General features: G+C 45.3%; 2 protein-coding genes across 2 annotated transcripts; one reads left to right on the forward strand and one right to left on the reverse strand.

Annotated features, from left to right (window-relative positions):
• Positions 1 to 31785: 31785 nt before the first annotated feature.
• On the reverse strand, positions 31786 to 34208 carry LOC112633604 (cystatin-9). The gene is made up of 2 exons (XM_025400360.1): positions 33922 to 34208; positions 31786 to 32095 (listed from the first exon to the last, which is right to left on the reverse strand). The coding sequence occupies exons 1-2, from the start codon at positions 34165 to 34167 to the stop codon at positions 31955 to 31957; spliced, it is 387 nt and encodes a 128-aa protein (XP_025256145.1). The 5' UTR covers positions 34168 to 34208; the 3' UTR covers positions 31786 to 31954.
• Positions 34209 to 52566: 18358 nt separating this feature from the next.
• LOC112633577 (cystatin-S) lies at positions 52567 to 56340 on the forward strand. Its single transcript, XM_025400328.1, has 4 exons — positions 52567 to 52677; positions 52931 to 53190; positions 54760 to 54873; positions 56000 to 56340. The coding sequence occupies exons 1-4, from the start codon at positions 52659 to 52661 to the stop codon at positions 56081 to 56083; spliced, it is 477 nt and encodes a 158-aa protein (XP_025256113.1). The 5' UTR covers positions 52567 to 52658; the 3' UTR covers positions 56084 to 56340.
• Positions 56341 to 71773: the final 15433 nt, after the last annotated feature.

The following is a 71773-nucleotide window of genomic DNA, read 5'->3' on the forward strand; positions in this document are numbered from 1 at the left end:
GTCCAGATGTCCCCCAGCAGATGGGAAAGTGGCCACAATGTAGAATAAAGTAGTGTATATGTAGCACATTTTGGAACTAATTTATACTTAGTGTTTTATTCTACTGCCGCTTGTGATTTCAGCTGTAACCATTTGAGGACAGCCAAGCAGAGGTTGCCATCTTTATATAATGACTCAGGGACAGCAGATGAGAGATTAGGAGCTGAGGGGTGCAGGGTTAAATGAGAACTCACATTTCTGGGGAAGGACGAAGCTAGTGATACTACACTACAATCTGTGCCCCTTTTCCTTCCTGGGGTTGGGGTCCAGGGATGCTACTGACCAGATGTTCCCAGCATGTCTCTGGTCTTAGCCTCTGGCACAAAATTTGCTCAGGGGCCCACCTCATGGCTACACTCAACATCTACGAACCCAATTTCCTGATTCTTCACTGCACAGATTCCTGAAGGAAGAGAAGTATAGCTATCTCCAGGAGCAAGTGCAGACAGGCAAGGCAAACTAGGAGAGTTCTTTCCAAAGGAACAGGGCCCGCAATGTGAGACCTGTCCTCTAATTAGGCCTGTGCACCTGGGTCATGTCGTGCATGATGTAGAGTCTGGAAAACGAATAAAAATCAACACATGTCCCAGAAATTGTGGATGTCCATTTCTTGGGGATGCAGAAAACTGTTAAAGACACACACATGTAGTCTGAGTCAGGCAGGAATTAGTGCATCCTCCCAGGGGCCAGTGCCTTGGAGTGGGCTCCTCTCCCCTCGCTCCATGAGGGACGGCTGTGCTCCCAGAGGGTCCTGAGCCAGGACCCCCCCTCACCTCAGGGAGCTCACTCCCCATGAGACCCTGTCCTGGGAGCTGCCTCACATTTGGTTCTCGAATGGAATGAGTGGGGTGGATTGTTGGGAGGACACTTGTTGGAATCACGGTGGATAAAGCACCTCCTCTGAGCTTCCTTCTGCTGATGGAGTCAGGGTCAAGAGAAGGACCAAGGGTGGGAGCAGACAGGAGAGGTGGTGGGAGGGTCTCAAAGGAAAATCTGCTCAAGTCTGGAGCAAGGCAGGGCAGGGCTGTGTGGGTTCTAGAGAACCACCCACCAGATGGGACAAAGTGCAGCAGCTGTGCCCACCTCAGTGCTGGCAGGCTGCAGGGAGGTCTCCGGGCCTGGGTCACCCCTCTGCTTTGCCTGAACACCCACAGTCTAGGGGCCACCCTGCCAGCATCTCTATGGAGGCCACATGCCAAGATGATGGTCCAAACGCACCATAGGTCTTGTGTTGGGTCCCCCCAGGCGGACCCTGAAACGCAGACTGGTGGGTGCAGGTGGTTTATCTGGAGGTGATCCCAGGAGGCACAAGTGAGAAAGGGAGATGGAGAAGGGAAACACAAGGTGTCTGTTCTCGATGGGTTACCCTGGGGCCGGGGGCGTTCATTCTGCTGGGGAGCTCTGAGAACCATGTGGCACACACCTCTGAATCGGGGGCCTGGAGGCTGGGAGACTGGGACATTCACTTGCCTCCCTCCTGAAGATGGAGTGTGACTCTCAGACTTGACCTTAGGGGTTGGCAGCCATGGCCCGAGGACCAAAAGCAGCCCAGTCTGCTTGTCTCCATGTGTAAACAAAGTCTTGTTGGAACACAACTGCTCTTATTTGTTTTTGCATTGCCTATGGCTGCTTTCAACATACAAAGGCAGTGCTGGGTGACTGAGAAAGTGACTATAAGCCTACAAAGATCAAATTAGTTACTCTAAATCTTTGCAGAAAATACATGCTGAAGCCTGGTCTGGGAGATGTGGACAGGGTGTCCATAGCTGCTGGCTATTCTCAGCTAACACACTAGGTATACATGCACCCTGAGCATTAGTGCCAATGTCACATGTGCTGTGTGGGATCCCGAGTCCCTGTCCTGCTCCATGTGCACATCCGGTGCCCTGGGAGGCCACCCTCACTGCCCCTCTGCAGCCTGCAAGGGGCCCTGAGATGGCAGCTCAGACGCACCTTAGCTGTGCCTCTGGAAGCGGCTCAGGAGGCCCAACAGGGGAGAAAAACTTACCCCTGAGAGCCCAGGAGGCTGCCCTGCTGAGAATAACTCCATCAACTGCCCAGGCCCCTCCCTCCAGAATCACGGCACACAAAGCTTCTTAAAATGCCAATTGTTAAGTTGTATACCACATGATGAACTTAGACAATGAAGAATTTCTAAAATACCTCAGCATGAACTCCTAACACGTGGAAAGTAAGAACGCACAAGCACAGAGCTGCTCAGGCACTGAAGGGCCATGCTGAGGAACTGCTGACGTGCTGGAAAAGAGAGGACAGCATGTGGCCAGGCCCATGGCTTGGACCCACTCAGGAATGCCCGCCTGAGCATGTCTTGTTCCAGAGGTCAAACCGTGTCCTCCAGGGCTCTATTCCGATGGTGAAGAAGCAGGTGCGGGTCTGAGGGAGGAAGCACAGGAAGGGACAGTGGGTGGGGGCTTGGGACGCAGAAGCTTGTGGCTTCTGCTATCAACACAGGTTCCATCTCAATCTTGCCCATTCCCAGGGCTGGGCTCTGGCCCCCAAGTATGGCCCTCCAGCCTGAGTTCTGGGCTGTTCCAGACTTTCAGGGTGATCTGTGGCTCCCTCCTGATAAGGAACACCTATATTAGCACCCTCCTCCCCAGCCAGCAGCCTCCAGGGAAACCCAGGATGTCCAGTGTCTTTCACCCTCCAAGAACAGCATGGCACCCTCCATTCCAGAGGGAGCTGCTCCCAGATTTAAACAATTACTTAACCTATTACCTAATCCTCTGATAAGTAATGCTAGATGTGTCGTGCACAGTGTCAGGGTTCATTATGTCCTTGTCCTCAGGGCAGGCACTGCAGCTCAGCAGGAACCAGGACAGGACCAGGGAAAGAGGGCAGTGGGGCCCCTCCTCAGCCTCCACCTGCCTCAGACTCTGGGTCAGGGGAGGGGGGCCCTGAGAACTGCACACTCAGAGAGAGGTGACGTTGGATCCCCACCAGGCTCTTTCTTCAAAAAGCAGAGGAAGGCTGGGGAGGAAGACCAGAGAGGGGACAGCCTCTACTCAGGGCTAGGAGACTAGGACCCAGGGTGCAAGAGCAGTCTGAAGGCCATGTGCCCTGGGTGCAGGCAGCTGCAGTGGCGTGACATGGCAGAGTCAGGAAACTCCAATTGGCCAGGAGCCTGCAAGTGGACCCCTGGCTGCCTACCCCTCTTGCTCCCCACTAAGGCACGAGCAGAGCAACCTGGTAGAGGCTGCTGCGGGCTCACTTCTCTAAGTCTCTTTGTCAGTTGCGCCCGTGCCCACACCACACCCCATGCGGCATCCACAGCTGTGTCCAGGAGGGAAGCTGGTGTCTTGTCTTACATCATTCAGCTCTGGGCTCTCTTGAAAAGGGCAGTTGTCAATGTCGTCTTCAAATTTCCCGCACGTGGTTCGGCCCAGTTGCAGATTCATGGAGAATGTCATCTTATCGTAACCCTGTTGAATAAAAAAAAGATTAAAGTGGACAGACTCTTTGAGTTGCTCATAGGTAACTCCTTGTGAAGATGTGACCTTGTAGGAAGAGGCTGCGACACTCCCCTCTATTAGGGAGCTCGCGCATGGGCCTGGCATCAGCTCACTGGAGGTAAAACCCCGGAGACCTTCTCTAGACTGAGGAGTTAAGAGCAAACAGCAAATATGTGTGGTGGGTCCTGGGACGGACACAGCCTGTCAAACCCTATTAATGCATCCTCTATGTCCAGCTTCACCTCCTTGTCTCCCATGATGAGACCCGGCTTCACTCCCAGCAGGCATGTGAGCCTGCAGCTGCATTTTCAGAGGACACGTGCTGCACGCTCGGGAAGGTGTTAGCTCTCCATGAGTTTTCAGAGTAACCTCAGCCCTGCGGCAGAGGGAGCCTCATCTAGAGTGTGTTGTCCAACCTTCCACCTGACCTCCAGCAAGAGGAATGCAAGAATGCCGCCCAGCGCTCCCACTACACACAGGCACACACCCTGGGGACAATGGCTTTCAGAAACACCATCTGCCCTATTGCAAAGTGCACTCTGAAGTTCTCCTTGCTCTCCTTCCCACTCCATTTCATTCCATGCCATAGACTCCCTCCCCATGCATGCATTCCTCTCAGCCCCTCAACTGACTCTGGGGTTGCCACATCCGGGCAGCCACGTGGAAGGCTCCACACCAGAGGGCAGGGGGCAGGGAACCAGCCAGGGCCTTGCACAGGGTCTTCCCAGAGCTTAAGCTCTGTGCGGCACTGGAGTCCCTCTGCCCTTCTTTCAGGCTCTTGGTGCTGACAAAGGAAGAGCAATGCTCGTTCTCCCTCTAAACCAGAAGTTCTCCACTAGGAGGGCATTTTATTTGTTCATTCCTGCAGCCNGTTTCCCACTGCTAGGATTCTGGTCTCCCATGGTGGGAGTGGGCCACTCCTCACCTGTTCAACTCACCCCTTCCCTATGAGTCACTGGGGGCCAGGAAGGAGTCTGGGTGATTGGCAGTCTTTTTCAGCATTCACAGTTTCCTTAACATTCAGCCCAGCATCTGCATCCTCCCTCCATCTACTGTCAATGCCTTCCTTCTGAAGATCTGCTCAAAGATTGCCAGTCTTCCCAATGTCCCAGTCTCTTGGTAGAAGATGTTCCTTCTGGCTGCATCTAGTCAGCCATCTTGGCTTCTCTCTTCATTGTGGTTTTGATTACCCTGATGACTAGTAATGTTGAACTTTTTTTTACATTTATTGGCTGTTTATTTTTTTATTTTTTATTTTTTTTGAGACGGAGTCTCGCGCTGTGTCACCCAGGCTGGAGTGCAGTGGCGCGATCTCGGCTCACTGCAAGCTCCCCCTCCCAGGTTCACGCCATTCTCCTGCCTCAGCCTCCGAGTAGCTGGGACTACAGGCGCCCGCCACCACGCCCGGCTAGTTTTTTGTATTTTTAGTAGAGACGGGGTTTCACCATGTTAGCCAGGATGGTCTTGATCTCCTGACCTCGTGATCCACCCACCTCGGCCTCCCAAAGTGCTGGGATTACAGGCTTGAGCCACCGCGCCCGGCTATTGGCTGTTTATATGTCTTCTTTTGGGAAGTGTCCATCCATGACCTTTGTGCCACACTGGGTTTTTGAGTTTCCATTTTGTAGGAATTTGCCAGTAGAAGAGGGGAGTGGAGTTACGGAGAAATAGCAAATGAGATGGAGAGATATAGACAGAATGAGATCCCAAGGATAGCCAAGCTGTATCCATTAGGTGGTCATCAGTGCCTTTTAGTGGCCACAGTGTTCACAGTTCAGTGGCCACAGTTTCTGTGTAGAGATGCTGGGTTCTAGAAGGAGGCTTTCACAGCCTCCAAATCTAGTAATAAATGGGGCTCTGAAAAGACGGAATAATGTACTCTTTCGAGACAAAACTTAAGCTTTGTCCCTGTGAAACATGCCTCCAGCATTTATCTGCAGCTACACGTACACTTCAGAGAGGATAAGAATTCTCTGAAGACTTGTTAAAAACCAAATATCTACCCCTCCACTTCCAATCCCCCCAGGAATCTGACCCACTAAGTCTGGGCAAGGCCAAGGAATATTCATTTCCTAACAGTACCCAGGGAATGGACATGGTTCTGGTCCTTAGACTATATTTTGGGTAATCCAGTTTCAAAATCCTTCTTTGAGATGTGGATACAGACAAAATCAGAAGTGACAAGTAATTCACCTTGAAGGACATGGACGTGGAGGATGGGGGTGCCAGTGGCTTTGGGGAGACAAACAGAATCAGGGAAGGGTTCAGAACACCATGCCTGGTGATAAAGATAAAGGATTTCTAGACCCAGATGTCAGTCACCAGGATGATACCTCTGGAAAGGAAAGAGTCTGCTTTAAAGCTGTGAGCTGACCCTCTCCACAGTGGCCCCTCAGAGCTGAGGCTTCCCAGTAGCTACAATTGTGAGACTCACATTTACATTTTAGTCAATGCCCAGAATTGACAGTTTAAAGTTTTCTGATTTTAGCTATTATGAAGACTGTTGTGCTGAACATGTCATTTATATGTATTCGCATGTATGACAAATTGTTTCTTCCTTGGAGACAGAGTTCTCAGAAGTTGAATTACTCAATTTTCTTAACTTCTTGATTTTTATTTTTAAATTTAATTAGTTATTTTAATTACCAAATAAAAATTGGATATATATACATGCATATACACATGAACATATACATACAGAAACACATAAATATAGTATAGAATGTAATGTTTTAAAATATGTGTGCCTTGTGGAATGGCTATACCAAGATAACTAACATATGCATTACCTCACATACTCATCATTTTTTGTGTGTGGTGAGAATAAATCTAATCTATTAACAATTTTTTAGTATAAAATAAATTGTTATTAATCATAGTTATCATTTTCTAGAATAGTTTTCTCAAATTTATATCTTCTAACTGAAATTTTGTTTTCTTTGATGAGCATCTCTCTAATCTCAGTTTCTCCCTTCCCTATCCCTACAGCCTCTGATAACCACCATTCTACTCTCTGCTTCTATGATTCTTACTTTTTAAGAGTCCATATATATGTAAGATAATGTGGCTTTTGTCTCCCTGTGCCTAGTTATTTTACTTAACATAATGGCCTCCAGGTTCATCTATGATTTCACGAATGAGAGAATTTCCTTTTTCTTAAAGGATCAATAATATTCTATCTTGTATATGCACCACATTTTCTTTATCCATACATCCATTGATGGACACTTAGGTTGATTCTATGTGTAGGTTATTGTGAATAATGCTGCAATGAACATGGAAGTGCAGATATCTCTTTGACAGACTGATTTTATTTCCTTTGGATATATACCCAGTATTGGGATTGCTGGATTATATAGTAGTTCTATATTTAATTTTTTGAGTAACAGCTATACTTTTATCCATAATGGCTGTATTAACTTGCATTTCCAGCAACAGTGTGCAACAATTCCTTTTTTTTCCAAACCTTTGCCAACATTTACCTCTCATCTTTTTGATAATATTCATTCTAACATATTTGAAGTGGCATCTCATGGTTTGATTTATTAATACATTTCCCTGATGGTGAGTGATGCTGAGCATTTCTTCATATATTTGTTGGTCATTTTCGTGTCCACTTTTGATAAACGTGTATTTATATTCTTTGTCCATTCTTCAGTTGGGTTATTTGTTTTCTCGCTATTGAGTTGCTTGAGTTTCTTATGTATTTTGAATATTCATTTCTTATCAGACGAATCATTTGTAAACATTCTCCCTCCATTCCGTAGGTTGTCTCTTCACCCTGTTAATTGTTTCCTTGCCTGTGCAGAAGCTTTTTCATTTGATGTAATTCCACTTTTGCTATTGTTGCATGTACTTCTATGGTCCAATCCTAAAAATTGTTGCCCAGAAAAAATGTTATAAAGCCTTTCCTCTGTGTTTTCTTGTAATAATTTTACAGTTTTGAGTCTTACACTTAACTACAAGATCATTTTGAACTGATTTTTGTAGGTAGCGTGAGATAAGTGTCTATTTTTTTTTTTTTTTTTTTTTTTTGCATAAGGATAGATGGTTTTCCCAACATCGTTTCCTGAAGGGACTGTCCTTTTCTCCCTGTGTGTTCTTGGCATTTTTGTCATAAACCACTTGACCATAGGTGCTTAAATTCATGCCTGGGCTGTCTAATATTTCCTTCAGCCTATGAGTCTGTTTTTATGCCAGTTTCATGCTGTTTTGATTACTCCACCTTTGCAGTCGATTTTGAAATCAGGTAGAGTGATGTTTCCAGTTTTCTTCTTTTTCTTAAGATTTATTTGGCTATTCAGCATCTTTTCTGGTTCTCATACAAATTTAGGATGGCTTTTTCTGTTTAGGTAAAAGGCATCATTAGAATTTTAATGGCTATTGCATTGAATCCATAAGTCACTTGGGTCATATGGTCATTTTAACAATATTTATTCTCCCAATCCATGAACATGGAATATCTTTTTATTTATTTGTGTCTTCTTCAGTTTCTTTCATTAATGTTTTATAGTTTTTGGTTTACAGATCTTTCATTTTATTGGTTAAATTTATTTCTAAATAGTACATATTTTGTGTAAAATAGGTTGTTGTTATCATATAGAAAGCCTACTGGTTTGTGTATGTTGATTTTATATCCTGAGGCTTTACTGAATTTTTTTATTAGTTATAACAGTTATTTTGTGTGGAGTCTTTAGGATTTTCCATATAAAAGATAATGTCATCTCTAAACAGATACTGTTAAACTTCTTCCTTTCTGATATGGGTGACTTTTCTTTATCTTGCCTTATTGCAATGGTGTGACTTCTAGTACTATACTAAATAGAAGTGGCAAGAGTGAACATCCTTGTCTTTTGCTTGATCTTAGAGAAAAAAAATTCAAATTTCACCATTGAGTAAAATGTTAGCTGTGGTTTCGGCATATGCTCTATTGAGGGTTTTTTATACCTAATTTTTGAGGGTTTTCATTCACGAAAGGATGTTGAATTTTGTGAAATGCATACACTGAATCTATTGAGCAGATCATTTGTTTTTTGTTTTCCGTTCTGTTAATGTGGTGTGTCACATTTATAGATTTTCATATGCTGAACCATCCTTGCATTTCAGGGATAAATCCCAATTGATTATGGTAAATCATCCTTTCACCATGCTGCTGAACTGACATTATGATATTTTATTGGGGAATTTTGCATCTGTGCTCACTGGAGATATTGGCGTGTAATTCTCTTTTCTTATATTGTCATTCTCTGGCTTTCATATAAGAGTAATGGTAGTCTTATAAAATAAAGTAAGTTGTAAATAGTCTGTTCTCTTCAGTTTTGGGAAATACTTTGAGAAGAATTGGTATTACTTCTTTAAATGTTTGATAGAATTCAGCAATGAAGTCACGAATTTCTGGGGTTTTTTTTGTTTTTTGTTTTTTTTTTTTGACAGGAGATGTCTCGATCTCTTCGAATTTTTTATTTCTTCATGAATCAGGCTTGGTAGCTTGTATGTTTCCAGAAATTTATCCATTTTATTATTGTACACAATTTGCTGGCACATAATTGTTCATAGTAGTCATTTAAGATCCTTTGTATTTCTCCGGTATCAGTCGTAATATCTTGCTTTTCCTTTCTGATTATATTTATTTGACTCTTCTCTTTTTTTCCTAGTCTAGCTAAAGGTTTGTCAATTTTGTTTATCTTTAAAAAAAAACAATTGTTTGTTTTGTTGATACTTTCCATTATTTTCCTAGTCTCTATTTTATTTCTTTCTTCTCTGATCTTATAATTTTCTTCCTGCTATTAAGTCTGGGCTTAGTTTGTTTTTCTTTTTCTGGCATCTTGAGGTGCAATATTAGGATGTTTATTTGAGGTTTTTTTCTTATTTGATATAGACATTTGTTGCTATAACTTTCCATCTTAGAACCACTTTTTGCTGCATTCTGTAAGTTTTGGTATGTTGTGTTTTTATTTTTGTTTGTCTCAAGATAATTTCAAATTTTCCTTTTAATTTATTAATTTACCCATTGATTATTCAGAAGCACATCTTTAAATTTTCACATTATTTGGAAATTAAAAAAATCTGTCTCATATTGATTTGTAGATTCATACCATTGTGTTCAGAAAGAATACTTGACAATGATTTCATTCTTCTTAAATTTGAAATTTTTTTGCCTGATGTAAAATGTATATGGAGATTGTTGTTTGTGCAATTGAAAGTAATGCATATCCCACTTCTGGTGGCTGGACTGTTCTGGACATACCTGTGAGGTCATTTGGTCCAGGGAATAGTTCAAGTATAATGTTTCCTTATTGTTGTCTGTCTAGATAATCTGCTCATTGTGGGAAGTAGAATATTGAAGTTCCCTACTCTGTGCTGCAATCTACATCTCCCTTTAATTCTATTAACTATTGAATTGTATGTTTAGGTGCTCAGATAGATGCCTGGTGTATTTGCATTTATAATTCTTATATACTCTTAATGAATCAATTAATTTATTATAAGGATCTTCTTTGTGTTATTTAAGTATTTTTGACTTAAAGTTTATTTGAACTGCTATCAGTATAGGTATCTCTGTTCTCTTTTGATTTGTTTGCATAGAACATCTGTTTTCATCTTTTTCCACCTATTCCTACATTTAAGGTAAGATGAATCTCCTGTAAGCAGCATAGGCATGGATCTTATTTGGTTATCCATTCAGCCATTCCATGTCTTTTGATTAAAGATTATAAACTTTTCATATTCAAGGTAACTATTGATATGTAAGGACTTACTACTGCCCTTTTGATAATTGTTTTATGGCTGTTATGTAGATTTTTTTCTTTCTTCCTCTCTTGTTTTCTTCCTTTATGATTAGATGATTTTATGTAGTAGTATGCTTTGAATTTTTTTTTTTTTTTGAGATGGAGTCTCGCTCTGTTGCCCAGGCTGGAGTGCGGTGGCATGATCTCGGCTCACTGAAAGCTCTGCCTCCCAGGTTCATGCCATTCTCCTGCCTCAGCCTGCCAAGTAGCTGGGACTACAGATGCACACCATTATGCCCAGCTAATTTTTTGTATTTTTAGTAGAGATGGGGTTTCACTGTGTTAGCCAGGATGGTCTTGATCTCCTGACCTTGTGATCCACCTGCCTTGGCCTCCCAAAGTGCTGGGATTACAGGCGTGAGCCACCACGCTCAGCCTGAATTTTTACTTCTGATATTTTCTTTATTTACTATAGGTTTTTGGTTTTGGTTACCATGAGGCTTACACAAAATATATTGTAGTTATAACAGGCTATGTTGAGCCAACAATAACTTAACTTCAATTACATTGAAAAACTCTGTGCTCTTCTCCTAGCATTTTATCATTTTGATGTCACAGTTTACATCTTTTAATATGAGTATCCCTTAACACAGGTGTCCCCAACCCCTGGGCTGCAGACTGGTACCGGTCTGTGGCCTTTCAGGAACCAAGTTACACAGCAGGAAGTGAGGAGTGGCCAAGCAAGCATTACCACCTGAGCTTCGCCTTCTGTCAGGTCAGCAGTGGCATTAGATTCTCACAGGAGTGTGATCTGCATATGAGAGGGATCTAGGTTGTATGCTCCTTATGAGAATCTAACTAATGCCTGGTGACCTGGCACGGAGGAATTTCATACCAAAACCATCCCCTACCCCCTACCCCCCAGTCCACGGAGAAATTGTCTCCTATGAAACTGGTCCCTGGTGCCAAAAATGTTGGGGACCACTGCCATAACAAATCATTGTAGCTACTACTATTTCAAAGAGTTTTGTCCTGAAATCTTCATACTAAAGATATAAGAGATTTGCAAGTTACCATTATAGTATTAGAGTATTCTGAATTTCAGTATGTACTTAGTTTCACTAGGGAGATTTTTATTTTCATATATTAATATGCTACCAATGAGTATTGTTTTCTTTCAGCTAAAGGACTGTTCTTTACCTTTTTTTTTTTTTAAACAGAGCCTTACTCTTGTGAGATCTTGGCTCACTGCAACCTCCACCTCTGCCTCCTGGGTTCAAGGAATTCTCCTGCCTCAGCCTCCAGAGTAGATGGGATTACAGGCACCCACTAACATGCCAGGCTAATTTTTGTATTTCAGCACCATGTTGGCCAGGCTGGTCTCAAACTCCTGACCTCATTATCCACCCGCCTCACCCTCCCAAAATGCTGGGATTACAGGTGTGAGCCACCATGCTGGGCCAGCATTTCTTTTAAAGCAGGTCTAGTGGTGATGAACTTCCACAGTTTAATTTGTCTGGGAAAATTCTTACTTGTTCTTCATTTCTGAAGGACAGATTTGTTGGGTATAGTATTATTGGTTGCCAATTTAAAAAATTATTTCAGTTTATTTAATGTATCATTCAGCTTTGTCTTGACTTTTAAGGTCTCTGCCGAGAAATCAGAGGATAATCTTATAAAGATTCTCTTGTATGTGACAAGTTGATTTTTTCTTGCTGCTTTCAAAATTCTCTTTGCCTTTGGCAATTGAAAATTGTATTATAATGCATTGGTAAAAATCACTTTATATTTAATTTATTAGGGTTATTTGGGCTTCCTGAATCTGTATGTTAATTTCTAGCTCCAGATTTGAAAATTTTCTGCCATTATTTACTTAAAGAAGATTCCTGCCTCTTCCTTTTCTGTGTTCCTCTGGGACACCTGTATTGCATTCAGTGGTTTGCTTGATAGTTTTCTATAACTCCTGTAGGATTTATTTACTCTTTTTGTGCTTTTTGTTTTGTTTCTCTCACAGGGTAATTTCAAATGACCTGATCTTAATCTCACTGATCCTTTCTTCTGGTTAATCAAGTCTACTGTTGAAGTTATTTGAAGAACTTTTTCAGTTTAGTTAATTGTGTCTTTAGCTCCAGAATTTGTGTGGTTTTTTTATGGTTTCTCTCTTTTTTGATCTTATAATTTTGTCTGTGTACATGTTTACTGATTTTATTTATATATGTTTTGATATTCTCTTTTAGCTCACTGAGCATTGAAATATAATTACTTTGAATTTTTTGTCAGACTTTTGTAAATCTCCGTTTTTTAGGGTAACTTACTGGTGCTTTATTTTTATGGTAGTGTCATGTTTCCCTGATTGTTTGTAATCCTTATGGCCATGTGTTGGTGACTGTGCATTTCAAGTAGGCACTTGTTCCAATAAATATAGACTGACTTTGAGAGGAAAAGCCCTTCACCAATCATCTTGTCCAGAATTCTGGGCAGGCATCTGGTATGGTCCATGGTAAGCTTGTTGCTGGAGTTCTCAGGCAGGCTCACCCAGTGCTTGGTTCTATAGGGTTGGGCCTGCAGCCTGGGTTCACCAGGATTGACCTGTTGATTGGGTCTACAATGATGGTTCTATAGCCTTTCTCCATGTTGTTGGGCAGGAAGCCTGAATTAAGTAGGCAAGCCTGAATCCTGGGTCCACAGAGGCTGACTTGGCACAGAGGAAGTCTTGAGTCTGTGTCTGCAGTGTCCAGCCAGGTACTGGGATGGGCGTGGTGTCTGTGATGGAACTGGAGCCTGAATGTATAGATTCTAGCCTAGCCCTGGAGAAATCCAAGAGCCAGCATCGATGGCTATAGGCCTGGGTCCTCAGTTTTCAGAGGCTGTCCTAAAGACTGAGTCCACAGGGGTGGTTCCTGAGCCTTGTTCCACAGGGAAAGCGTGTGCAGGAGTCTACTGGTGTGGTTCTGGACTCAGGATACACTGAAACATGTCTTGATCTTGGGACTGGAGCCTGGTGCTCTGGGGACCAGCCTGGGTCCTGGGGCAGTGTAATGCATTGGAGTCCTAGAATCTGGGTCTGCAAGGTCTGGTCTGGAGCATAGGGCTACAGAAGCCAGGCTGGAGGCTGGATGTGTGCATGCTGATCTGGAGGTTAGATTCATGAGGACTGGCTTGGAGCCTGGGGCACAGGACCGGGTTCAGATCTGGGGTCATCCTGAAGGCTGAATGTGTGGGTACAGGCCTGGGTCCTGGGGCTGTGTGGGCTGGCCTGAAACCTGGGTGTGCAAGGGAAATCCTAGAACCTGGGTTTGCAGAGGCTGGACTGGCAGTGGCAACTTTTGAAATAGTCCTGATCTTTGAGTTTACTGGAGCACAGGATTATAGGGGATGGTCTTGAGTATATGCAGGCTCGTATGCTCAGTCTTCTGGTGCTGACCTGAAGTCAAGGGTTTTAGTAACTGGACAGGTGCTGGGTTATACGTGAAGACTGATTCTGAGGAGGCAGCCTGGAGCCTGTATCTGTAGGAGCTAGCCTAGTGCTGGGATTGGCCTGAAACCTGGGACCACAATAGCCATCTTGGTGTTGGGGTGGGGCTGTAGCCTTGGACCATGGTGCCTGCCTGAAGATTGGGGTCCTGCGGGACTTCCTGGCACTGGTTTTACTGTGGTAGGTGCAGTGTTGAAGTCTGAGGCAAAGTTCAATACTCCCTGACCTTCCTTCACATAGGGGATATTTCTGTTCACAGTATATAGCCTGGAGTAAAAGGAAGGGTGATGTGGGTTGTATAAAACTCTCCTTACTACTCGCTTCAATGTTTTATTCTTATTTCTGTGCTATCCAAGTGTCACAATCTATCACTTGGTTTGATGAGTTCCTGTGAGGGTATTTTATTTACAGGTAGTTTCAAATTGAGGTATTTGTGAAGGGATGAATGTGGAAAGTTTCTATTCTGCCATCTCGTTGACATCACTCCAAGGATTTTTGTTATAATAAACATTGTGAAAATGTCCCACGTAATTGAACTTGAAAAGCAGGCAATTTAATTCCTGTATTCCTGAAAGTTTTCTGTCTACCTAGGCTGGTTCAGAAGTTAAGCAGTTAGTTAATCCTCTGCTAAGTACAAAGTCCTCTCACTCCCTTCCTACCTCTCCCATGCCTCTGCACATCCCGTACTGGAAAATCCCTCCCCTCTGGGGGAAAGTAGCTTGGTCTTGATTTCTTTCTTGAACAAATCCTATACCTTTATATCTTATGTAACTTCCATTTTACTTGATGCTGCTCTTTCATGTTTCTTATGTTGCTATCCAGGTTCATGAACCCCTGGGGATTTGCGAGAATGCAGACTTAGTTTCCAAAGGCGGGTAGACCCTGAGGTTCAACATTTCTTTTTTTTTTTTTTTTTTTGAGACGGAGTCTCGCTCTGTCGCCCAGGCTGGAGTGCAGTGGCCAGATCTCAGCTCACTGCAAGCTCCGCCTCCCGGGTTCACGCCATTCTCCTGCCTCAGCCTCCCGAGTAGCTGGGACTACAGGCGCCCGCCACATCGCCCGGCTAGTTTTTTGTATTTTTTTTAGTAGAGACGGGGTTTCACCGTGTTAGCCAGGATGGTCTCGATCTCCTGACCTCGTGATCCGCCCGTCTCGGCCTCCCAAAGTGCTGGGATTACAGGCTTGAGCCACCGCGCCCGGAGGTTCAACATTTCTAAGAGATTTTCCAAAGATGCTGCTGCTGCCTCACACGTCAGGACCATTTTACGAGGGTGAGCCTGGAAGTCTTTCTTCCACCCACCAACCTGCCACGGATCAGGAAAGGCATGTAAGCCACACTTCAAGAGCAGAGGCCACAAGACCAGGGGAGCCCAAGGCCATGTCTGAGCTCATCCAAGCACATGAGGTGCCTGAGAGGAGAGAGTCATTGCACCTCTGGCCACATGGGTTATTGGCTGTGAGCCCTGAGACAGCAGCTCAGATGTATCACTTGTGCCACCTGGAGCTGGCTCAGGAGTCCATCTACCCAGATCATACTTGTTTGCCCTGCTGAGAATAACTCCATCAAACACCCAGCCCCTTTTATCAAGAACTATAGCACACAAAGTTTCTTAGCATGCTGATGTTTAATGATCTATACTACATGATTAGGCTCAAGATGTGTGTATTTTCTAAAACGCTCGTCTAAGATCTCAAACACGTGCAAAATAGGATAACAGACAAGTACAAAGCTGCTCAGCCACTGAAGAGTCGTCAGGAGAGAAGTGCTGATGGCCACGGCATGTGGGAGCAGCACATGGCCAGGCCTGTGAGTAGGTTTCACTTAGTGGAATCCCTCCAAGCAGGTCTTGTTCAGGAGGCTGAAGTATGTCCTCCAGGGTCTGGTGCTGATGGTGAAGAAGCAGGTGAAAGTCTGAGAGAACAAGCACAGGAGGGGACAATGAGTCAGGGAGGCTCAGGAAGCTCCTGGCTCAAGCTCTGAACAATGGCTTCCTCTCCACATTGCCCTTTCCCAGGTCAAGCAGTGGGAAGACAGGGGCTCTGGCCATCAGGTGCTGCCCCCAAGCCTGAGTCCTGGGCTGTTCTGGAGGTTTGAGCTGAACTGCAGCTCTCTTCTGACCCAGGGGCAGTCGTGCCATGTGTCCCACTCCCTAGCAGTGGCCCTCAGGGGAACCCCGGGCTGTCCTGGTGTGATCCCTGCACCTAAGAGCAGCAGGAGAATGTGTTGTCCCAGTGGAAGCAGTTCCCAGATTTAAGCAATTAGCTACCTATTTGTTAATATTACAGTAAAGGGGTTGATTAAGTGTAGGAAGAGTTTTCCCAGAGCCAGGCTTTACTTGGAGCTTGTCCCCTAGAGCAGGTGCTGCAGCTCAGCTCAGGCCCTGGGAGGAAGGTAGTGGAGCTCCTTCTCAGCCTTTTCTCATAAAAGAGGGGAGTGTTTGTTCCTGTGAGCCGAACTGCAGTGTTTGTTGTCTCTCTTCTAGGTCTAGCCACCCAGCGAGTCTACCAAGCTCTGGGCTGGTACTGGAGGTTGTCTACTCAGAGTCCTGTGATGTGAACTGTCTATGGGTCTTTCAGCTGTGTATACCAGCACCTGTTCTGGTAGAAGTGGTGGGGTGGGGGTACAGTGGACTGTGTGAGGGTTCTTAGATTTGGTGGTTTAATGTTCTATTTTTGTGCTGATAGCCACCTGATGGAAGGGCCATCAGGTGGGGGCAGGGCTAGGCATGTCTGAGCTCAGACTTTCCTTGGGCGGCTCTTGCTGCGGCTGCTGTTGGGGTTGGGGTGAGATTCCCAGGTCACTGAAGTTGTGTATCTAGGAGGATTATGGCTGCCTTTGCTGAGTCACGCAGGTTGTCAGGGAAGTGGGAGAAAGCCGGCAGTCACAGGCCTCACCCAGCTCCCACGCAAACTGAAGGGCTGGTCTCACTCCCACTGTAACCCCCACAACAGCCCCAAGTCTGTTTCTAGGTGGTGGGCAAAATGAGCTTGAGAACTTGCCCCAGGCTACCCATCTCCTGGCTGTGAAAGAAAAGGGCTTGGTTTTTCCCCTGCCTGTGGAGTCTACACACAGGATTCGCACCCTTTCCTGAGTTCTGGCCAGGAAGCTTCTCACCCATTCAAATTGTTACACAGTTCAGCTAGAGATTTCCTTCTCCGTGTGGAGTCTTGTTCCCTGCTCCTCTGACAGCCCTCCCAGTGGAACCCTGTGGCACCAGGCAGGAGTGGCCTACTTGGGAGACCCAGCAAGCTCCCAGGGCCTTCCTGTTGCTTCCTCTACCCCTGTATTTCACTCTGTTCTCTAAATTGACTCAGCTCCAGGTAAGGTAGGAAACTTATCCCACAAACAGACTTTCAGTTTCTCCACTGGGGGTGTGAGTTCAGGAGAGGAAGGTCTCCGTTTCCCACTTCTGCAGTCGGGGCACTCACAGTAGTTGAGGTGTCTCCTGGGTCCTGCAGGAGCGGTTTGCTTCTTTCAGAGGGTCTGTGGATCCTCTTGGGATTGCTGGATTTTTGTTGCAGTCAATCTGGAGCTAGAATTCGCAATGTGAGCTTCTGCACGCTGCTCTGTTCAAAGCTACAATCTAGTCCTGTCTCCTGTCTGCCATGATGATCCACCACTGATTTTGTTTTAGCTGTTTTAATAAATTTATTAGGTTTATAAGTAGCAATATGGATAGATCTCAAAATCAGGATTTGGTATTATTTATTTATTTATTTATTTATTATGCTTTAAGTCCTGGGATACATGTGCAGAACATGCAGGTTTGTAACATAGGTGTACATGTGCCCTGGTGGTTTGCTGCACCCATCAACTTGTCATCTAGGTTTTAAGCCCGACATGCACTAGATATTTGTCCTAATATTCTCCCTCCCCTTGCTCCCATCCCCCGATTGTCCCTGGTGTGTGATGTTCCCCTCCCTGGGTCCATGTGTTCTCATTGTTCAATTCCCACTTGTGAGTGAGAACACGTGCCACCACCAATTTTTTTAATGTTGAGTTTTGAGAGTTTATTACATATACTAGATACTAATTGTTTGATGGATACACGGTTTGCAAATATTTTCTCCCACTCTATAGTTTGTCTTTCCATCCCCCTCACATGGACTTTCCCTGAGCAAAAGCTTTTAATTTTAATAAGAAAGAATTTATCAATTTATTTTTTTTATGTGTAATGATTGGAGGTTTAGTTTAAAATGCATTTTCTGTGCATGGTGTTTTCATGTGCATATTAATTTATATTTTATGTCTCTAGAGATCTGCCCTTTTTCATTACTAGTATTTTTATTTCTTTATCTCTTTCTCCTTCCCTCTCTCTCTCTTTCCTCACTCTGCCGAAGAGCATGAGAACAGTGTTGACCAGATACTCATGGCTGAACACTTCCCCGCCACGGTGGAGTTTGTGTCACACGCATTCCACCTGCAGAGCACAGACTCATGTGCCTACAAGCTGGTGCGTGTCCTGAGTTCCTGGAGGAAGAAAGTTGGTAGCCACGTCCTGTCCTTCCCAGGCCTCCTTTACTTGCTACCGATAATGACAGGGGTGTGGTGTCTAATTAAGGAGTCTTGGTTTATCATTTGTAGTCTATAACAAGGTAAAATTTGAGGTCTATAGTATAGTAAGGTAAAACAAATAAAATCTAGTTTAGTAATTTTAAGATTTTAGAAAACATTTTACTTTGAAATATCTAAGAAGTTATTCAAATCTAATTAATAGTGCATAAAACATTTTTCTAAATCTTCATCTTTTCTATGACATTATTCAACTGAAGGATGACTTCATAATAAGGACTACTAAGGAGATGAAGCTACTGAGTTAAAAAAAATTCTGGACTAGAAATGTCCATGAAGAAAGATTGAGAAGTACTTCAAAGACATAAAATAACAACAGATACTTAGAAAAATGGGAAAACTGGAGAGAAAGAGAGAGAGAGATCTGCAGATTCAGAAGCAATAAGGAACCCCCATCAGTGCTGAGTGGCTGCTGTGTGGTCAGTTCCTCTTCTCTGATTTCCACCTGCTCTGAGCTCGTTAGTGGGTCTGCACTTAATGAACTGAAGGTTCTTTTACACTCTTTCTCAGACCACAGCTTTTAATCCTAAATGTTTTTCGTTTTAATCAAGTCACTACAGAACACAACCAGGAATGCACTGTTTATCTGGGCTGCAGGTATGGACACTGAAAATACTCTCCCAATGGAGCACTTTTGGTTAGGAGGGAGAAGTGGGATTGCTCTTCCTCCTTCAGCACTAAGATCCTGCAAGAAGGGCAGAGGGACTCCAACCCTGCACAGAGCTTAAGCCTCTGGAAAGACTCTGTGCAAGGCCCTGGCTGGTTCTCTGTCCCCTGCTCTCTGGGTGGAACCTTCCACGTGGCTTCCTGAATCTGGCCGTCCCTGGGTCAGTGTGGGGTTTGATAAGAACGTATGAACAAGGATGGATGATATGGAATGGAATGAAATAGAATTGAGTGAAAAGAAGAGCAAGAAAAATTTCAAAGTACATTTTGCAATGGGGCAGATGTTATTTCTTGAAGCTGTTGTCCCAGGGGTGTGTGCCTATGTGTAGTGGGAGTGCTGTGTGTCATTCTTCTTGCTGGAGGTCCGGTGGAAGGATTAACAACACGCTGTAGATGAGGCTCCCTCTGTCCCAGAGCTGAGGTTACCCTGAAAACCCTTGGAGAGCCAATACCCTCCCGGGCACGTGGCACCGTCCTCTGGGAATGCAGTTGCAGGATCAGATGCCTGCTGAGAGTGAAGCCGGGTCTCATCGCGGGAGAGTTGGAGGTGAAGCTGGAGACAGAGGATGCATTAACGGGGTCTGACTCAGCCTGTGTCTGCTCCAGGACCCGCCATGCACACCTGCTCTTTGCTCTTAACTCCTTAATCTGGAATAAGGTTCCCCCGATTTTACCACCAGTGAGCTGATGCCAAGCCCATGAGTGAGATCCCTAATGGAGTAGCATGTTTGGGCCTCTCCCTACAGTGACTGCATCTTCACTTTCAGGTATTTAGGTGCAGCAAGAGGGGCGTGTTCACTGTATTCTCTCTGTGTATATTAGATAGAGTCCAAGACCATAGTCTCAATGGAGCTACTGCTGGGGAGATCTAGATGTGGGAAATTTGAAGACGACATTGACAACTGCCCTTTTCAAGAAATCCCAGAGCTGAACGATGTAAGACAGGACACCAGCTTCCCTCCTGGACACAGCTGTGGATGCCTCATGGGGTGTGGTGTGGGCACGGGTGCAGCTGACAAAGAGACTTAGAAGAGTGAGCCCGCAGCAGCCTCTACCAGGCTGCCCTGCTCATGCCTTAGTGGGGAGGACAGAGGGGCAGGCAGCCAGGGGTCCACTTGCAGGCTCCTGGCCAGTCTGAGTTTTCTGACTCTGCCCTGTCACGCCACTGCAGCTGCCTGCATGCAGGGCACATGGGCTTCACACTGCTCTTGTCCCCCTGGGGTCCTGGTCTCCCAAGCCTGAGTACAGGCTGTTCCCTCTCTGGTCTTCCTCCCCAGTCTTCGTCTACCTTCTGAAGAAAGAGCCTGGTGGGGATCCAATATCACCTCTCTCTGAGTGTGCAGTTCTCAGGCTCCCCCTCCCCTAATCTAGAGCCTGAGGCAGGTGGAGGCTGAGGAGGGGCCCCACTGCCCTCCCTCCCTCGTCCTGTCCTGGCCCCTGCTGAGCTGCAGTGCCTGCTCCAGAGGGCAAGGACAGGGGACAAGGGGAAGCCCAGCTCTGGGGAGAGCCTGCCTAGGACAGGTGGACCCCTCATCAAAGGATTAACTAATAGGTTAAACATTGGCCTACATCTGAGAGCAGCTCTGGGGAGACAGAGTGACTTTTGGTGCTCTCGGGGGTATGAATCACTCAGGCCAGCCTGTGGAGTCCCGGGAGGCCACTGTCTGGGAAGCGGGTCCTAACACGGGTTACCCTGAGTGAAGAGGGAGCCCCAGATCTGGAAGCAGCTAAGAAATGTCCCAGGAGTAAGGCTGGATGGCCCTACATGAGGACGAGAGCCGTATCCATCAATTGACAGCTTGGGAAATGTCCAAGGTGGATATTGATCCTTTGCTCAGAGTGGGAGCCACGAGCTTCCTGAGCCCCTGTCCCCAGTGCCTTGCCCATGTTTTCCCTCCCAGACGCTCACCTGCTTCTTCACTTTTAGGACCCAGCCCTGGGTAACGCAGTGTGAGCTCCTGTAAAAGAACTGCTCAGAGGTTCCCCTGATTGCTTCTCACCCGCAGGCCCAGGCTCAGGTTGCCCTCCCTCACCTCTGTGGACACTGGCATTTCTGCAAAGGTGGCTCTGCGGTAGCCGACCTACTCCATACTTGTTTGTTGTTTTCAATTTACAATTCCTTGGATTAATGACTGGGCATGTAGATGCTGTCAAAGGAAATTCCACACTTCTCCAGGTTCCTCAGGTAGAATACAGGTCATTAAACATCAACATTTCCAGAAGCTTTGTGTGCTAGTGTTCTGGAAGGAGGGGCCTGGGCAGTTGATGGAGTTATTCTCAGCAGGGCAGCCTCCTGGGCTCTCAGGGGTAAGTTTTTCTCCCTTGTTGAGCCGCTTCCAGAGGCACAGCTAAGGTGCATCTGAGCTGTCACTTCAGGGCCCCTTGCAGGCTGCAGAGGGGCAGTGAGGGTGGCCTCCCGGGGCACCGGATGTGCACATGGAGCAGGACAGGGACTCGGGATCCCACACAGCACATGTGACATTGGCACTAATGCTCAGGGTGCATGTATACCTAGTGTGTTAGCTGAGAATAGCCAGCAGCTATGGACACCCTGTCCATATCTCCCAGACCAGGCTTCGGCATGCATTCTCTGTAAAATTAAAGGAGTAACTATTTTGGTCTTTATAGGCTTATAGTCACTTTCCCAACTACCCAGCACTGCCGTTGTTTGTTGAAAGCAGCCATAGGAAATGCATAAACAAATAAGAGCAGTCCTGTGCCAACAACACTTTGTTTACACATGGAGACAAGCAGACCGGGCTGCTTTTGGTCCTCGGGTCATAGTTGCCAACCCCTGACCTAACAGGCCTTCTGAGTGCAGCTGCCGCTGGTATCCCAAGTACCAATACATGGGTAGCTCCCAACTCATGCACCTGCGATGTGCGCAGCTTGACTAGTGGCTTTCTCCACGTAACTGGAGCTCCTCCAGCAGAGCAGGTACACCCCACAGGTGTGGGAAAGGTCAAGTCTGAGAGTCACACTCCTTCTTCAGGAGGGAGGCAGGTGAATGTCCCAGTCTCCCAGCCTCCTGGCACCCGATTCAGAGGTGTGTGCCACATGGTTCTCAGAGCTCCCCAGCAGGATGAACGCCCCCGGCCCCAGAGTAACCCATCGAGAACAGACACCTTGTGTTTCCCTTCTCCATCTCCCTTTCTCACTTGTGCCTCCTGGGATCACCTCCAGATAAACCACCTGCACCCACCAGTCTGCGTTTCAGGGTCCGCCTGAGAGAACCCAACACAAGACCTATGGTGCGTTTGGACCATCATCTTGGCACGTGGACTCCATAGAGTTGCTGGGAGGCTGGCCTCTAGACTGTGGGTGTTCAGGCAAAGCAGAGGAAGACCCAGGCCCGGAGACCTCCCTGCGGCCTATCAACACTGAGGTGGGCACAGCTGCTGCACTTTGTCCCATCTGGTGGGTGGTTCTCTAGAACCCACACAGCCCTGCCCTGCCTTGCTCCAGACTTGAACAGATTTTCCTCTGAGACCCTCCCACCACCTCTCCTGTCTGCTCCCACCCTTGGACCTTCTTGTGACCCTGACTCCATCAGCAGAAGGAAGCTCAGAGGAGGCGCTTTATCCACCGTGATTCCAACAATTGTCCTCCAAACAATCCACCCGACTCATTCCATTCGAGAACCATTTCTGAGGCAGCTCCCAGGACAGGGTCTCATGGGGAATGAGCCCACTGAGGTGATGGGGGTCCTGGCTCAGGACCTTCTGGGAGCACAGCCGTCCCTCATGGAGCAAGGGGAGAGGAGCCCACTCCAAGGCACTGGTCCCTGGGAGGATGCACTAATTCCTGCCTGACTCAGACTACACGTGTGGGTCTTTAATAGTTTTCTATACCTTCTAGAAGGGAATATTCACGAAATATAGGATGTTTCCTGGTTACAAATGTATCTCCAGGGTTCAAAGCAGTGCATGACTTGAACTGCATGCTTGGATTTTGCATGCAGACAGGGCTAGTATTGAGGGCTCTGTTGCTTTGGAAAGATATCTCCAATCTCATGCTTACCATCCATTCCTGCTCCTGAAGTTGACCTCCCAATCACTTCTCTTTCTGGAATCTCTATAGTGAAGAATCAGGGAATTGCGGCCATGAATGCTATGTATGGTCACAAGGTGGGTCTGTAAGTAAATCCTGTGCCAGAGGCCAAGGCCAGGGACATGCTGGGAACACCTAGTCGGTAGCATCCCTGGGCCTCAGCCCCAGTAAGGAAAAGGGGCACAGACTGTAGCGTAGTGTCACAGATTTCCTCCTTCTCCAGAAATGTGAGTTCTCTCATCCAGGTCTGCATCCTCCAGGTCCTAGTTTCTCATCCTCTGTCTCTGCATCATTTACGTGGAGATGACAACTTTTCCTTGGCTGCCCTCAAATGTCTACAGCTGAAATAAAATGAAATAGTAGAAGAAAATACTAATTGTTAATCTGTTCGAAAATGTGTTAGATATGCATTTCCTTATTCTGCACTGCAGCCACTTCCTTGTCTGCTAGGGAGACATCTGGACACTTTCCTCTCCTTTCCCAGTGTGTCAGGGATGAAACATAGCCCTGGGGACGTTATAGGACTGAACAGAAAGTAACAACAATGTGGAAAACTTGGGTAGGGACTTGCACACTTCCTGTGCCTCTCTTCTCAAGACAGAGCAAAGGCAGATGAGGTGGAGCCTGAGGAGGAGAAGTGGCTATCAGCATATTTTCACAGGGACCACATCCCAGCTGTCGGTGGTTCTGGCCCTGTGTCTTGTGTCTGGATGACTTCCACCAATTCCCAGAAGAGACTAAGAATCTCTGGATAATAACATTAGACACACGAATGGGTAGAATCAAATAGAATTAAAGTTTTACAGTAAATAAAGGTGAAGATCAGTTTGAGGAATAACGTAAGAGCATCTACCTGCACCAAGAACGGAGCAGGTGTGTGGCAGTGGTGGAAAGGGAGCAAGCGGGCTTTGGAATTCTCAGAAAATTACCTGCTTCCTTAACTTCTTGCCAGCCAAGGTAGAGTGAAGTTCATCAAGAACACAAGAATTCAAAAACCCAATTCTCAAAATCAATCGCAAAAGTATTAAAACAAAAACTCTAGACAAAATAACAGTTCTTTGCTGTTTAAACTTAACAGCAAAGAACAATTCACAAATTGGGTAGCAATCAAAAGTAGAAAATGTTTAGAGCCCTCTGCTCTAGTAGCATTAGCAACACACTTTTGTAAGCTGAACATGGAAGCAAAATATAGAAATTAGCTGATTAGCCAGAGCTAGGCATTCGCTTTGCCTGGGCATGGTGTGGTGGGAGGCGTTTGCCTCATTCGGGGATCATGTACTGGGAGATGTCTAGTTACATAAGCAATTGGCTGGTTTGACTGTTTGTGACTGACTGAGGCTAGGTTTGTCTTTTAAAATGTCAGTTACAAGTAATGCCTCCAAAGTAAGCATCTGTTTGCTTACATAAGAGCTACAGTACAGAGACAACCTCAAGCTAATGGCCTTATTTGCTTTAATAATCATGAGAGGTTGGCCAAAGCTTTGGGCATTAACTCTGCTCTCTGTCATCATTATAACGGACTTAGTTGGTCTCAGTATGGTATTCATAAGATGCCAGGCTGAGTAATTCTTTTTGTTGTTCTTCATGTGTTTGTCATTCTCACTGGGGTGATGTTGTTTGACAAACAGTAGGTGGCTCCATGCAAACATTTAAGACTCAAGAGGACACAGTGAGCCAAGAGGACTAATCTGACCATCAGGAGGGAAATACTGAGACTAAATATGCTCTATAATCAAGGCCACCATGACCCAAATTAATTAAAGTCAAATAAATCAAAGAATGAGCCAAATGAAAAATGGACTTGTTTTAAACAAGTGCCTTATTAGTTGATTTCTTGCAACTGAGCTTCTCCTATACCAGACGTATTTACCTAAGTGCAGCAGACAGTGACAGCCATCTCACACCCCGCTCCCTGTTCAGCAAAGAGGTATTCCAAAGCAATACTGTGAACTACAACAAGTTTAGCAAGATGATTTGGAGGAGGCTGTGGCATTATAGCCTTTGCAGTAGAATCAGCTGTATGTTTGCAACATATGTCTCATCACCTCATTTATATATATGTCAAGACAGGAAAGGAGTATTCTACCACAAGATGCCAATTTAGGGGGATATATGCCTGCTGGCAAATTCTTTGTTATTCTACAATGCAAATTAAAGGGTGTTGACCAAGGCTTAGTTTCCAGACAGTGATGGAGTAAGAGTGGTGCTGGTGAAATCCGCAATGCACATGGACCTTTTATTTCTCATTTATCAAAGCCTGGATTTGCTCATTCTTATGGCTGATTGTTAAATCTTCTACAGATAAAAATATACCCTGGAGGGGCACAACAGACAGTTCCCTGTGGGGGGCTTTGTGTGTTAGCAGCTACCAGAAGATAAGCATTAGTATTACTCAGTCAAGGCTATTTTATTCAATTATCGCATGGCTGAAGGCTACCCACAGTGAGGGGATTTGGGTTATGAACGTATCTATAAATTGCTGCATAATCTTTCCCTTTGGTTTTTAAATTTTATTTCTGGCAAGACTTCACTGCAAAATCCTCACTAGAGATTCTGTCTACTGTTAGATTTAAACAAGAAATCTGAACATATGAATCTTAAAGTGTAATCCACATATGCAATTCCAACATGCATTCACACTAAGGATATCAGTAAAGCTTGTTATAGGGTGAACTAGAGGATCTCTAAAATCATATAGGAATTTAAGTTTAGCATGACCTCTCCAACATTCAGCTATGATTCTTGCTGAAGCTATTGATTGGGAGATCCTGATCATAGCATTATTCTGCCACTCATAAACAAAAAGAATGCACAGGGAAAAGAGAGAAAGGAACAGTTATTTTATGATGACATTAAGAGAAGTCTTGATTCATGATCTTGGGAAAGCTGTCTATGCCTAGAATGTCATCTGCTTCTGGGCAGTTTCACCTTGGAATCGTCAATGGATGTGCAGTTACAAGAGTCTGAAGGGGACCTTTTGAGATGAGAAATGTGGACTCAAGGCTCAAGGCCCTTAAGTTTTGCTGAAGTGTGGATACTGAGAGGAACTTGGTGTGGTCATTTCCAGTGGGGTTTAGGCACAGTCTTTTTCTGGTGTCATTTTTAAAAGACCCAATCTCTGGGTTCTAGATTACGAACAGTCTGGTTGTCATCAGTTGGTGGGTCATGTAAGACTTCTTTTACTTGATGAAAATACACTTTGAAATAATGCAGTAAAATTTATAATGCTGACTCGTGTTGGAATTTATAAAATCAGGAGATACATAAGGCTCTATTATTAGGTGCATAGGTCTTCTGGTAACGAGTTCATGAAATATTAATCTGTGTTTTCTTGTAGGAGTGGATCTGATTGCCACCAAAGCTGATAGGAATACAATTGGCCAAGAAAGTCTTGTTGATTGATTAGCTTTTCCAATTTCAGTCCTAAAATGCCATTCGCCCTTTCTCCTATACAATTAAGTATGATAGAAATAATGGTAATGCCATCGTGCATGTAAAACCTTATTTAACTGTGTTATAACTTGTCCAGTGAAATGAGGATTTCTATTGCTGGAGATTTATTCAGGAATTCCCCATCAAGAAAACACATTTTCTAAAAACCTTTTACTACTATTATAGTATTAGCCTTCCTGCATGGGAAAGCTTCTATACAACCAGAAAACACACAGATTTTTGTAAGAACATGCTGATATCCCACTGAGAATGGCAATTGAATGAAGTTCAACTGTAAGTGCTCAAATGGTTCAGCTAGTGGTGGAAATATTCCACCTGAGGATTTTTATTGTTTGACAGTACTTCTTATAGAATTTAACATATCAAGTAAGCCTAATTAGTTTATCATTATTTGTAAGAAGAGAAAACAAATTCTTTCGAGATGTGACATGGGTCAGCTGGAAACCCCCAAAGTTAGTTTAAGGTCACAAGACTTAATGTAGAATTTGATTTGGGATATAAATTTTTTTAAAAATTTAAAATTTAAAAAAAGAAGCAAGAAAAAAATAAAAAAATTTGTTTTGGGAAAGTGGTCAAAAGTATTAAGGCTTGAATACCTGATTAAATAGGATATGAAGTCACTGTGACAAAATGTTGTTACTCAAGATGGTGATGAATAGATTTCAAAGGCAAACACAGAAAGATACATTATTACAGTGAAAACCTTGACTCCTTTAACAGAGAGGTTTCGGTTTTCTAAAGTAACTAAAGACTTGACAAAAGACAACATGAAGCATAATAAATTGTTTTGATAAGACAGTCTTTGTTTCCTAGCTAGAATTCTTAAACGGTTAAAAAACAACTGTCACAATTTCCCATTAGGGCAGTACAATAATTCAAGATATCCTTGTCTTTTTAACATAGGAGGCCAAATTCTAGTGTTACGTCAGTATACTTTTGATATGAATAATCAATTAAACAAATTATAAACAATTTCTTTCAAATCTTATCAAACTTTATCACACATGAAATCTTTCCCAAGATATCTTTCCACAAACCTGGTACAGCTTCTTTTCTATCTGCTTTCCCTTTTCCATTGTGGAACAACCTGCCATTCTACTTTAGGTTAAAAAAATACCTTTTTCTTAAAGAAAAACACATCCTTTACATCTCATAGCTTCACCTACCAAAAACTTGTCTTACTATTCTTACATACGGAGTTGGTTCTCTTATTATTTCTAGCATTAATTACAATGTGTTAGTTATAACTCTTAACTACTATTAGCTTGAATTTCTAGTGAAAACTAGGGGGTAAGCAACAGTAAATGGCCTGTTTGTTAGTGATGACGGTGGTATTGTTTTCAGGTATTTTGGATTCTTATCTATTGCACCTTGCAAATGAACAATGTTGCCAAGATTAAAACTTCCCCATGTGCATGCTGTCATCCTAAACTGTCCTTAGCAAGGTTAACTTGTTTGTCCAAAAATATAAAGGTTTGTGGTCCCTAATTATCATACATAAAATTAGCCAGTATCCCAGCAAGTGGAGTGCCAGGCTCCTTTCTTTTGGATAAATCAATTTTCAGAAAGTACCTACCTGAGGGCTCTCACTGGTCTCAGTTCTGCTATTTATTGGATCCAATCTGATTCTGAATGGAGACTGGCTGAGGAAATGCACAAATAAAGTTGGAGGGGTCAAAATGCAAGTTTCTGGAGCTCCTATTTGAAAGGAAACTCACCCCCACTTTCCAGCTACAGCAAGACAGCACCGTGGCTCAGCTGGTGCCTTTGCTGGGTGGTAGGTTTTCCTAGATGCTGCTGGAGGTTGCCTTAGGATTCCACATCTGATACTAAATTGTTAAAGTAAAACTTTAAACAAAGTGAATTCAATAGAGTTTATTTGGGCAAAGAAGAATTCATGAACTGGGCAACACTCAAAACTGGAAAAGATTGAGAAAGCTTTTCTCTAGTAGCATAAACAGCAAGGTTTCACAGGCTGAACAAGGTAGCAAAGTAAAGAAATTACCTGATTGGCTTAGCTAGATGTCTACCTTATTTGGGCATGATATGATAGGTGCAATGACTTCAACATATATCTGCAGGCACTTGTAAACTTCAGAGAGACCAGAATCTCCTAAGTGCGTGTTAAAACCCAAGTTTTAGCCACCCCACTTCCCAGGACACTGACCAAGTAGGTGTGGGTGGGGCCAGGAAAATCCCATTTCTAACCAGCACCCAGGGAATGGTGATGTTCCTTGTCCTAGGTGTTGGCCTTATTTGGGTATCTTGGGATCAGAGGTCCCTAGTTATATAACTAACTGGCTGGCTGTTTGTGATTGATTGATGGTAGATTTTAATTTGTAAGTCAGCCATGAGAAATGCCTCCAAGTTAAGTTTTCGTTTGCTTATGAAAGAGTTCCAGGTACAAAAGCAACCTCATGATAGTGACTTATTACTTGCTTTAATAGAGGACACTGTAACAATGCTTATTAAAAATTCTTAAGAAATTTTAATTAAAATAATGGGCAATAGTTTAATCTTTGAGCACATTGCTTGTAAGAAAGCAATAACCATATATATACAACGATAAATATAAAATAAATATTCATCATACCACTTTTCATAACACAAAAAATTAGAAGAATTTAAACAATGAATTATGGGAACTGACTAAATGCAAGCTCCAGCTCTGACGAGTTGCTGTGCAGAGGGCCAGGTTGTCAGGGCCGGTGCAGCCTCTCTCTTCTCCAGAGGCACCATCCTGTTGCCTGGGGTCTAGAAACTCTCCTTTTTCTTTACAGTCAGGCGTAGTGCTCTCACCCCTTCCCCATTTCAGTGTGCAATGAAGAAATCACTCTCAACCTCACCCCAATGCCGTTTGAGGTGAGATACTTCTCACTTGTGGTTTGGTCTGCATGTACCCGCAATGATGGCTTCTGAACCTGCACCATTCCAAGTGTGGTCTGGGGACCAGGAACAGGTCTGTCCCAGGAGAGCTGGTGAGACGTGCAAATTCCCTGGCCCTGCCCAGACCTAGTGGTTCAGATTCCTGGGGGATAGGGAGAATAAGAACTTGGGTTTAGGGTATTTAGAACTTGCCTTCAGGGTATTCTAGTCCCTCTGAAGTTCACAGGTAACTACAGATACATGCTGAAGGCACCTTCATGGAGAAGAAACTTAAGTCTTGTCCAGAAAGAGTAACTTTATTTAATTTTTAGCTGGAGGATATGACGGTTTCTTTCTAGACGCCAGACTGTGGACGATAGGGGTACATCCCGCTGGGATGCAAATGCAGAAATTCAACTCTGAATTGGGTGCCCTGAGGTTGGGAAGACTGGGACACAGACCTGCTCACTTCCATGACAGAATGTGCCCCTCAGATTTGACCTTTCCCACACCTGCAGGGCGCACCTGCTCTGCTGATGGAGCTCATTTGCACAGATCAACCCCTGAGTGAAGCTGGGGGAGATACAGGTGCTTGGGAGCTGGTAGCATGGTGTGTCTCAGGGGCACCAGGGCCCAGAGGAGCTCTTAGCATCTGAGACTGGTAACTATGGCCTGAGACCCAAGCAGCTCACTGCCTGTTTGTGTAAATAAACACTTATTGGAACACAACCACTCTTATATGTTTGCACATTGGCTATTGCTCCTTTCAAGATATGACAGCAATTCTGAGTAGCTGAGAGACCATCTGCCCACAAAGGCCAGAATAGTTACTCTCTGGCTTCTTCAGAAATTTTTTTGCAAAACCCTGGTTTAGGTGATTTGGGTAAGGTCTTAGTAGCATCTAGTCTGCCCATGCATCTCACACCGCATCCCCTGGGGGTGTGCATTCCTGCAAATCCTGCATTTTCAGGGGATTTTTGCATCCCTGGGGATTTGTGAGAGTGCAGATGCATTTTCCAAAGGTCAGAAGCCCTGAAGTTGGATATGTCTAAGATTCTTCCAGAAGATGCTGCTGCCCCAGATGCCAGGACAACTTTATAAAGGTGAAGCTAGAAGTCCTTCCTCTATTCACCAACTTTCCACAGGCCAGGAAAGCTGTGTGAGCCTCCCCTCGAGAGCAGAGGCCACACGTGCTGAGTGGGACCCAGAGGCCCTGTCTTGCTCAATCATGCACATTGGGTGTCCTGCAAGATCACAGACTTTCTACCTCTGGCCACATGGGTCACCATCAGCCATGAGCATAGAGACAGCAGCTCAGACTTGTCTTGGTTGTGCCACCTGGAGCTGGCTCACGAGGTCCTAAGGGAGGGAGGACCCCACTGACACAGATGCAAATAGGCTGCCTTTCTGAGAGGAACTCCATCAACTGCTCAGCCCCTCCCTCCAGAACATGGCACAGGAAGCTTCTGGAAATGCTGATGTTTAATGACCTATTCTACATGAGGAACCTGGACAATGAGGAGTTTCTAAAATGCCAAGTCATAAAACCTCAGACACTTGCAAAGTAAGAGAACAAATATGCACGGAGCTGCTCAGCCACTGATGTGCAACTCCTGGGAACAGCTGGTGTCCACGGGGGAGGGGGCAGCATGAGGCCAGGCATGTGGCTTCCACTCAGGAGAGACCCTCTGAGCAGGTCTTGTTCAGGAGTTCAAAATATGTCTTCCAGGGCATGGTTTCAACAGTGAAGAAGCAGCTGAAGGTCTGAGGGAACAAACAGGAAGAGACAGTAGGGCGGGGTTTGGGGAGGTTCCGGAATCCTGTGGCATCTGCCCTTGACACAGGTTCCATCTCCACCTTGCCCATTCCCGGGCCAGCAATCAAGCCACGTGGCTCTGGCCTTCAGGTCTAGCCTGAGCCTGAGGCCAATCCTGAACTACATCATGACTTGAGGCTCCCTCCTTAGCCAGGGTCACTTGTGCCATGCCTCCTCCTCCAGCCCATGCCCCTCAGGGAAACCCCAGGCTGTCCTGGTGTGATCCCTGCACCTAAGAGCAGCAGGAGAACACTTTGTCCCAGTGAAAGCAGTTCCAAGACTTAGGCAATTAGTTACCTGTTTGTTAATCTTACAATAAGGGGGTTGACTAAGAACAGGAAGTTTTCCCAGAGCCAGGATTCGCTTGGAGCTCAACCCCTAGAGCAGGGTCTGCAGCTCAGCAGGGCCTAGGAGCGAGGGCAGTGGGGCTTCTTCTCAGCCTCCACCACTTTTGGGTCTAGGACAGGGTAGGGAAACCCTGAGAAAAGTATCCACAGACATTGTCACCATTGTCTCCAGGCTCTTTCTCTAGAAGGCAGGGAAGAATGGGGAGGAAGACTAGAGAGAAGGTTCTGAAGGCCATGTGGCCTAGGTGCAGGCAGCTGCAATGGTGTCAGAGGGCAGAGTCAGGAAACTCAGATTGGCTGGGGGCCTGAAAGTGAAGCCCTGGGCTCCCTGCCTCACTGGGCTTCCCACTAAGGCACAAGCAGGGCAGCCTGGTAGAGCCTGCTGTGGGCTCACTTGCCTTTGTCGCTCGGCTTTGTCAGCTGCTCCTGTGCCCACACCACACCCCATGCAGCATCCACAGTTGTGGACCTAAGGAAAGCTGAGGCGCTGTCTTACATTGTTCAGCTCCGGGCTTTCTTGAAAAGGGCAGTTTTCAATGTCATCTTCAAATTTCCAACATACAGTTTGGCGCAGTTGCAGATTCATGGAGAACACCATCTTACCTCGCCACTGTTGGACAAAAAGAGATTAAAGTGGATGCACTGCCTTCCCGCCCCTAAGTAGCTGCTACTGAAGATGCCATTTGTGCAGGAGAGACCCCAGCACTCTACTGCATTTGAGAGCTTGCCCATGGGCCTGCCATCAGCGCACTGGAGGTAAAACCCAGGGGATCCTCTCTAGACTGAGGAGTTAAGAGCAAAAAGCAGCTGGGCATGGTGGGTCTGGGGAGGATGCAGGCTAAGCTAGACCCCACTAACACATTCTCCACCTCCGCCCACCCCATTTCCCACGGTGAGACTCCAGCTTCACTCTCAGCAGGCATGTGATCTTGCAGCTGCATTCCCAGAGGACAGAGCCACATGTCCAGGAGGGTGTTGGATCTCCGAGAGTTTTCAGGGTAACCTGAGCCCTGGGACAGAGGGAGCCTCATCTACAGCGTGTCGTCAAAACCTTCCAACCGACCTCTACCAAGAAAAACGACACACAGTGCTCCCACTACACACAGGCACAAACCCTGGGAAAACAGCTTCAAGACACACCGTCTGCCCTACTGCAAAGTGCATGCTGCAGTTCTCCTTGCCCTCCTTCCCACTCCATTCTATTTCATTCCACTGCATAGCCTCCCTCCCACCCACCTATTCTTCCCAGCCCCCAAACTGATGCTGGGATTGCCATATCCAGGAAGCCACGTGGAAGGCTTTTAGGACTTACAGTCATTTAGGACTTATAGACCACAGTAAGGAGCTTAGATTTTATTCTAACGGTATTAAGAATGGAGGCGTACACCGAGGTCTTGGAGAATCAAGCAAAGCACTGGGAAAGCAGAAGCATGAGGCCTGGCCAGTCTCAATCTCTGAGACTTCCAAGGTTCCAGCATGACTCTTAGCAGACACCATTACTTGACCGGATGCCCCTTTGAGGGCTGCATCAGGCTTTTAATTCTCCTGAGAGGAGGCAGGAAATGAGCAAGGAGGAGAATTCCTCTGTACCAGCATTGCAATCCTGAGGATGGCAGAGAAGAATCCACCCCAGGAGGCAGAGAACCAGCCAGGGCCTTGCACAGAGTCTTTCCAGAGCTTAAGCTGTGTGCGGCACTGGAGTCGCTCTGCCCTTCCTTCAGGCTCTTGCTTCCGAGAAAGGAAGAGAAATGCTCCTTCTCTCTCTAAACCAGAAGTGCTCCGTTAGGAGGGCATTTTAACTGTTCATGCCTGAAGCCCAGCTGAACTGTGCATTCCTGACCACGTTAATGATTTCATCAAAAAGGCAAGCATTTTAGGATGAAGGTCCATTGAGGAAGAATGTAAATCAGCCTTCAGTTCATTAAGTGCAGACAGAGCAAGGAGCCCAGAGAAGGTGGAGATCAGAGAACTGACCTCTCACAGTGGCCTCTCAGGGCTGATGGTGTTCTTTATTGCCCTGAATTCTCACTGTTCTCTCTCTGTCTCTCTCTCTCTCTCTGTCTGTGTGTGTGTGTGTGTCCTTGCTTTTCCGTTTTCATTTTATGACCTTGCAATATTTCTCAGTCTCTTTGGTTATTTTCTCTTCTTGTCAGCTTCATCTCCTTAGAAGTCCTTACTCTGAAGTCACTCTTCAGTTATACAATGTCATAAAAATCATGAAGATTGAAAAATATATCTTGCATGTGAATAGACATTTCCCTAATTTAAAAATATTTTTAAGTTCAATGTTTTCCAAAACTGAAACTACCGTAATTAGTTATGGACTACCCAACTATGGCCTGCCGATGGTGAATCAAGTCTCCTAGACCAGACACCTTGGTCCCTCACTTGGGGCAGATGGAGAAGAACAGGACAGAAGAGGATGTGGTCACCAACATTTCTGTCCTCCCTCCATGAACTCAGAACGCGCAACAGCCTGTAGGCATGCTCCTCCTTGCTCTGCACGTTGAAAGTGTTCAAGGCAAACTCCACTGTGGTGAGGAACATAGGATCCTGGGTTATTTTATTATTACCACCCATTTCCTCCTCAGAACACTGGGCATAGGTTACCAGGAGCTGGAAGCCCATGCGAAGCAGTGACAGTGCCCAGGGCAGAGCCTTCCTCCTCTGCGTACTCGACATGATGCAGGCTCCAGCAGCCCCTGCCTTTGCCCTTCAGATCCGTGGTGTCCACCGGAGCCTTCCAGGGCTCAGGTCTGGCCCTTAAATTCACGTGCTGGGGCAGAAACTCCTCCCTCCAGGCCTCATCTCTGTAGTTACACACTGTCTCTTCCACACATGGCCTCTCTTCTTCCAAAGCTGTTTAAATCATCTCCTGTTCAGGGGAGAGGAACAGCACCCAGGCAGCTAGGTTGGGAAAGACCAGCAATGGGAGAGAGAGTGCCCGGAACATGAGGCCCAGCCTCAGCTGCCCCAGCACCTCCACAGGCTAAAGGGGCCCTCCACTGGGCGCCCCAGTGGAGGTCAGAGCCCGGCACAGGAACACAAGTGCAAGAGGTATGAGTGGAAGGTGAGCGCTGGACTCAGTAGTGGAGGTGGGATGGGAGTGGGAGGATGAGTAATAGGCAGGAAAGGATGGAAAGGGGTGACAGTGGACGCTAGGATCGTGGGTGAGCAGGCACAGGGCCCAGAGAAAGCGCTGGGCCTCTTGAGAGAGAGGCGGGGAGCCCGGGAGGCCTGGCGCGAGGTCCTGCAGGTGTCTGCTCCCCCGAGGGTCTCAGGACGGGGGCCCCAGCCTGGGGGTCCTGGGCAGGGGTTGAGGAAACCAAGAGCAGGAGTCCCCAACCCTGTTCTCTGCACCTCCCTGAATGCAGCTTCCCAAGCCAGGGACGCGCAGCCAAGTGCTGGTACTAGGGGCCTGGCTCCTTATGGCTGTCCCTATTCCTCAAAGGTGTTTCCAGGACGGGTGGCCGCTTGCAATTGGAGCAGTGGAGAATCAGAAAGAGGAAGAGGCCCCCAGGGATGGCTGAGGTGCGCCCGTTAGGTTGTCACGGGTGCCCTCTTGTGGCCACAGCCGGCACAGCTCAGCGGCACAGTTTGTGGGTGGAAATTCTGAGTTCTCCACCAAGACCCTCCTAGCCTCCCACTCCAGCAGCAAATGGGGCTCTGAAAAGACTGAATAATGCGCTCTTCCCAGACCAGACTTCAGCTTTGTCCCTGTGAAATACGCCTTCGACGTTTATCCACAGCTCCTTGTACACTTCAGAAGCAACCAGCATGCCCTGAAGTCATGTTAAAAAGCGAGTTCCTAGTTTCCCCACCCGAAGATTCTGAACCAGTAGCTGTGAGCAGGGCCAGGGAAGCTACATTTCTCACCAGCTTCCAGAGGATGGAGCGTTCCCGGTCTCGAAACCACACTTGGAGTGCTGCAGGCTCAGAACACTTCCTGGGAGGTGCATAAATATATGAGGCCTAAATCAGGGGTCGCTCATACCACGTGCAAATCGGAAGGCCAGTGGGCTGTTTCTCCTCCCTCCTGTGGGTCCAGCAGGTCCCTCACCCTGGCTAGGTTGGGGGTGCTGCCCTGGGCCGGGGAGTTTTACTCTGAAGAGGAAGTGCTGCCTCAGTCACCCTCAGCAGTCCTCCTGTTGGCTGGCCTCTGCGGACACACCTGCCTTCCCTCCTCAGTGGGCGTTTGCTAAGCTTCTGCTGTGCTCCCAACGGAATCCTCTCCCATCCAACGCAGCCCAGTGTTTTCTTTCCTAAGTACTTTAGTTTTCAAAAAACTTTAAGTTAATTTAAATTTAAAAGAGTACAAAAATGTCATAATACCACTTATTTTTTATTTTTAAAATTTTCTGTAGAGATGGAGTCTCACTATGTTGCCCAAGCTGGCCTCGAACTGGCCTCAAGTGATCCTCCTGCCTCAGCCTACAATTCCACTTTCACTAAGTGAAATGTAGGTTTCAACATAATAGAAACTCCAAATACCAGTGGCTTAGGTAAACTGGTGTTGCTTTCTCTTTCATGATGCTGACAATGGCTAGAATTCTTACAAGCCTCACTCTTGCTGGGCACTGCCTCGTTGACTCATTTAAGCCTCACATAGAAACAGTCAACCAAAATGGTATATATTTTTACATTTTATGTTTTTAACATGTTGCATAAATAATGACTGTATTTCTCACCACTTTAGGCCTTTACTCAAATCATATATGTGAGTGTCACCTGTGTTGACACTTGTCGCTGTAGCTCCTTCCTTATCAGTGTTTTGCTAAATTCTCCGGGACCTTGTCCTGATGGACTGTAGTTAATTAAGTCCTTCCTGATTTAACTGGGAATGGTGAAATAGGGTGGAGCTTGTAGGGTCAGGTGCTTGTGATGATAACTAACAGACTGTGGTTAATTGAAGCATTCTCTACCGACTTGATTTTACACTGGGTTGATTCCATTCGTTTCCTCTTAAATTGGGGTTGCAACGGGCACCTTTGTCCCGGTTTTCATGTGCACCTGTGTGAGAGCTTCTCTAGGGTAGGCCAGAAAGAAAATTGCAGACATATGAGATAGTCTCCTTTCAGCTTTATTAGGGACTGCTGTGCTGATGATTTCCTTTTCTTTTTCCTTTGTTGAGTCGAGGGGGTGGGGGGGGTCTCACTATGTTGCTTAGGCTGGTCTTGAACTCCTGGGCTCAAGTGATCCTCTTGCCTCCGCCTCCCAAAGTGCTAGGATTACAGGCATGAGCCACCACGTGCGGCCTGATTTCTTTCACCATATAGATTTTTCTTAAAAATTGAAGACAGTTTAATGTATCAATGTTTTGTTTAGGGTATGTGCTGTTGTATTTTTCATTTTAACAATCCTTTCCTACGCTCTTCCATGTTCTCTTTCGCCATGTTCTTTCTTTTACTTTTCACACTTAGGTGTGCGATCCAACCGGAGGCTGAGTGTGTGTGGTGTGAGGTCAGAATCCCAGGGTCGATCCTCTCTCCCACCGCCTGCGTGCACAGCTGGCTTTTCCAGCATTGACGATGGAGCAGCTCATTCTTCACCCTCTGATTCCAACAGCATTTCTATCGTAGTCCCCTTTCCCCAAAAGGCTGGCTGCCTTTGAGTCTCTTTTCTATTGGACTGGCTGTATGAAGAAGGCACAGGCCTCAGCTAAGAAAGTCATTATTTGATCTGGGCCAGAAAAGGAAGAAAAATTCTTGGGCACATCCCAGGCCTAGGCACACTTCCTGGGCCCTGCCTGCTAGAATAGATGGGTCTGTTCCCTGGTTCTAGCCCCGGACTCCTTGCCACAGCCTCCCATCCTCGGGCTGCTGCTCTCTGCTAAGATCCTCTCTTTGGGCATATGGTCTGAGTTTGGATCCCAGCTTTTCGGAAAAGCTTCATGTATTGGCCGTGATTATTGATGCTACTGTTATCACAAGCTCCTCACCCTGCAAGCTCACCCTCTTCCTTCATTCTTTGGAAACATGAGATTTGTTCTTGCAGGCAGCTTTTCTTCCTAGGAAGCTGAAATTACCTTTTTGACGCAGACGAGCACTTGTCCTGAAGAGTAAGGGGAGGAACCAGATGTCTATCACTGAGAGGCGGGAGTGCAGAACTGCAGACAGGATAAGTGGGGAGATCTTGACTGATTGCAAGGAAATAGTACCATTATTGGCTCCAATTGTAGAGGCTGGAGTCTTTAGATGACTTGTATTGTTTACAGACTCCACGGAGGGAGGCAAAGCAGTAGCTGAGGAGGTCTTTGGAGTTGGACACACGTGAGTTCAGGTCTCATTTGCACTTTTTGCTAGTTGCATTTCCTGGGGGCCCATTTCTACTTTATGTGAGCTTCTGTTTCCACAACAGTGCAATTGAACTCTTGTGGTATCTCCTTCACTGAGATGTCATAAAAATGAATGGGGAGATGTATGGAAGGCACTGGCAGGAGGTCCAGCAGGACCAGGCCTTCCAGAGACAGTGTTTGTGCTGCTCATTCTCATCACCAGTTCTTGGGGGAACATCCCTCACAAGCCAGGCTTGTTGATAACAACCTTCTCAGCAGGCAAGTGGCAGAGGAGCTGCGGAGGGACCCAAATGTCCAAGCTCCCACCAGGGGTAGGCAGGCAAAAAAGAGGAACAGACGATTCCATGGCTCGTCAGCAATTACCAGGTTGTCTGGGACGGTGTCGACAAGGCACAGAAAAAGGATTGCATTTTACTGTTTGGCTTTGAGTTTAGACTTTTGGTCCAAGTCAGGTTGGGGTCAGAACTCAAGAGAGTTTCTTCTGGAGAATTAAATATAATGATTGTCTCTTCGAAAGGCTCTGACAACCAGACTCACTTTCCCAAGCTTCATTTGAAAGTGTTGAGATGCTTGGGTTCACGTCCTTGTGTTCTGCCTTGCAACTGGGAAACCTGGTGCACGTCAGCATTCCGAAGCCCCCTTTCCTCACCTATGGTTTTGGATCAAGTTTAGCTGCGAGATCGTATTCAGTGACATTGTGTGACCTCTTACAGTACGATTTGACTGTTTGCTGTTAGAAGACCCACTATCCCCCGTCCTCATCCTAAAGTCAAAACAGCCTCTGGGCTCCTCTTTTTCTCTATTGGGAGCAAGTTTTCTTTTAACATAAAGTCAGGGATATGCGCCAAAGGTAATCATCAGCTGAGGTCCTCAAAACCTTTCATTCCAACCACTCTAATTTCTGTCACAATGGCCCCTTGTCACTGTGAGCCTTTCTGTAGAGGGTATGTGGGGCTGTCCTGCCTCTGACCACTTCATACACACTGATCACAGTGTTCTCAATACTTTTCATTTTGACACTTGGACAATGTTTACCTCTACTTCTTTGAAAACATTCTCTTTAGACTTGGCCAATTTGACAAACGTGTTCTTTCTGCCTTCTTTAGTGGTTGTCCAGGCATGGACAACAGCGGCTTTCTCCTGGAACTGATTCCATTCAGGGTCCTTTTGGATCTCTTGCAATAGTTTTCCTTTGATTCAGCCAAATTTTCCACTTCTTCAATAAGTGTTATTTAGAGATCAACCTCAAATCTCCAACATTGGCACTTATTTTGAAACCTTAAGCAGTTCAACCCATGCGAGAGATAATACTTCCTTTCGGGGGACAAAAACCGATTCAGTCTATTTTCCACCGTCTTTACTTTTCCAGACACATCAGTGATTCTTGACACATTAATATCTACCTTAAGCCTCACCACAATCCGTGTGATTTTAGGCTAAGGAATTAGATTTGGGATATGTTTCTCCAACATCCACATACAGTGGTTCAAGACAAAAGATAACCTATATCAATATTTAAATCTAAATGCCAAATATTGGAAGGGGGTTATACGTGGATGGGTCAATTGCCATCTTCCACATCACAGGCCGGACACATATTCTGTGAAACAGGCAAGTGCAATTATTGCTGGGTAGGCCTACGGTCTAGAGAAGTTGTGAGGTAAGACTCCAGGAGAACTGGAACATAGCAACCTGCTCCTGAGCCCTGAAACAGAAGCTTGGAGCAGATGGAGACTTGGATTTTTGTCTTAAGCTCATCTACAATTTCTATCATGTGCAGACAGTACTTTGATAATAATAAAATAATGTTTCTTTTTTATTTTAGCTTTGAAGTCAGAGTCTTTCAGACCCAGAAGGGTGATATGGGTTGGGGGCCAGGGGTAGGAGGATTGGGTGGGTTGAGAGGACTTGCTCCTTAGGGGTGCTCCACCATGGACACTCAAATGAGAAGTGGGTGGGAGGAGAGGAAAGCTCCCAGAAAATCCAGTGGGTCATGTGGGAAGTAATTTGTGGCACTTGTTTTAGGTTTACCAGATTAAATGGTCTAAGATAATCATGGGGGATATTTCATCCACTGCTACACATTTCAAGAACTTAAGGCTAGAGTCTTTGAAGTCAAATTCTAGGCTGTAGAATGTGCCTGCTGGGCTCCCCAGCCTGTACCCCATCTCTGTGTTCCCCTCTCTGTTTCAGGATATTTTTCCACAGGGCTTGCACATTCTCATGAGATTGCAAGATTGCTTAGAAAAACTGAATTCACAGCAATGCTTACTCACCCTGCTTTGTGTACACACACACACACACAAACACCCAAAAAGCAAAACATAAACCACAAAGACTCCTTGGTGGAACTTCAGAGCACTAGACTCAGCCCTGGGTCAGGTGGGCTCTGCCCCAGAGCCTTTTGTGTTTTACTGTGTACTTAGAAGGGTATCAGAGTCCTGAAGTGCGGCTGGTCTCCATGTTGGCTTGGGTCCTGGAAGAGACGACCAAAGGCTATTTGCTGACAGAAAGACCATAGAGCCCTACAGGACTCAAACTTAAATCCTCCAACTACAAATTATAAATTATTAATACTTCCAATGGACTTGTTTGTGTTTCCTTGCCAGAACCAACAGTTCTCAAATCTGGCTGCCCATCTAAGCCACTTGGGGAGCTTAATCTGTAGATGTTCATATGAATTCTGAAGCCTTACCTGATGAATTCAATGTCTGCAATGAGACCTGGGAACCGGATCTTTAACAGCCATGGCGCCTTATGCAGGCTGGCCTTCGGTAACCACTGGGGGTTGATCCAAAGGTCTTTCTGAGCTCTCCTGACCCAGGATCCTCTGATTCAATGAATGCATCCCTAGCAGGGCAACAAAGAGCAGGGCTTCAGTCCCTTACTGCATGCCCACCTGCCCATCAGTGCATCCTGCCTGCACCTCGCCTCTCCCAAGTTGTGGTTGCTTCTGAGAACTGAAAGTGCTCCTCTCATTAGAAGAGCCCAGCACCGGCCCTGCCTCTCACTGGGACTCCTCTGGATCCCAGCTCAGCAGGATCCTGCAGGAAGATCCTGCAGGTCTGTTATGTAGGGGTAAATCTGTGCTCCAAACCCTGATGGTTTCCACTAGAAGGCCCTGCCTGTTCCAATCTTGGTGACGGGTAATGACCTTGCCCTTCAGAAAATTGTTTCTGGCATAAAATGAGACTTCCGTGCCTGTGACTACTGAAAAGGATGTGACAGATGCAAGAAATACTCCGAAGGAAAAAGTAATTTAGCTTAATGTAAAGGGTTTTTTGGTGGTAAAATATACATAATAAAAACTTACCATTTTAACAATTTTTAAGTTTATACTTCAGTGGCATTAAGTACATTCACATTGTTGAGCTGCCATCACCAGCATCCATCTAAAGAGCATTTTCATCTTCCCAAACTGAAGCTCTGTCCCATTAAACAATGACTACCATTATCCTTACCCCCAGCCCCTGGGAACCACCATTCTACTTTCTGTCACTATGAATTTGACTATTCGAGTTACCTCATATACATGAAATCAGACAGTGTTTTTGTTTTTTTTTTTTTTTTGTGACTGGCATATTTCACTTAGCATAATGTCTTCAAGGTCCATTAATATTGCAGCAAATGTCAGGATTTCCTTCCTTTATAAGGCTGAATAATATTCTGTTGTATGTGTATAGTACATTCTGTAAATCCACTCATCATCCATCAATAAACTCTTGGGTTGGTTCCACCTTTTGGCTGTGGACATGGATGTGCAAATATTATGTTTGAGTCCCTGCTTTCACTTCTTTTGGGTATATATCCAGAAGTAGAATTTGAATCAAATGGTAATTCTATTTTTATTTTTGTTATACTTTAAGTTCTAGGGTACATGTGCACAACGTGCAGATTTGTTACATATGTATACATGTGCCATGTTGGTTTGCCACAACCATCAAGTCGATATTTACATTAGGTATTTCTCCTAATGTTATCCCTCCCCCACTCCCCCACCCTCTGACAGACCCTGGTGTGTGATGTTCCCCCCCGTGTCCATGTGTTCTCATTGTTCAACTCCCACCTATGAGTGAGAACAGATGGTGTTTGGTTTTCTGTCCTTGTGATAGTTTGCTGAGAATATTGGTTTCCAGCTTCATCCATGTCCCTACAAAGGACATGAACTCATCCATTTTTATGGCTGCATAGTATTCCATGGTGTATGTTTGCCACATTTCCTTAATCCAGTCTATCATTGGTGGACATTTGAGTTGGTTCCAAGTCTTTGCTATTGTGAATAGTGCCACAATAAACATATGTGTCCATGTGCCTTTAGAGTAGCATGATTTATAATCCTTTGGGTATGTACCCAGTAATGGGATCACTGGGTCAAATGGTATTTCTAGTTCTGGATCCTTGAGGAGTTACCACACTGTCTTCCACAATGGTTGAACTGATTTACACCCCCACCAATAGTGTAAAAGTATTCCTATTTATCCACATCCTCTCCAGCATCTCTTATTTCTTTTTTCATGATTGCCATTCTAACTGGTGTGAGATGGTATCTCATTATGGTTTTGATTTGCCTTTCTCTGATGACCAGTGAACATGAGCATTTTCTCATGTGTCTGTTGGATGCATAAATGTCTTCTTTTGAGAAGTGTCTGTTCATATCCTTTGCCCACTTTTTGATAGAGTTCTGTGTTTTTTTCTTGTAAATTTGTTTATGTTCTTTGTAGATTCTGGACATTAGCCCTTTGTCAGATGGGTAGATTGCAAGAATTTTCTCCCATTCTGTAGGTTGCCTGTTCACTCTGATGATAGTTGGTTTTTTTTTTCTTTTTTTGGTTTTTTGTTTGTTTGTTTGTTTGCTGTGCAGAAGCTCTTTAGTTTAATTAGATCCCATTTGTCTATTTTGGGTTTTGTTGCCATTGCTTTTGGTGTTTTAGTCATGAAGTCTTTGCCCATGACTATGTCCTGAATGGTATTGCCTAGGTTTTCTTCTAGGATTCTGATCGTTTTAGGTCTTACATTTAAGTCTTTAATCCATCTTGAGTTAATTTTTGTATAAGGTGTAAGGAAGGGATCCAGTTTCAGCTTTCTACATATGGCTAGCCAGTTTTCCCAGCAACATTTATTAAATAGGGAATCCTTTCCCCATTGTTTAGTTTTGTCAGGTTTGTCAAAGATCAGATGGCTGTAGATGTGTGGTGTTATTTTCTGAGGCCTCTGTTCTGTTCCCTTGGTCTATATATCTGTTTTGATACCAGTACCATACTGTTTTGGATACTGTAGCCTTGTAGTATAGTTTGACAACAGGTAATACAATGCCTCCAGTTTTGTTCTTTTGGCTTAGGATTGTCTTGGCAATGCGGGCCGTTTTTTGGTTCCATATGAACTTTAAAGTAGTTTTTTCCAATTCTGTGAAGAAAGTCATTGGTAGCTTGATGCGTATGGCATTGAATCTATAAATTGCCTTGGGCACTATGGCCATTTTCACAATATTGATTCTTCCTACCCACGAGCGTGGAATGTTCTTTCATTTGTTTGTGTCCTCTTTTATTTCATTGAGCAGTGGTTTGTAGTTCTCCCTGAAGAGGTCCTTCAAATCCCTTGTAAGTTGGATTCCTAGGTATTTTATTCTTTTTGTAGCAATCGTGAATGGGCAGTCACTCATGATTTGGCTCTCTGTTTGTCTGTTATTGGTGTATGGGAATGCTTGTGATTTTTGCACATTGACTTTGTATCCTGAGACTTTGCTGAAGTTGCTTATCAGCTTAAGGAGATTTTGGGCTGAGATGATGGGGTTTTCTAAATATACCATCATGTCATCTGCAAACAGGGCAATTTGACTTCCTCATTTCCTAATTGAATACCCTTTATTTCTTTCTCTTGCCTGATTGCCCTGGCCAGAACTTCCAACACTATGTTGAATAGGAGTGGAGAGAGAAGGCATCCTTGTCTTGTGCCAGTTTTCAAAGGGAATGCTTCCAATTTTTGCCCATTCAGTGTGATACTGGCTGTGGGTTTGTCATAAATAGCTCTTATTATTTTGAGATATGTTCCATCAATACCGAATTTATTGAGAGTTTTCAGCATGAAGGGCTATTGAATTTTGTTGAAGGCCTTTTCTGCGTCTATTGAGATAATTATGTGGTTTTTGTCTTTTGTTCTGTTTATGTGATGGATTATGTTTATTTGCGTACATTGAACCAGCCTTGCATCCCAGGGATGAAGCCAACTTAATCGTGGTGGAAAAGTTTTTTGATGTGCTGCTGGATTTGGCTTGCCAGTATTTTATTGAGGATTTTTGCATCGATGTTCGTCAGGGATATTGGTCTAAAATTCTCTTTTTTTGCTGTGTCTCTGCCAGGCTTTAGTATCAGGATGATGCTGGACTCATAAAATGAGTGAGGGAGGAGTCCCTTTTTTTCTATTCATTGGAATAGTTTCAGAAGGAATGGTACCAGCTCCTCTTTGTACCTCTGGTAGAATTCAGCTGTGAATCTGTCTTGTCCTGGACTTTTTTTGGTTGGTAGGCTATTAATTATAGCCTCAATTTCAGAGCCTGTTATTGGTCTACTCAGGGATTCAACTTCTTCCTGGTTTAGTCTTGGGAGGGTGTATGTGTCCAGGAATTTATTCATTTCTTCTAGATTTTAGGGTTGATTTGCGTAGAGATGTTTGTAGTATTCTCTGGTAGTAGTTTGTATTTTTGTGGGATCGGTGGTGACAATCCTTTACCATTTTTTACTGCATCTATTTGATTTTCTCTCTTTTCTTCTTTATTAGTCTTGCCAGCAGTCTAACAGTTTTGTTGATCTTTTCAAAAAAACCAACTCCTAGATTCATTGATTTTTTGAAGGGTTTTTTGTGTCTCTATCTTCTTCAGTTCTGCTCTGATCTTATATATTTCTTGCTTTCTGCTACCTTTTTGAATTTGTTTGCTTTTGTACTTTTGCGAATTTGTTCGCGGATGCCCCTCCCCCAGCGAGGCTGCTGCCTTGCAGTTCAATCTTGGACTGCTATGCCAGCAGTGAGCAAGGCTCCATGGCATGGGACCCACTGAGCCAGGCACGGGATATTATCTCTGGGTGTGCCATTTGCTAAGACCATTGGAAAAGTGCAGTATTTGGGTAACAGTGTCCCAATTTTCCAAGTACAGTCTGTCACAGCTTCCCTTGGCTAGGAAAGGGAAATCCCCCAACCTCTTGTGTTTCCCAGGTGAGGCTATGCCCTGCCCTGCTTCAGCTTGCCCTCCGTGCACTGCACCCACTGTCCAACCAGTCCCAATGAGATGAACCAGGTACCTTAGTTGGAAATGCAAAAATCACCTGTCTTCTGTGTTGATCACAGAACAGGTTGGAGCTGCAGACAGGTGCTGTTCCTATTCAGCCATTTTGGAATGGCCACCCATATTTAGAACTTTCCAAGGCAACCTGGAAAGGGTGGTTTCACCAGATCCCATGATGAATGAGAAGGGGCAAGTTAAACACAGCTCCTGACTCCTAGCTTCAGTACCTTCCTCTGGGATACCTCATCTCTATCCAGATATTAGGGGAAGACTAATTTTACTCAAACAACAGTCTTTTAAAAATACATTTTCTGAAATCGGACTGCTCCAACCCAGGTCTGCCTCCTGGATTCCATGCAGGGAATGGAGGTGGACACAAGAAGCCCCACAATGCACCAGGCCTAGCTCCCTAACTCTGTGAGGCCCCGCCCACTCTGACTCTGAGCTTGGCCATGTGACCTGCTTTGGACAGTGAGACTTAAGAAGGTGGGAGTCTGACTGGTGCCAGGTCACACCTGGGCGCCGGGCTCCTAGAATGATCTTAGAACTAGTCTTCATGTAAAAGTATCCTCGCACCTTCTTTTAAGATGAAAGACCACCTGGAAAGAAATGCCCACTGTTGCAACTGAGCACATTTCCAGCCTACCCCACCTGAATGCAGCCCCTTAGTGAACCTAACAAGACCAGCGGAAAAGCCGCAGATAGCTCCAGAGTCATGAGAATCCACACATCATGTTGCTTTCAGCCAGGAAGATTCGGGGTGGCTTCTGATGCAGCAACAGGTAACTGGTGTGTACAGGATGCTCTGAACAACCCTCCGAGCAGAGGCCCACAGTCCACCCCATGTGGGGTCCAGAAAGGGGGAAATTCCTCCTCCATAGACTGTGGTTTCTGCTGGTGTCTGCAACAGCCATGGGATATGTGGAGTGCAGCCCTATCTTTCCGAATACAGCCTACATTTCATGCTCTCCATCTGCCTTCTCACCAGTTTCGATCCTCTTTTCATAGCACTAGAACTATCAAACCCATCAAGCTGCCCCCAGAGGAACAGCCTTTCAAAAGATCTTAAATAGGTCTGGGACCAGGTGCACTCAGGATTGCAAAGAAATTTGCAGAGGCAGAACAGTCCAAACTCTCACCCCAAAGGCCAAGCTAGAGCTCACCTGCCTGCAGGATGCACCAGGGAGGGCAGGGACAGGTAGGGAGAAGTTTAGATGCCAAGTACTCTTCTGAGTTTCAATTTAAGGACACTTGGAAGCCATGGAGGGCTGTGAGCCAAGGATCACAATCTGATTTGTGGCAATGAGTAGAACAGCACAGGAGTGGAGGCATAGAGTACAGTGAAGATTCCTCAAAGATTGGACAGTCACAAAACAGCCGTGAGCGTTCTCATAGCTGTGGCAGTGTGGAGGACACACTGGAAATACAGGTAACAGAATGTCACAGGACTTCAGTTTTTATTGGTTAGTGAACAATGAGAAATAAGCAGGAAACACGATGGATGGATACATAGATGGATAGATTAAATAGATCTGATAGGTAAATAGATAGATTCCATTTGTAAACCAAGAGTATCTGAGACAGGTCTCCATCAATTTAGAATGTTTATTTTTCCAAGGTTAAGGACACTCCCATGACACAGCCTCAGGAAGCCCTGATTACATGCATCCAAGGTGTTTGGGTTACAGCTTGTTTTATACATTTTAGATAGTCATGAGACATCAATCAGCATATATTAGATATACATTGGTTCGGTCTGGAAAGGCAGGAGAACTGGAAGTTGGGAGGGGGCATCCAGGTCATAGGTAGATAAAAGACAAATAGTTTCATTCTTTTGAGTTTCTGATTAACCTTTAACTGAATAAGTGATTTACAATATTTAGTGAAACAACAGGGCAAAGGAAGCAATCAGATAATGCATTTATCTCACGATCTCATGTGAGCAGAGGGATGACTTTGAGTTCTGTCCGTCCTTTCTCCACAAGGAATTTCCTTGTGGGCAAATTGTGAGGGAGGATGTAGTTTTTAAATCTTTGTAGCTACCATATTTGGGAATAGAATGAGAGTCACGTTTGCCCGATGCAGTTCCCAGCTTGACTTTTCCTTTTGGCTGAATGATTTAGGGGTCCTGAGATTTATTTTCCTTTTACACCTAGATAGCCAGATTACTTAGGAGGTTAGATTAATTGGCAGATTGATAGCTAGAAATATAGATATGCCAGGCACTGGAGCAAGCTCTTCACAAGCATTTCATTAGATTTCCCTGGCACCCCTATGAGTCAGTGCGGTACATTATTGGGGCATATTAGATTATTCTTCTAAATACTCACTCCCTGTCCTCCACCCTCCGTGGCAGAGTGTACTTCCCGACCACTTCCCTTTGAGCTGGCCATGTGACTTGCTTTAGCCAAGGGAGAGTTGCAGGTGTGAAGTAACCAGAAGCTTGAAATACTTTCGTGCAATTCAGCTTACCTTCTTGTGTACTGCTCTTGCCATATGAGAATATGAAAAATGTCAGCCGTTGGTCCCTGGAGAAGGATGACAGACGTGGACCAGAGCCAGTCCAGACAATCCCATCCCAGGTCAGTGACTCCCAGCTGGACTGCAGATGTGAGCAAAATAACTGGTCGATGCCATAGGCCAATGAGGTCATGCAGCACCTTACTACACAGCCCATTGTCATAATAACTCATGGATACTGGGAATCATGGTATTCCTGTTTTTAAAATGGCAAGACTGAAGCACTGGGAGATTTAATAACTTGCCGGTGGTCACAACTACATTTCTGGGCAGAACCATGGAGAATAGTGGGGCTATTAACTAAACCGGCGATACACGATGGGAGGCAAGGGTGTGGGCCAAAATGATTACAACACTGGACATGCTGAAATGTTGGAGCCTGCAGGATGTCCAGTGATGACATTATGGGCAAGAGGATGTGCAGCTTCACTGCTTGAAGCCTGAGCTGGGTAGAGATGATTCAAGACTATTGCAATAGGTGTAAAGACTCTCACAATGAGATGGAGAATGAGCTCAACTCTCAATACAAGGTGAAGTGGGATTTACAGCCAAGGATCAGGGTGGTGGGGTTAATAGATGGGAATTACTAAGCAGAAACAACAAAGGTAGGAGTTTCTGGATAAACTGACCTAACAATATTGTTGCTAAAGGCAGGACAAAGCCTTAGACATCAAAGTTAAGGAATGAAGAACTTGATCAGATGTTGAGAGTGATCAGATACCAAGGGTGGGGGGATTCTTTCTAAACTGACTTAGCAGGATTCTTTCCTAAAACTGGGCAATGCAGCCCTCGCAAGAACAGGAGGTAGGGGCTGGGGACTAGGGTTGAGGACCTGGGGAGATGAAGGCTCAGAGGAGCCTAACTGAGGTTTGGTCAAGGTGAGTCTTGTCGCTGGATCCAGCTCCTCTGTGACAACAGGAGAGAGCAGGCAGGGTCACAGGAGGGGCAGGGCTGTCCTGATGGCCTCTGGCCCCAGCTCCAGCACTCAGTGATTGAGTTTAGCAGGATTCCAAGCAGGAACAGGAACCACTCTCCACCGTCACTGCACTTTGCTAAAGGAATTCATATTTAAGGTTACACAAACAGTGACAGGGAAGTGCCAACAGTGACCCAAACAGGATAAGAAAATCTGACCACTCAGCGATGTCAAGGAGATTACTCACCTCCTCAGAGTCATCTGTTTTCCTCGGGTCCAGGCCCCTGCAGGCTGTAGCCCAGGGAGTCAGACGGATCCCTGCCTGCAGCAGCCAGCCGCCCGAGATCCTGGAGGCCGCCTCTACTCCCCTCCACTCCTATGTAGTTCTTCAGTCACTGAATCTGCACTGACAAATACTCTTTTTGAAAAATAAATGTTAACTTGCATTCCAAAACTACGAATACTGTTCATCTACTGGTCCCTGAGAGGAAGGATTCTCTTTCTCTCCATGGAGTGCAAAACAATAGGACCTCAGCCACTGGGCTCTGCCCTGTCGCCTTTTCTTGCGGGAGCTACCAGCTGGCTTCCCTATGAGTATCACAGCTTCCTAATGATGTGGAACAGCCAAATGTGTTACCGACATTGGCTCACAGTTTAGAACATCCATGTGTCCGCCATGTTTGAGGAGAGGGAGAAAAGAAGGAGCGATGGAGTGTGAACGAGACGAGCTTGACCCCAGAGAATTCCAGGCACTCCATAAAGGGGGCTCCTGGGCTTCCCATTTGAGAAGCCACCAAATCCTGTGGCTGCTCAGTCTCAGCTCCTACCATAGGCCAAAGTGTTACTTGCTCAAAACCCAGATGTGCAGAATTTTAACTCTTGGTCAGCTTGTCCTCACCACTTGCACCTTTAGGTGATGCTTTCTGCGCTTGGTCGTTTGTTTATTGTAGTATTTTTTAGTGTTCACTTATTACTGGTCATTTATTACAGAGAACCTCTGCCACTCACCTAATTTCTCATCCTGCTAATTCAGATGATCGGATCAGTAGTCACCCACGCAGCCTAGGGGAACACAGCTTTCTCTTTCGTCACGTGGCAGAAGGAAAACATGCCCCCTCCGGGCAGCTGGACTCCTCCAGGTTACATGGGAGCTGGAGGCCCCAGGCTTGTTCCTCAGCCCATGGTTGCTATCTGGCCCCCTCCTAGTGTGTCCTTAAAACTGTGGACTATAGAAGTCAGAGAACAAAGTGTTCTGTCATTGTTTTGAGATGGGGGTTTCACTGTTTCACAGGCTGGAATGGAACTCCTGGACTCAAGGAATCTTCCTGACTCACCCTCCTAATTAGCTAGGATTACAGGTGCACCACCACACCTGGCTACTCCATCATTTTCAAACGTGTTGATACATCGTTGCTGAAGTCTGCTCATCTCTGCTGGTCTGAACTCCCAGACACTATGCTTTACAAAGTAGCCTCTTTCTCCAGATTCACGACAGACACAACATTTGCCTACGGTCATCAAACATCTGGAGCAGCTGGCCAGCTACCCTAACCTGCCACTTCCTATCACTCCTTACTGGACATCGCACTTGTACCTACTCCTAAGAGCAACCTACACTGGTATCTTTCCTACTGGGTTTAGAGAGGTTGCTGCATCAGGACAGCTGACCCTCCAGGCAGTGCCGGCCAGTATCCTGACAGATGACCACTGGTGGTGTCATCACATATGGGGCACAGGTCAGCACTCTGGCCTCCCTCCCTCACACTCCACCCACCAGCACATTCTCGCTATTTGGGTTACCTGCATCTCCCTTCCACTGATTTAAAAAAAAAAATACAGGATTGCTTGACCTTCAGCTTACCCTCTGCACAGCATGTCTTCCTGAGTCTGGACTCCTAGCTCTCCCGGGAAAGTGGGAGCCACAGAGGAGAACTAATTCCTACCCTTTGGAGATGACCATTCTGCTCACAAGCACCTGGTCAGGGGCTGCCCTCTCTTTCCCTCTCTGGGAATCTCTCCCCATGTCCTGTCTAACTAGGAGGCATATGTGCAGCCCTGTTTGAAGACCTTCCCTCCCTCACCCAGCAGTAACCACCATCCCTGGGCCACCTGCTGTATCTGCTGGGCTGCATGGCTTTTCTGATGCTGGACTCACAGTGGGGTGAGATGGTCACTGGGCCTTGGGTAACAAGGTCCCCTGTCCTAATACTGAACATGAGCACCCAAGAGTAATACTGTTCCCACTGTCGGGTTCCTGCTGATCCAGCCCCAACCATGGTTGAGCCCCAGGATCACAGCAGGTCTGGGCTGATTCTGGCCAACCCTCACCTCGACCACTCCCAGGAGAGTCCTCTGGGTGCCCTGCAAAGGCCCAGCGTTTCCTGGTGTTTCTGGCCAAGCTGCCACCTCACCATAAGGGCATTTGCCACAGGGTCACCTTCAGGCGTGGAGGGTGGGGTTGAGAGAACAAACGGAACAGCTGTCTGTTCAGAGCCTCCTTCCACCCTCCCCACTCCTGGAGTCACTTTCCAGCCCAGGCCCGCAGCATCCCGAGCTGGGGACTTTGTCACCCCACAGGGCACCCAACTGATCAGGTCCTCTCAGTCTGGGGAGAAGGAGAACTCACAATCCTGGCAATGAAGTAACTCAGGGGCCCCTGGAAAACCACGATGAGCAAAGGACGAAGACACACCCAGGCTCGCTCTGCAGGACTCCATTCCTGGGAAGCTCAAGGACTGGTGACAAAGGAGTCTACAGGGCCGGATGGGGAATGCCAGGGTGGGGTGGGCATGAGGGTGGGATGCAGAGGCGGGAGTATACCATCTAGGGCAAGGCAGATGTCACAGGTCTGGACAAAGTGGTAACACAGGTGTATGCATTTATGAAATCCTCCATGTGGAGCACATACTATTAGGCATTTTATTGTATGTAAATTCTACCTCCTTCAAGGCAATTTTTAAAATATCAGGTGAGTCTTCCAAGCAGTGCGCAGAGGAAAGGAGCCCGAAGCATGGCTCCCTAGGAGAGAAGCAAGAGAGGCCCGTGGACTCCCACATTCATCCTGTGGCTGCTGCTCCCTCTCCTAACACCCCCACTGCCTGCCAGGGGTCTCTGTGTACCTTCCACCCGGCCCCACCCACAGTTCCCATGAGACTCCAGGTCGTTCCCTTCCCTGCTCACACCCCCTCCAGGAGCTTCCTTTCCCTGGAGCAGGCATGCCCAACCCCACCTCAGGGCCTTTGCACTGGCTATTCCACACTGCCTGGGGCTTCTCAACCTCTCCAGTCTCGTAGAGACCTCCCTGACCAGGGTCCACTGGTCTCTCTCTAGCCCCTGTAATATTTCACTTTCAACAAAGTGAGTATAACTCCCTGATCCTAATTGTGGATCATAACCTACCATCCCCTACACACACTGTGTAGGAATGGACTGTGCAGTTCCATAGCCACCAGCCACATGTGCCACCAGACACTCGAAACAGGGCCAGTCCAAAGTGACTCCTGGGCTAAGTGTAAAAAATACACAGGGAATTTCAAAGATTTACAAAACAAAACAAAAAAAACCACATAAACTATCTCATTAATAATTGTTCCCATCAGCTGAAATAATCTTGTGGCTATATTAGGTTAAGTAAATATTTTAAACATTACTTTCACCCATTTATTCTTATCTTTTAAAATGCATCTATGAGAAATTTTCAGTTGCTCCTGGGTTCATGTCACATCTCTGTTGGGCAGCAGCTCTGCAGCGTCACCTCTATGGCTCATCATCCAGGTTCCGTCTTCAAGCCCTAGACCTCCTGGCACAGGGAGTAACTGGTGACAGGTTGGTTTACTGAATAATGAGTTATGAAAAGAGAACCCAGTGACCTTTTCCAAACAGGTTAATTCCCTTACATTTGGCAAAGAAATTCTCCATAGTAGGGTATGGACAGGGTCTTCTGGAACCTTCTGAAATAACCTCCCTGCTCCAGAGATTCAGAGACTGTGACCAAGGGCTCCTGGACGCCCCCGATATCTGAAGACCCCGAAGGCCAAACCCTGCATTTTTCCCTTTTCTGAGCAAACAGGAGGTCACATTGCTTTCACAGAGCAGTGTCAAAGGAGCAGTGTCACCTCTGTGGAGACCCGGGCCACTCAAGCTTGGGAGCACCAGGGAAGAGAGGCATGGCTCGGGGAGGCTATAGTGAGGACAGGAGTGGGGAGGAGGGAGATATGGAAGAGGAGGCCTGGGAGGGGCACGGGGAACTTAGGCAGGGTGGGAGCTTGTGGTGGTGGGGGAGTGAAAAGAGAGATGGAGAAAGAGGGGATGGGCAGAGAAAGGAGGAGGAGTCAGGGGCATGGCATGGAGGGGGTGGGGCTGGGCTGCCAAAGCAGGATAAATGCACAGCTGCCTGCTGGTCTGGGCTCCCCACCTCAGGCTCTCACCTCTCCTGCAGCTCCAGCTCTGTGCTCTGCCTCTGAGGAGACCATGGCCCAGCCCCTGTGCACCCTGCTGCTCCTGCTGGCCGCCCTGGCTAGGGCCCAGGCCTGGAGCCCCAAGGAGGAGGATAGGGTGATCCCAGCTGGCATCTATGACGCAGACCTCAATGATGAGTGGGTACAGCGTGCCCTTCACTTCGCCATCAGCGAGTACAACAAGGCCACCGAAGATGAGTACTACAGACGCCCACTGCGGGTGCTGCGAGCCAGAGAGCAGGTGGGTGCTGCCACCGCCCGAGAGGTCCTGAGTTCCAGCCTGGTTTGTCGTGCAACTCCCAAGAGCATTCCCAGCAAATCAACATTGACACATTCATGATCTAATGCTCAGACTCTTTCAGCTTTCCCTGACTCTCCCCTGACGGCCTTCATGCCCTAGGACGCTCCCCGGCCATGCCCTGCAGCCACTGTCTGTCCCCTCAGCCTCCTTTAACCTGCAGGAGCCGCTGTGTCTGTGACACGACCCTGCCATTTCCCAGGGTCCAGCAGGTGTGGGTGGAGACTGTGCTGACTCTGGGTGGGCTTGATGCTGCTCAGGATGAGACCCAGGCCATGAGACTTACCCTTTTCCCTGAGTCCTGTCGGCAGGGGCCACATGGGAACCTGGCTCCCTGTTCTGCAGAGCCCTGCTTCCCTCCCCAAGTCACGCCCCTGGGCACAACCCCGTAGGGCTAGCAGCCTTCACCCTCGGTTTGGCTGGCCACCCCCTACAGCCCAGGGCAGCTGAGTCCCTGCTGGGGTGGAGCATGCCTGAGCCTGCCTCTACGAGCTGATGCAGAGTTAGACCTCAGCCAGATGAGGACACCAGTCACCCAGCAGAGCATTGGATGGGGTCAGGTCAGGAGGGAGCTTCGAAGGGCTACTGGGCCCAGCTTGACGTGCATCCCATGGCAGAGCAGCAAATAGTGACACAGGCTTTGGAGCTCCTCCATCTCCTCTTAGAAATTCAAAGGAATCCAGACCAGCCTCATTTCTCCTCCTGCAGCTGTCAGCTGGGGCCCTCACCCTGCACACAAGGTGCACTTCCTGGTGCAGTGGTCCCCGCTGGCCTGCACCTCCCTTTCAAGCATGACAATAACTTGGAGTGAAGCACAGGGTACTGCAGACCATCCGGCCTGGAAGCCTATTTTATATATGGATAAACTGATACTCGAGGGATCTCAGCAGTTCCTCCTGGTTCCAAGCGGCAATGTCTAGCACCCTGGTCTCAGAGTGCCTCATCCCAGGTTTCTCCACAGCTCTGCCACGTTGTGTCTGGGAGAGACCCCGTGCAGGGAAAGGGTTCAGTTCTAGTCTGCAATTGTAAGACACGCAGGTGTGCTGCTGACTTTAGAAAAGTAGCTCGAATCTCACACCTAAAATGGTGGCATCCGGGAGGCCCCATTGACCCAAAGCATCTCTGTGTGTGAAGCACCTGATTTCCTACTCTTAAATGAAGGAATAAATCTAGGTTAAATGGAGGGAATGAGATTTTCTGAAGTTAGCTGAAATGTTGTCGTCAGATGACAGCCTTCCTAGAAAAGATTCAGTGTTCCTTTGCCCCTGAGCCCCAGGTAGCAGAATTCAATGAATCCTTTACCCAGCACAAAGAAAACAATGTTTAAGAGCAGGCATGAGGCCCAGCACACTGCCGGCTGACAGGAAGAGGGGACTTGTGTGCCTTGTGGTGACATATGGGCAGTTCACGAAGCCCCAAGCAAGTCCAGTGACTCAGCCACAGTGAAGTGCTGTGTGTGCATGAAACTGATGGGGAGCGCTGTCCGTGCGTCCTGTTTTCTCATGTGTGTAGGTCGTGGCCGGAATGAATTACTTCCTCGATGTAGAGTTGGGCCGAACCACATGTACCAAGTCCCAGCCCAACTTGGACACCTGTGCCTTCCATGAACAGCCAGAACTGCAGAAGGTACGTTCCTGATGCGGGTCCCGGGCCAGTCATGCACTGCAGAGGAGTGCGTATGTGTCAGCCTCTGCCCTACCCATATTTGGAGGGTGTGTGTGTGTGCAGGTGGGCATGTGGGGAGCCATGTATGCATGGATGTGTACATGTTCATGTACTTGTGGGGGGTGCGTGCATGCAGGTGTGCATGTGGAAAGGTGCACATGTGTACACACATGTGCCAGTGTGTGTGGGGAGGTGTAAGGGAGATGTGTGACCCTGTGTGGATGCGTGGGAGCAGTATGGGGGTTTGTACATAGATCCATGAGGATGAGGGGTCCAAGTGAGTTTACACAGTTGCCTATGTGTGTGCAGATGGGGTGGTGAGGGAGGGGGGTGAGGTATTTGATTTGCTAGGAAGGCTTTAGCCTGGGAATGGTTAATGGTTACTGAGAGGTCAACTCTGCCTTCTTTGGGGTGTTGCCTGTCAAACAGGAATAAGCAGCTGCTGGGCTGGGTGCTGGGCAGGGAGAAGGGGCTCTGTCTAATCCCAGCCTCAGGCACCTGCACGCAGCCACAGCCACACTAAGCAGATTAGTGGGACCTAGAGGCCTGTTAGCTGCGTAGCCCTGGACCTGCCCCGCTCACCCAACACCAGCCTCTCCAAGGACCTGCTGGTTCTTGTGAAGTGTCCACTCAGGGGAGAGCCGCACTCCCCTTGTCACCCTTGCCCCAGGCCCCAGCTCTTTGAGGGGGAGTTGCCCTGCCCTGGGCTCTTCCCTCTGGCCCCTCTTAGTGCTGGCCTGGATGCTGGAGGTGGAAGGAGCTGGGGGAAGCAAGTGGCCTCCCCCTGCCCTGCACCCTTGGGGCTCCGGAGGCCTTGCACGGGCTGCTCCTCACAGGGCTGTGCTGGGACAGAAACCCTGCAGGCTGGGGTGAGGGCCCAATGCCACCTGGTGACTTGAAGCCTTGGGAGGGGCAATGGAACAGTCACTATTCATTCTAGTTCGGTGCTCTGGGACTCAGCAGGGGTGGGTGTGGGCCCAGTGTCTCACCTCCGTCTTCCTCACCCAGGCTCTGACATCTCATGCCTGGGCGTCTTCCCCTTTAACTGTAACCCACACAGATTGGCCCTCTCTCTTCCCTTTCACAGAAACAGCTGTGCTCCTTCGAGATCTATGAAGTTCCCTGGGAGGACAGAATGTCCCTGGTGAATTCCAGGTGTCAAGAAGCCTAGGGATCTGTCCCAGGCCAGTCACACCAACCGCCTCCTACTCCCACCCCCTGTAGTGCTCCCACCCCTGGACTGGTGGCCTCCACCCTGGGGGCGGTCTCCCCATGCGCCTGCGCCAGGAGACAGACAGAGAAGGGAGCAGGAGGCCTTTGTTGCTCAGCAGGGGGCTCTGCCCTCTCTCCTTCCTTCTTGCTTCTTATAGCCCTGGTGTGTGGTGCATACGCCCCCACCTCCTGCAACAATAAAACAGTAGCATTGGCTCCCTCTGAGTTCTTGACTGTCTGGGGGATGTGCACACAGGCAGGGTTTCTGCAGTTCCTTTATGAAGCTTCCTTGTCCTGCTGGTGCGGGATCAGAGGAGTACCTGGGAGCAGATGCAGCCACAGTAAGTCTGTCAGGGGAGCTGCTGCCACTTTCGGAGACCTGAGCTTCAGAACAGGGAGAGAGCAGCCAGGGACTGGGAACCCAGGCCTTCAGCTGCAGCAGCCCTTGGTGAGGGGACCAGGGAGACGAGGGGGCCCAGGCTGCTGGCCCGGGAAGCTGGGCTGCTGTGGTCTGAGCTCCTGGTCAGAGCAGGAGGAGGGGGCTGGCTGTGTCCTCAGGCAGGGGCCAGACCTCGGTGGAGCTTGCCAGGCCATAGATTCCATCTGTGCTTCCAGAGTTGAGCAGACTCCAGGGACTGAGCTGCTCTCATCAAATCCCCTAGACACTAACTAGATAGCAATGGATGTGTGGTTCTTTCCACAAGAGACTTTAGGCCCCTACATAGAAACAAAGTCCAAAAGTGTGTGTGTGTGTGTGTGTGTGTGTATAATTGATTGGGAAAAATGCCAACCAGATGAAAGACGGGCGTATCACCCAGAGAAAGCGGTGCCTGCTGTCATCCATCCTGGGAGGGTGTGCCCCAGGCTGGGAGGTTGTGTCCTAGGCTAGGAAGCTGTGCCCTAGAAGAGTTTTACATGTTCACATCCAGCCGCTCTTTCTCTGGACTTTGATTTAAAACAAGTACTCAGGTCAACCTTCTTCGTAGGGATGGAGAAGTTAAAACACGAATGGAAGTGACATGCAGTGGACACTCGTTTTTTTCAAAAAGGATGTTTTAATTAATAAATAACATCACCTTAGTGTCAAAACCATTCTTCAGAAAAGTGGTTAGTTGAGCTCCAAAGAAGAGGCTACAGTCCTAAGACCTAGCCCACCCTGCACGGCCCTTCCCTTTGCTATTTCTGGGCAGAGGGGTGCAGCCCTCGGGGCAGGTGCCTCTGGGGAAGGGCTCTCAACTATCTTCCATGCCTAGAGCTGCGTTGACCAAAGGTGGCTGCCATGAAGACTGAGGGAGAAATGACAAAGGGGAAACTGCCCAAACAGCTCTGAGGCCCACACCCCATGTGCCGCACATAGAAAGCCAGGAGGAGGATGGTCTGGCAGGGAGAGTGGGGAGCATCTGCTTCATTTCCTCTCCACCCCCACAGGAGTTAACCAAGGTTTTGGGTTGAAAAAGGTGAAGCAGCGCCCAGGAGGTCGTGAGCTGGGGAGATTTGAGTCTGGGCCTCACCCGGTGTCGTGGGGGTGGGGGGTGCACACACACTGATTCAGGCTTCTGTTGGATGAGAGGGGCTGACAGCAGAGCAGCGGGTGCCCAGGAAAGGTGGTCGGGGGGAAGTCTTCCCTGCATGGAGATCCTCGTGGTTCTCTACCTGGTGAAGGGTCTGTCTTGACGTAAGCAACCACCATCCAAGGACACATGGAACAGGTGATTTCGTGTAAACCCATAACTTTTCTGACATCTCTCTTCCTGGGGAAGTGGAGGGGGAAGCCTGGCTCTGTAGAAGGCTCCCTCCACCATCTCCGTGTGTCTGTTCCCTCGGAGGGGAGCAGGGGGCAGGGAGGCTTGAAGGTGAGCATGTGGGTCTTCGTCTTCTGGAGCAAGCTGAGGGTCTGGGCCCTTTCCGGAAGCTCCCGGGTTTTTGGAGTAAAGGAGGCTCCTGAAGGTCATGTTTTGGAAATATTGCACCCCTTCTAAAAGTTCCTTTAGCAAAAATAATGTCACAAATTCTTGCTAAAAGACTAAAACCACTGAGGTTAGAAACTCCGCCTTCAGCATAGACAAATCACTCTGGAAGGAGGATAAGTCCATTGGAGGCCTGGGAAGCAGGAACCAGTGCAGTCATTCCTTGGGCAGGTGGATTCTCAGCACTGTGACCACAGGCAACCCAGGTTCCGTGAGGTCTAAGGCTTCCATAATACAGAGGGTTATCTGCATGAAAAATGGCATAATATAGCCAATTAGAAACTAAGCACAAAAGTTAGTGTTTATTTAAGAAGAGGAAATAAGTCACAACAAATTATTCATTTTAAAGTCCTGATAAATACTACAATCATCCCAAATTCCAGAAAAATAATATACATCCTAGTGTGATCAGTCACCAAAACAGATTTTGCAGTCAACAGACTCAGGATTATTGGCTTGTAGCAAAAAGGGAATAAATTCACACCAAGAAACCTGTGATGACTCAAAAAACAACAGAAAGAGCTTATTATAAGACTGTGGGGAGGGATTTTTGAGGCTGTAGTGATGGACTCAGAGCATGGCAGGCCTTCGTGTAAAGCAGCCAGTGTCAAGTCTGGTCTGCAAAGTGGACCTAGGTCCTGTGTCCTTAGAACCCACAAAGTCCAGCCAGGTGTGGAACGTTCCATCCAGAAACCCCTTCTCTGCAGCTCTGTGCTTCTGTGTAAAGATGGACCCAGATCCTCCAAGCAGTGGGATGTTCTTCTCAGTCATAAGCAAAGATTCCGACAGCCCTGACGCTAGAGAACAAGGTCTTCCATTGAGTCAGAAAGCAGCCGTCAGCCAAGGAAGAGGCTGTTTGACATTTCAAAGCTGCAGCTTGAGAGAAACATGGTTTCCTGCTCGTGATGTCACTGGCTTTGACCCCGTCAGTCCATCTATCCACCCTGCAGATGGAGGGGCAGATTTGCCCTTCCTTAATTTGTGTTCTTTTTGCTTGCTAACCTAACATTTTTATTAATTAACTACTTGACACAACAGTGTAAAAAGTTAATTCTACGTTTTCATACTCAACTATTGAGTCACTATTTGCTTCATCAAATGACATTGATTTTATAATAGAATTTTCTGTAAATATAGCAGAAGCATAAACCAGTCTTTCCACTAAGTTTGATCACTTTAAAATTCTGATAAATACTATAATCATCTAAAATTATGAGATATTACAATCAATCCTACTCGTGAAAATCATGGTTTATAACATTTTCTTTCTGCTTCAAAACTCAGATTGGTAATATTATGCAAATTTGTCTGATTGTTGTCTAATTTGGAAAAGCTTCCAGTTTTCTTTCATGTGAGTGCTAAGATTTTAGTACTTTCTAAATTTTCTTGACTTAACATTGATGATCTTAAAGACTCTATTAACAATGCTCACTAAACGCAGCATTTTAAAACTCTGACTGTTGTAGTGGGCTTCAAAATGGTGCAAATGTGTAGCTATATACTATATTGATTACCTCTTGGAATGCACAGAAAGAATTTGTCCTGAAAGAAGCATTTCTTCAAGCCATCTTACTGTCGATCAATGTTTTGTGTCTGTGTTGTCTGGAGCTGTGAGATTTCATCAGGACAAGAGGAGGATGAAGGCCATCAGGTCTCGGGTCTGTGCCACCTAACAGGCATATATCCTTGCTGTGGGTAGTTTCACTACACAGGTCTGCACCCTACAAATGTGGAAAATCAAGAAATTCTATCGCATTAAATTCCCATAAAAAATAAAACAACTTGGGTCTCACTTGGGTAAAATTAAAAACAAAATAGCATAAAATAAAAACAAACTGCGTGGTGCACCATTGTACATATCATATTAGTGAGTACATTTTCATGAAGATAACCTATTTTCAGCATTCTTAAAGACAATAGATTCCAACCAAGTATGCCCTATCCCATCAAACTAAGCTTCATAAGCAAAGAAGAAAAAAAATATTTTCTAGACAAGCAGTTACGGAGAAAATTTGTTACCACTAGACCAGTCTTAAGAGATGCTTAAGGGAGTTCTAAACATGGAAATAAGAGAACAATACCTACTGTCACAAAAATACAGTTAAACATAGCTCAGAGATGCTATATAGCAACCACACAATACATACTACAAAGAAACTAGCTGCCAACTTCATGATAGGATCAAAAACTCACATACAAATATTAACCTTGAATAAGGCACAGTGGCTCAAGCCTGTAATCCCAGCACTTTGGGAGGCCAAGGCAGATGGATCATGAGGTCAGGAGTTCGAGACCAGTCTGGTCAGCGTGGTGAAACCCCATCTCAATTAAAAATATAAAAATTTAGCCGGGCATGGTGCTGTGCACCTGTAATACCAGCTACTCGGGAGGCTGAGGCAGAAGAAACACTTAAATCCAGGAAGCAGACGTTGCATTGAGCTGAGATCATGCCACTGCACTCCATCCTGGGTGATAGAGTGACACTCTGTCTCAAACAAACAAACAAACAAACAAAAATTAACCTTGACTATAAACAGCCTAAATACTCCACTTAAAAGACACAGATTACAAGTTGTATTTAAAAACCCAGACCCATCCATCTACTGTCTTCAAAAGATCCATTTCACACGTAAGGACACCCATGGTCTCAACATAAAGGATTGTAGGCAGATCTATCACGCAAATAGAAAACAAAAAAGGGAGAGGGTTGCTATTTTTACATCAGATGAAACAGACTTTAAACCCAAAACAGCAATTTAAAGAGGACAAAGAAGGGCATTACGTGATGACAAAGGGTTCAATTAAATAAGAAGACTTAATTATTCTTAAACATATAGGCACCCAACATTGCAGCTCCCAGATTCATAAACAACTATGCCCAGGCCTACAATAATAATTAGCCACAGAATAATAATGGGGTACGTCAACGTCCCACTGGCAGTATTAGATAGATCATCAAGGTAGAAAACTAACAAAGAAATTCTGGATTTAAATTTGACACTTGACCAGTTGGACCTAATAGACATTTACAGAATACTCCACTCATCAACCACAGAACATACATTCTTCTCATGGGCCCACAGAGCATCCTCTAAGACAGACTACATGCTCTGCCATTAAGCAGGTCTCAATAAATTAAAAAAAAATAAAACCATACTAACTGTACTCTCAGACCACAGTGGAATAAAAATAGAAATCAATACCAAGAAGACAAAACGAAATAAAAATAGAAATCCATACCGAAGAGAGTTCCCGAAGCCACAGTTTTTCCTGAGTGATAGGAACTATGACCAGGAATAGCTTTGCAGACTTGGACTTGCCTGTGGGTGTCATTTCTGGGTGTCCTAGCCTGCCCCCTTTGTCAGTTGGGAGGTGTGTCCCACCAGTTTTGAGCTGCTGGTCTGAATTGGGAGTGTGGGCCACAGCTCCCTTATCTTGCAAATAACTTGGCAAAGAACAACCCCCGCCCCCAGGTCCAAGCCTGGGCATATTTCCCAGCATTCAACACTTGTTGAAAGACCTTGTTGCAACAGCCATTTCTCCACTCTGCTGCAAATATTTTGTTCCTCACTGAGGGACATATTTCCAGGCATTTGGCCCATCTGCTCACCTAGATTAAGATCCTGGGTCACCACTCCATTCTTGTGCAGACATCTTGGTGCAGAAGCACCCTCTTCACTCCACAACCAGGCATAATTTCAAGAATTCAGTGCACCCCCTCACCTGTTGCCTTTCCCTTCTAATGCGGAGATCTTGGTGCATCTGTACTTTTCTACTCCACTCCAAGGCATAGTTCCAAGCATTCAGCACACCTGCTCTACTGCACTGGAACCCTGAATCACTTCTCTTGTCCTGTGCAGAAATCTTGGTACAGTAGTGCCCTCTCTGTCATGCTCGGGAATATTTCCAGGCATGTTGAGTACCCACTTACCTGGAATAGGAACCTGAGCTGCCCCTCCCTTCTCATGCAGACATCTTGGTGCAGCAGCACCCTCTCCACTCCATGCTGTGCATATTCCCAGGCATTTGGAGAACCTTCTCACCTGGATTAGGAGCCTCAGCCACCCCTCCCTTCAGGTGCATAAGTCTTGATACAGCAGCACCCACTGTGCTCCATGCCTGGACATATCTTCAGGCATGTGGAGTACTCACCTTTTCTAGATTGGGAGGGTAGCACTTACCACTCCCTTTCCAGGCAGAGAACACTGGGCAGCAGAGGATTATCCCCTCCATACCCAGGCACATATCTGGATGTTTGCAGCTGCCTCTTTATCTGCCCTCAGAGCTAGTGCTTGAGCCTGCCACTGGTGGACATGTAGGCATGTCTGCATTCTCTGCCCCCGCCAGCTTGGTCCCTCAGTCCAGGACTGTACAGGGAGCTCATACCACTGTGCATTCCGCAACATAGCCCATTGCCTGAGGCAGCAGAAAGCATCTCACCATAAACAAAGATCAAGTATATGCCCCATCTGCATCAGCCTTAGCTGGTTCTTATCCATAAGCACCACCCACTGGCTTTGAAAATAAATGACACAATCTAATAGAAAATCTGCTGACAGAAATGTGTAGCACTGGAGAATGAGATAAGCTTCCTGAGACCTCAGCCATACTGGACTTGTAGGAGGCAATGAACCCAGTCACTCATCCCTACACCACTACTACGACCAACATCTAAGAAAGTCACCATACAAAGACTCTGTATAACCAAGGAGCATACACAGAATCTTTGACAGTGAAAGCTCCCGGAACCAAAGTTGAACACTACACAGCACACATTACACACATTCTCAAGGGAGAAAAGGAAAAAACAAAAACATCCCTTCCAAATGAAAGTAAATTTAAAAATTAGAAACAGAGGTAGCTTTTGCAGATGAGAAGGAACCAGGGAAAAAATTCCAAAACTATGGAAAAGCGGAGTGTAACAATACCTCAAAAGGACCACACTAACTCCATCAATGGGTCTTCATGAAAATAAATTTTTTGAAATACCTGATAAAGAATTTAAAATACTGATTTTTAAAAGCACAATATAATCCAAGAGAAAGTTGAAAACCAACATGAATCAGAAATACAATTCAAGATGTGAAAAAAAGAGATAGATTTTTAAAAACCCATACAACTACTAGAATAAAAAAATGTATTGGTGAAATTAAAAAAAAAAAAATCCAGTTAAAACCATCAATAGCAGGCTTGACCAAAGCCGAAGAAATTATTTCAGAGATGGAAAGTAGGTCTTTCAAATTAACCCAGTCAGACAAAAATAAAGGGAAAAAAATGATTAAAGATTTCAAGAAATTTGGGACCATATAAAAAGCATGTAAAACTAGGAGTCATAGGTATTCCAGAGAGAGAAGAAAAAGTAAAACATATAGAAACATCTATAAATGAGACAAAGAAAGTAATTATATAATGATAAAGAAATTTATTTGAGAAGATATAACAATTCCAAATACATTTGGAACACCTAGATTCATAAAACAAATACTACTACACCTAAAAAAGAGACAGATACTAATACAATATTAGTAGGGGACTTCAGTTTCCCACTGACAGAACTAGACAGTTTATTGAGACAGAAAATCAACAACAAAAAAATTCTGGAGTTAAGTTGAACTCTAGAGCAAATGGACCTAACAGATATTTACAGACTATTCTACCCTATAACCTCAGAATATACAATCTTCTCATGTATGCATAAAACATTCTCAAAAATTTATCATATGCTAGGCCACAAGGAAAATCTCAATAAATGTAAAAAATGTGAAATCATATCAAGTGCCTTCTTGAACCACAGTGAAATAAAAATACAGATCAACACTAAGAGGAATACTCAAAACTATACAAATACATGAAAATTAAATGACCTGATTCTGAATGACTGTTGGGTCAATGATGAAATTAAGATCGACATCAAAAAAATTGTAAATGAATAAAAATAAAGATATAGCTTTCAAAAATGTCTAAAAAACAACCAAATCAGTGCTAAGAGGGAAGGGAAGTTTATAACATTAACTGCCTACATGAAAAAGCTAGAAAGATCTCAAATAAGTAACTTAAGGTTATACCTCAAGAAACTTGAGAAAAAAGGACAAACCACACCCAAGGCTAGTAAAAGAAAACACAATAATGATCAGAAAAGGACTAAATGAAATTGAGACCAAAAAAAAAAGAAAAGAAAAAAAGAATCAATGAAATGAGGTCGGTTGTGTGAAAAGAGCAGGAAAATCAATAGACCACTAGCTAGATTAACCAACAAAAAAAGAGAAGATTCAAACAACTGCAAGCAAAAGTGATAAAGGTGTAATTACAACAGATACAACAGAAATACGAAAGATTATCAAAGACTACTCTGAGCATCTATAGTGATCAAATGAGAAAATCTAGAAGAAATAGATGGATTTCTGGAAATATACAACCCCCTGAGTTTCAACCAGGAGGAAATAGAAATTTTGAACAGACCAATAATGAGTAATAAAATTGAATTACTAAGAACAAAAAAAAAACTCCCAGCAACAAAAAAGCCTAGGACCAGATGAGGTCACAGCCAAACTCTGTCAGATGTACAAGACAGAACTGATGCCAATCTTACTGAAACTGTTCCAAAAAGGGAATCTTCTCTAATTTATCCTATGCAGCCAGCATTGCAATGATACCAAAGATAGATAAGGACACGACCAAAAACAACAACAAAAAAAACTACAAACCTATATCTCTAATAAACATACAAACCTATATCTCTAATAAACATAGAAGCAAAAATCCTCAACAAAATGCTACCACACAAAATCCAACAGCATATCAAAGACATAATACACCAAGATTGAGTGGGTTTTATTCCAGAGATGCAAGATTGATTCAACATACACAAATCAAAAAATAGGATTCACCACAGAAACAGAATTAAAAACAAAAACCGTGTGATCATATCAAAAGATTCAGAAAAAGGCATTCAACAAAATCCAGCATCTCTTCATAATAAAGACCCTTACCAAACTAGGCATAGAAGGAACATACTTCAAAACAATAAATGCCATATATGACATACCCAAAGGCAATATCATTCAGAATGAAGAAAAGTTGAAAGCATTTTCCCTAAGAATAGGAACAAGGCAAAGATACCCACTATGACTACTCCTATTCAACATACTACTGGAAGTTCTAGCTAGAGCAATCAGGCAGAAGAAAGAAATAAAGTAATCCAAATTGTAAAAGAGGAAGTCAAATTTTCTGGTTTTGTTTTTTGTGATATGATTTTATACCTAGAAAACCCTAAAGATTCCCCAAAAAGACTCTTCGATTTGATAAATTTCTTCATGAAAGTTTCAGAATACAAAATTAATGTATAAAAATCAGTAGCATTTCTACATAACAATAATGAACAAACTGAGAACCAAATCAAGAACTCAATCCATTTCATAATAGCTACAAAAAGTAATAAAATAACTAGAAATACATTTAACCAAGGAGGCGAAAGATCTCTACAAAGAGAACTACAGAACACTGAAGAAAGAAATAATAGATGGCACAAATACATTTTAAAAATTCCATGCTTATAGATTGGGCAAATCAATATCATTAAAATGACCATACTGCCCAAGCTATCTACAGATTCAATTAAATTACTATCAAACTACCAATGTCATTCTTCATACACTTGGAAAAAAAAAATCCTAAAATTCACATGTAACCAAAAAATGATCCTAAATACCCAAAGTAATGCTAAGCAAAGAGAATAAAATTGGAAAGATCACATTATATTGCAAGGCTGTAGTAACGAAAACAGCATGGTCATGTTATAGAAATAGACACATACCAAAAAATAAAGCCACATAGCTACAATCAACTGATCTCTGACAAAGTTGACAAAATTATATAAAAGGAAATCACATTCTATTCAATAAACAGTGCTGGGATAAATGGTGAGCCATATGTAGATTTATGAAACTGGCTTCTTACCTTCCATCACACACAAAAATTAACTCAAGGAAGATTAAAGACTGAAATGTAAGAACTGAAACTGTAAACATCTTAGAAGACAACCTAGGAAAAACTCTTCTAAATATTGGTCTAGGCAAAGAATTTATGATGAAGTCCTCAAAATAAAGTACAACAAAAACCAAAACAGAGAAATGGGACTTAATAAAACCAAAAAGCTTCTGCACAGCAAAAGAAATAATTCTCAGTAAACAAACAACCTGCAGAATGGGAGAAAAGATTTGCCAACCGTGTATCTGACAAACAGCTAATATTCAGACTCTACAAAGAACTCAAACAACTCAACAAGAAAAACAAGAATAACCCCATTAAAAAGTAGGCATAGGGTATGAACAGACTTTTTTTTAATAAAAGACATACAATTGGCAAACATATGAAAATGCTTAACATAATTAAATATCAGATAAGTGAAAATTAAAGCCACAATGCCATACCATCTTATACTAGTCAGAATGGCTGTTATTAAACAGTCAAAAAATGGCCAAGTGCAGTGGTTCATGCTTGTAATGACAGTATTTTGAGAGGCTGAGGTGAGTGGATCACTTGAGCCCAGGCATTCAAGATAAGCCTGGGCAGCGTAGTGAGACCTTGTCTCAACAAACAAGCAAAAAAGAAAAATAGCCAGGTGTGGTGGTGTGGGCCTGTAGTCCTTGCTACTCAGGAGGCAGAGCCAGGAGGATGCCTTGAGCCTAACAGGTTGGGGCTGCATTGACCTATGATCATGCCAAAAAGCAAGATGTTGGAAAAGATGTATTTGTTGGTGTGTAATTAGTATGAGCTCTATGGAAAACAGTATGATAATTTCTAGAAAACTAAAAGTGGAACTACCCTTCAATCCAGCAATTCCATTACTGCATAGGTACCCCCAAAAAGAAAGAAATCATTATATTAAAAAGGCTTCTGCATTTGTTTGTTTCTTGTAGCACAATTCAGAATAGCAAAGTTGTGAAATTAGCATAAGTGTCCATCAACACATCATTGAATAAAACAATCTGGTAGATATATACCATAGAATACTATTCAGCTACAAAAGTGAATGAAATTATGATGTTTGTAGCAATGTGTATGGAACTGGAGGCCATTACCCTTAGTGAAATGACTCAGAAACAGAAAATCAAGAACTGCATGTTCCCAACTATACATAGGCACTAAACCATGGATATGGACTTACTGAGTGGAGTAATAGACATCGGAGGATGCCCCAAACGGTGAGAGCACAGAATGAGGGTGAAAGTGAAATGCCACCTATCGGGTACAATGTATCTTATTTGGGTAATGGTACACTAAAAGCCCAGATTTCACCTCTACACAATATATCCATGCAACACAACTGCACCTGTACCCTTAATTCCATCAAAAATAGATATTAAAAAATAGTTTTAAATAAACACATTTTTAAATGCCATACATCCTATAATTCAACAATGTATAGTCGATCATTGCCACTGTTATTTCTGTAAACCAGTGAGAATTACTGATCAACAACTTTTGTAATCATGCCTTCTCTTCATTTGTACTTTTTTTTCCCTTAAAATCTTGAGTTTCTTTTTTGTTCTACAGAGCAGTCCCCAAGGCAACTTGAAAGTGTGTCTTGTGGCCGGGCACCATGGCTCATGCCTGTAATCCCAGCATTTTAGGAGGCCAAGGTGGGCGGATTACGAGGTCAGGAGATCGAGACCATCCTGGCTAACACAGTGAAACCCCATCTCTACTAAAGAATACAAAAAATTAGCCAAGCGTGGTGGCGGGCACCTGTAGTCCCAGCTACTCGGGAGGCTGAGGCAGGAGAATGGCGTGAACCTGGGAGGTGGAGGTTGCAGTGAGCTGAGATCGCGCCACTGCACTCCAGCCTGGGTGACAGAGCAAGACTCCGTCTCAAAAAACAAAACAAAACAAAAGCAATGAATGTGTGTCTTGTACTCCACTCTGCTTGATCTTGATCTCTGCACTTAAATAAACTCTCTCTCAACTGGAAAAAAAATTAAGAGAAATGAATGAACGAATGAATATGAAAACAATTTCAAAACAAACTGTATAGTGTACACAGAAGCCTAAAGCAAGACTGTTAATATTTATCTTATAATTAGTTATTAAAGTCTCTTCTTGATTGTTTCCTTTTTCTGAATATAGGAGATCAAACTGAAACCAATAGGTATACAGACACAACACTTGGCTATAAATCTATTAACTGAATGTTGACAAATTATACCTTTCTAAATGAGGAGAATTGTGCAGAACAAAAGGTCAATGTATAGCCTATATTAGATGGGCAATAAATATTTGTATTTAGTGGAAAATGAATAAAACTGTTTTACAAAAAGCATGGGATGTCCTACAAAATTAATGGAAGACCCTCCTTCCTTTTTTAAAATAAAACAAAGTTTTTAAAGGGAAGAAAATTCTAAGAAATTATGAAGATTGCATGTTCTTGGTTCCTAGTTTATTGCTTTTCCTCCTTACATATCTTCCTCTTCTCTGTTTAATTCTCTTTCTTCTTCTCCTCCTCTTAGCAAATAATCAAATGTTTCTGCCCTCATTTTGTCTATATCTTGATTGTCAAAACCAGAACATATACCTATAAGGCAAGCACAATGGGTAGGAACACAATGTCCAATCTTGGGAAACTATCTTAATCTTTCTCAGTCTTATTTCTCTTACCTTGAAATGGTGGCGTCAGTCAGGAGCTGTGGGTTATGCTGTGGTAACAAAAAAAGTATCCGGGACTTAAGACAGCAATATACCATTCCATTATTGTGACTGCTATTTGTATAGATGCACTGCATGTGTGTTGGGGGTGCTGAACCATGTTGTGCTCACTCTGGACCCCAAGATGATGGAGAAGACAGCCTCACAACAGTATCAGGGGCCAGGCAATGAGCACCAGCTTTCCCGAAGTGCAACTGGAAGTAACAGATGTCACTTATTCTTCTATTATATTGACCAAAGCAGGTCATGACTACAACAAACTCAAAGGAAGGGGAAGGACAATCCTGTCTTGTACCCATAAGAAACAGAAGCACTCAAGGGACAGCCCTAATGACTACCACAAATGCTCACCCAATCACACCAGGCAGATGTCTGTGCTTCTGCCCTTAGCACCAGGGTACCAGGCAAGCGGTAGCACAGCTCGGATCCTACTTTGTCCCTGCTCACCACCTCCACTTCCCCAGACATTTTGGACATAGTGACCCTGAAACCAAATAATAGAAGTATAATAAAATACAGTCACCTCACAGCGGGGGGTGGCTCATGCGTATAATCCCAGCACTTTGGGAGGCCGAGGCGGGTGGATCACCTGAGGTCAGGAGTTCGAGACCAGCCTGGCCAACATAGTGAAACCCTGTCTCTACTAAAAATACAAAAATTAGCTTGTCATGGTAGCATGTACCTGTGGTCCAAGCTACTTGGGAGGCTGAAGCAGGAGGATTGCTTGAATCCAGGAGGTGGAGGTTGTAGTTGGCCAAGATTGTGCCACTGCACTGCAGCCTGGGTGACAGAGTGAGACTCCATCTCTCTCTCTCTCTGTCTCTCTGTCTCTCTCTATATATATTTCTATAATATATATATATAACATATATATATAAAACACACACACACACACACGTATATATGTAAACATTTTACCCATCTTTGGGCAGTCAAGCATCACCTGGGCAGAGTACCTTGGTACCTTGATGATCATTTGTGCTTTTCACCCACCAAGTTCACCAAGATGCCAAGATTATTTTGCCCTGAACCCACTTGGAACTGCCTGGGTGCTGGCACATGGCTTCAGGTGGCCTCTCTTACCCAATTCCTTGTTTCATGGAAGGGAAGGAGCTTCATAGCACCTGTGATTCATTTTCACCTCTGCCTTATTTTACTTTTGGGCCTCCAAGCTAATGATTACAATTTTCCTTGTCTCTCATTTCCTTTACAGACATTTTAACTTTTCTGTGTGATTATTTTTAATGACATAAAGATATTTGCTTTTTGTTCCTGCAACTTTTATAAAATGTTTCTCTTTTAATTATTCAAGAATATTTGTCCATAAATTAAAGTTGCTAAATAAAGATTTATGGAAAATTTTCAGGCTTGTCGTAAAATGGGCCTAATTGTGTCCTCCTTCTGTATTCTTGAGCACGTGCTCTGTGGCAGACACTGGATTGAGTGCTGGAGAAATCAAAGAGGAAGATCCGAGCTTCCACCCTCAGTGGGTGTCAGGTCTGCTAGACAGGGAAGTGGAAATCAGAGGAGAGAATAGGGCACTGGAGAGCACAGAGAAGGGCACCAAACCCACAGAGAGGCTGGGGGAGGAGGACAAGCTGCCCACATTCCTGGGTCCTCTCTGCCTCATCACCTATCAGCCCACCTTCCAATTGCCAGCATCTGTACCCATTTAGCTGTACAAATAGCCCAAGTAAGTGCAAGATAACTAATTCCCTAGCACATTCTCCAACAAGGACTCACACCAGCTGACATGTTAAACACAATCTCCCAGAAGTTCCCAGCAGAAATGAGGTGCATAGCAGCAGCCTGACAGCTCACGCTCATAGCGTTGACCACCTTCTCATCCCTGTTTCATTTCCTCACTGTCCTAGGAGCGCACCCTGGGACTGCCTTCCAAATAAACAACTTGCAATTGAATTCTGGTTCCAAGGTCTCCCTCTGGGTAGCCCAATCTAGACAGTCATCTTTATGGAGAATGTAATTTCTGTAGAATCACAAAAGTTGAAGAGGAATCAATGAGGTGACATAGGGGAGGGGAATTCCAAAACCGAGAGTCTGGGCCAAGACACATGGGTGTGAATAAGTGTCAGGTTCCATATGAGGAGGGATGACCCTGGAGTTCAAGGGGTTTCAAACACTGAGCTCCAGCTCAAAAGCTGTCAAACTGGGCCCACCATAGAGTTTGCCAAGTATCCAAAGGTGTTGAGGACTGGGGACTTCTGGGACATCTAACCTCATGCCAAAAGCATGAAACCAGACTACATGGGTTAAAAGCCTGGTTCTTCCACTGATAAACTGTACAACTTTGTAATACTTGCGTCTCTGTGGTTCAATTTCTTCATCTTTAAAATGGAGACAGTGACAGTAACTACTAAGTAGTTATGTGATGCTATAATACATTATTGAATGTTATGTTCATTGTAAGGTGACGTTATTATTATTAGCTAGTTTTCGTTTGTGATTATCTCAGTGATCTCTGAAAGGCAAATCACATGGGGAAGGAGACTCGGTCCTTGCTCTCCAGGACCTCATGGACTGATGGGGGACAGAAATATACACACAGGTAAGAAAGACCATGAGAGGAGGATGATAAATGCCTATAGTGAACATAGAAGTGCTGTAGGAGACCAAAATCAAAAGGTTCACACCAGGTTACATGGACCAGAGAACGATTTATAGAAAACGTTTGTGTAGACCTGAACTTGAGAGGCATGTTATATTTGAAGAGGCAAAGATCTAGGGTGGATGGGGAGCTACAGGTGCACTTTCCAGAAGGTCAAATTCATATAAGCTTGGACAGGATGTGTCTGAGAACATCAAGGAAGTCTAGCTCTCTGGAGGCCAAGCTATGAGATGGGCAAAAGCTGAAGGGCAGCCACAGAGGGCAAGTTTCGAGGGCCTCATGTGGCAGGGGATGTGGCTTTCAGAACATTTGAGAACCAGTGAAACAGAATCTAAGGGTGGAGACCAGTGGACCA

The sequence above is a fragment of the Theropithecus gelada genome, chromosome 10 (genome assembly GCF_003255815.1).
Source record: "Theropithecus gelada isolate Dixy chromosome 10, Tgel_1.0, whole genome shotgun sequence".
Lineage (NCBI taxonomy): Eukaryota > Metazoa > Chordata > Mammalia > Primates > Cercopithecidae > Theropithecus > Theropithecus gelada.

Excerpts from the sequence above, each read along its gene's own strand:
- LOC112633604 (XM_025400360.1), bottom strand. The coding sequence starts at position 34,167 with ATGTCGAGTACGCAGAGGAGGAAGGCTCTGCCCTGGGCACTGTCACTG. Across the intron at positions 32,096-33,921 it reads CATGGAGGGAGGACAGAAAT|TGGCGAGGTAAGATGGTGTT; the intron begins GTTGGTGACCAC and ends TTTGTCCAACAG.
- LOC112633577 (XM_025400328.1), top strand. Across the intron at positions 53,191-54,759 it reads TGCTGCGAGCCAGAGAGCAG|GTCGTGGCCGGAATGAATTA; the intron begins GTGGGTGCTGCC and ends TCATGTGTGTAG. Across the intron at positions 54,874-55,999 it reads AACAGCCAGAACTGCAGAAG|AAACAGCTGTGCTCCTTCGA; the intron begins GTACGTTCCTGA and ends TCCCTTTCACAG.